The 72,089-nt window shown below is 46.1% G+C and overlaps 1 protein-coding gene and 1 long non-coding RNA gene across 3 annotated transcripts in view; both read left to right on the top strand.

The window, feature by feature from the left end:
* Positions 1 to 11,383: 11,383 nt before the first annotated feature.
* TP53INP1 (tumor protein p53 inducible nuclear protein 1) lies at positions 11,384 to 44,442 on the top strand. 2 transcript variants are annotated; one of them, XM_040432747.1, is made up of 4 exons: positions 11,384 to 11,519; positions 34,875 to 35,136; positions 38,718 to 39,063; positions 42,579 to 44,442. In XM_040432747.1, exons 2-4 carry the CDS (start codon positions 35,025 to 35,027, stop codon positions 42,829 to 42,831), a joined length of 711 nt encoding a protein of 236 aa, XP_040288681.1. In that variant the 5' UTR covers positions 11,384 to 11,519; positions 34,875 to 35,024; the 3' UTR covers positions 42,832 to 44,442. The 2 variants fall into 2 exon arrangements, with proteins under 2 accessions (XP_040288681.1, XP_040288682.1); XM_040432748.1 differs by having other exon boundaries at positions 11,384 to 11,506.
* A 7,846-nt stretch (positions 44,443 to 52,288) lies between these two features.
* Positions 52,289 to 72,089, top strand: part of LOC121001145 — a 20,038-nt gene continuing 237 nt past the window's right edge. The window contains exons 1-2 of the long non-coding RNA XR_005778990.1: positions 52,289 to 52,299; positions 57,764 to 57,776. This is a non-coding gene — a long non-coding RNA (uncharacterized LOC121001145). The remainder of the gene's footprint in view (positions 52,300 to 57,763; positions 57,777 to 72,089) is intronic.

The following is a 72,089-nucleotide window of genomic DNA, read 5'->3' on the forward strand; positions in this document are numbered from 1 at the left end:
CTTCCACAATGGGTTGATGTAATTATCACAGGCAGGAGAATACACAATGTCTTCTGTCTTGGAGACAACCGAGGAGTAATTCAATTATCTCTCAGGACAAAAGGAAATCGCCAATACACACGTGGGGACAGACATCACTATTTAAATATACAATGTCCCAACCATTACAGTAACATAGACATTTAACATGTCCCCAGATGGCTTGGATCTGAGCGCTCAAAATATCCAAGCAGCGCTCAGATGCCACAAATACAGTCAAATCGCCATGGGGTTTTAGTTTAGCATGGGCTGATGAGAGGACCCATAATCCTAGGGCAAGAGGCTGGCAACCAGGCCCCTCCAAAACCCAGTGGCGAGGTTAGTTTCGCCACACATCTCCCCTTTTCCAAACAGACTAACAGGGTATCTGACCTTCTGCCGGTCAGTGCCCTTGTTAGTCCAGCAGCCCACCCACAAAATAGAAACAGCAGTACAGCCCACCCACAATAAATGGTTACTACACTTGAGCAAGGGATAAACTTGTCCATGTCCAGGTGCCTCACCATGGCTTTGTGGGGGACTGGTAGACTGCCTTGGTGGGTTGCTGAGTGGGCAGAGACCAGCGGTACTCTGCCCTGGTGCCAACGCTACCACGGAAGTAGCCTGGTGGTTGGAGGGGGAGACCGACTGTCTCCCCTTTAGATACACCGCTCTGCTGTTGTAGGGAGAGACCGACTGTCTCACCTTTAGATAGACCACCATGCTGCTGTGGGGAAACACCGACTGTCTCCCCTTTGGCTAAACAGCCCTGTTGCTGGGGGACAGGACCGACTGTCCCTACCCCCTGTGCTGTGAGTGCAGAGACCATGGTCCCATCTGCACTGTTGTGGGGCTTACTGTCTCCCCCTGGTGCGTTAAACTGACGCTGGGGGATGGAGACTGGGCTCTCAATTCCCTGCATATTACACTGCCGCTGGGGAATGGAGATTGGGCTCCCAATTCCCTGCATATTACACTGCCGCTGGGGAATGGAGACTGGGCTCCCAATTCCCTGCATATCACACGGGCGCTGGGGAATGAAGACTGGGCTCCCAATTCCCTGCATATCACACTGCCGCTGGGGAATGGATACTGGGCTCCCAATTCCCTGTAGATTACACTGCCGCTGGGGAATGGAGACTGGTCTCCCAATTTCCTGTAGATTACACGGCCACTGGGGAATGGAGACTGGGCTCCCAATTCCCTGCATATCACACTGCCGCTGGGAGACAGGACCGACTGTCTCTGCCCCCTGTAACTCAGCTTGCCGCTGGGGAATGGAGACTGGGCTCCTAATTCCTTGCATATCACACTGCCGCTGGGGAATGGAGACTGGGCTCCCAATTCCCTGTACATCACACGGCCGCTGGGGAATGGAGACTGGGCTCCCAATTCCCTGTACATCACACGGCCGCTGGGGAATGGAGACTGGGCTCCCAATTCCCTGTAACTCAGCCTGCCGCTGGGGAATGGAGACTGGGCTCCCAATTCCCTGCAGGATCGGTGGAGAGACCTCGGTCCCATCTTCACCGGCCACCTGGGGTTCTTCCCAGTAAACCTCCACAATATCCTCCCAGCTGAAGGGCTCTGGACCTGGGTCTGTCATCTTGCTGTCCTGCTGAGCCTTCCCAATGGAGTGGAAGAGATCTCGGTAGTCTTGCTCCAGTTCCAACTCCAGGGTTGCAAGGTGAGCCAGGCCTTTCTCTACCTCATGGGGGTCATCCCAATCCTGCCTAGCCTCCCTCTCATAGAAAATGTCCTGAAGTCTGGACTGTGCAGGGCTCCCGAAGTCAGGCTCTGCAAAGGACTCCCATAACAAGCCAGGACCATCAAACTCCTCTCCCTCTGGCTTGTCATGCTCAGCTGTCCAGGATATATACTGTGCCATATACCACCAGAGCGCCTGGTAGGCATCCTCCAGCCATAGCTCCTGCCATACCCGATGCTCTAGTTCCTTCACCCATTCCTCCAGGGGCTGCTCTCCCAGGAAGGGCATCCGCAGGGCCACTTGCTTCTGCAATCGCTGCTCTTCACTGGGGAGACTCTCGCCTCGCTGGTATTGTACATTATCCAGGGCCTGGTACCAGATGCCTTCCCCTAATGCATCCCGGTCTTCCTCATCGTATCCCACTGCTGCCACCAATTGTTACGGCATACAAGGAAATGCTCCAAACTCCGAACGGAACCTCACGAATAGCTGCTAGCAGACGAATAGGAAACGCACCCAAGCGGCTTACACTCCTAGCAATCAGTCTCTAACAGCATACAGTGAATCCCCCCAAGAACGAGACGAGGCTCCGTGTTGAGGGTCAAGCAGTGGTCACCCAGAGCTGTGCATTTATTGATCTTATATAACATTGGTACACATCAGTACTAGGGATCGACCGATTATCGGTTTGGCCGATATTATCGGCCGATATTGAGGATTTTGAACGTTATCGGTATCGGCATCTATTTTGCCGATATACCGATAACGTATGGGGAACACAGAACGCGCTGCTGACAGCGCTCTCTGTATTCCCTCCGCAGCACAGGGGAGAAGGAAGCAGTGTCTCCTCCCCCTGTGCTGCTGCTGCCGCTGCCGCCAATGAGGGGATAGAACATAAGAGGAGGGGAGGGGCTGTGGCCGCTGCGCCACCAATGAAGATAAGCCTTTCATTCATTCATATACAGGAGGCGGGAGCTGCAGAATCACATAGCCGGCTCCCGGCCTCTATGAGCAATAGCTGCGGTCCGCGGTAGTTAACCGCTGATAGAGGTCGGGAGCCGGCTATGTGATTCTGCAGCCAGCTCCCGCCTCCTGTATATGAATGATCGATAGACTTATCTTCATTGGTGGCGCAGTGCGCCCCCCCCAAGCCCCCCAGTATTAATCATTGGTGGCGCAGTGCGCCCCCCACCCCCATCCCAATCCCGGCCAATAGTAAAAACATTGGTGGCGCAGTGCGCCCCCCCCCCACCCACCCAGTATTAATCATTGGTGGCAGTGGCCACAGGATCCCCTCTCCCCTGCTCCTCCGATCGGAGCCCCAGCTGTGTAAGCCTGGGGCTCCGATCGGTTGCCATGGCAGCCAGGACGCTATTGAAGCCCTGGCTGCCATGTTCAGCTCCATGCTGCTGTGTGCACTATGCACAGAGCAGCAGGGACAGTGTGAGATCCTATTCACCCTGATAGAGATCTATCAGGGGGAATAGGACAAGGGTTCTAGTCCCTAAGGGGGTTAAAAGTTAGTAAAAAAAAAAAACACAAAAATATTAAGTATAAATGAAAAAGATTTATAAAAAAAAAATACACATTAACAATAAACAAAAAAAATACACATTAACAATAAACATATTAATTTTCAGCAGATTTGTGTAGGAATTTTTTTTTTTTCTCAAAAATGAAAATTCCCAGAATATCGGTATAAATTATCGGCTATCGGCCTGAAAGTTCACAAATTATCGGTATCGGTATCGGCCCTAAAAAATCAATATCGGTCGATCCCTAATCAGTACCACCCACAGGGTTTTGCAAAAACAACCAATAAACACGTACAATACAGTAAAACACTCCCACACAAAATCCTCCCCTCCTACACAATGTCTTCTGTTCTGTTTTTATTTTTTTACGGTATTCACCTGAGGGGTTAGGTCATGTGATATTTTTATAGAGCAAGTTATTACGGACGCTGCGATACCTAATATGTATACTTTTTTTTTATTTATGTAAGTTTTACATAATGATTTCATTTTTGAAGGAAAAAAAAAATCATGTTTTATTGTTTCCATAGTCTGAGAGCCATCATTTTTTCAGTTTTGGGGCGATTACCTTGGGTAGGGTATGATTTTTGCGGGATGAGATGACGGTTTTATTGGCACTATTTTGGGGTGCGTGACTTTTTGATCGCTTGCTATTACACTTTTTGTGATGTAAGGTGACAAAAAATTGTTTATTTAGCACAGTTTTTATTTTAAATTTTTTACGGTCTTCACCTGAGGGGTTAGGTCATGTGATATTTTTATAGAGCCGGTCGATACGGACTCGGCGATACCTAATATGTACCTAATAATAAAAAAAATCATGTTTTAGTGTCTCCATATTCTGAGAGCCATAGTTTTTTCAGTTTTTGGGCGATTATCTTAGGTAGGGGCTCATTTTTTGCAGGATGAGGTGACGGTTAGATTGGTACTATTTTGGTGGGCAAACGCCTTTTTGATCGCTTGCTTTTGTACTTTTTGTGATGTAAGGTGACCAAAAAATTGTTTATTTAGCACAGTTTTTATTTTTTACGTTGTTCATCTGAGGGGTTAGGTCATGTGATATGTTTATAGAGCCGGTCGATACGGACGCGGCAAAACCTAATATGTATACTTTTTTTCCCCCCGTAGGGCGACGGCGGGTCGCGCATTTAGCCAAGGTGCCTGCTCAATGATTTGATCGCCGGTGATCGGAAATACACATGACGTACCGGTACGTCATGTGTCCTAAAGAGGTTAAGTAAGAAGAAATAACTAAACTAAAAAGAATGCTTAGCACCCTGACAGAGAAAGACACTCTAAAGAGGGCTTAGGACTCTGCATTGTGGGGTTCCTCTGTTATTCCTCATGCTAAAGTATGAATAAATGAGCATCACCATTCTCTTATCAATAGGCTTTTTCTCTTTTATAGTCCGCACTGCCAACACGGATTGGGCAGTGAATAAGGACATGCCCCATTGATGGTGGGAATTATATCACCCAGTAGTTGACTTATTTAAAAATTTCCATGATGAATAACAGAGGATTTGAGAAATGAAAGGTGTATTCTGGTAATTTCAAGCTATTCGACTGGTGGGGGTTCTACCGCTGGGACCCCCACCATTCATGAGAACCTAAATGAATGGAGCGATAGGTGACACATGCGCACTGCCGCGCCGATTCATTCTCTATGGGACTTCTGGAGATAGTGGAGGAAGTCGCTCTGCTATAGAGATGTATGGAGCAGTAGCCCGACCTGCTGCTCCATTCACTTCAGGGGTACGGGGCCCCCATTCTCGTGATCAGTGGGGGTCCTAGTGGTAATACCCCCAACCAGTCTATGGGTTATGCCCCATTCTGTGGATAGGGGATGATTTGAAAATAGCAGGATACCGCTTTCAATAAGGGCTCATGCCAACAAACGTAAGGGCTCTGTGCCCGTGCTGTGGGCCGTGGAAGCGCTTCATAGTGTTTCTGTGCCTCCGCAAAATGTCCTATCTTTGGCCGTATCTATTCAAGTCAATGGGTCGGCATCCACAGCACGGAGTGAACACAGCCAGTGCCTGTATATTGCGGACTCGCCGTTTGCGGTCCGCAATACAGGCACGGAGCCCTTACATTGGTGGGCATGAGCCCTAACACAGCCCGAGTGCTGAGTCTGATAGGTACCAACTGGACAACCCTTGCTGTAAAGAAAGCTGCTGACGGAAGCCAAGTTTAAAAAAAAATAAAAAATATCATCCACTTTGCTGGTAACGTGATACAATGCAGATTTTCCATTTGCAATTCCAAGTGTGAACATACTCTTAGGCCGCTTTCACACGGGCGTCCCGGATTTGCTCCGGATGCGTCGCGTGTGCATTGAGGGAAACCCGCGCGAGTAGGCACGCAATTGCAGTCAGTTTTTACTGCGATTGCGTTCCGATGTTCAGTTTTTATCGCGCGAGAGTGCAATGCATTTTGCACTGAAGTTCGGGTTCCGGTTAGGTGTTCTATTCATTTTATTTTCCCTTATAATCGCTCTCACCACGCGTTCCTTCTATCTTCCTTCAGCAGGACCTGCGCTGACGTCACCACGTGGTGAGCGCGATTACGTCATCAAAGGTCCTTTTGCAGCTCCTGAAAGAAGACGATGCCGGCTGCGCGAACAACAGGATGAGGGGAGGTAATTTTTATTTTATTTTTTAACCCCTCAATCGACATTTTAGTAAGCATTCTGTATTAAGATCAGATACTGATGGACCTATCCTGAGGTCATTAGGTCTCTGAAAACCCCTTTAAATATAGATATTGGTATGGAAAAGTAAAAATAGCATCATCAAAAATTCTTTAAAAATATGTTAGGCTACTTACAGTTGCGTTAATATTTGCCGGTATTGAGAGCCGTTATAGGGTCTAAATACCGGGAAAAAAACGCTCCAAAATGCTTTCCGTCCTGGGATGCAGAGCAAAACGGATCCGTCATGACCCACAATGCAAGTGAATGGGGACAGATCTGTTTTCTCTGACACAATAGAAAACGCATCCGTCTCCCATTGACTTTCAATGGAGTTCATGACGGATCCGTCTTGGATATGTTAAAGATAATACAACCGGATCTGTTTATAACGGATGCAGATGGTTGTATTATCAGTAACGGAAGCGTTTTTGCTGAACCCTGCTGGATCTTGCAAAAACGCTAGTGTGAAAGTAGCCTTAAAGGGGTTGTCTCACTTCAGCAAATAGCATTTATCATGTAGACACAGTTAATACAAGGCACTTACTAAAGTATTGTGATTGTCCATATTGCTTCCTTTGCTAACTGGATTTATTTTTCCATCACATTATACACTGCTCGTTTCCATGGTTACGACCACCCTGCAATCCAGCAGCGATGGCCGTGTTTGCACACTAAAGAAAAAAAGCACAAGCCTATGTGAGCTCCCACAGTCCTGGCACCAGAGAGGCCGGCACTTTTTTCTATAATGTGCAAGCACGGCCACCACTGATGAATTGCAGGGTGGTTGTAACCATGGAAACAAGCCGCGTAAAATGGGATGAAAAAATGAATCCAGCCAGCAAAGGAGACAATATGGACAAAAAAATCAGCTTCTTAGTTATATAGGTTAATGGGGTTGTCCGAGTCTTATTTTACTAAAGTGCTAGGAGCGTGGTAAAATAAAAAAATAAATTACCTTCCTGACCTGCGCCCGCTCCTATCCAACGCCGCTGCTCTGCCATCAGACTGCAGCGGTGATGTTCAGTATACCGCTCCAGCCAGTCATAGCACACACAGCGGTTTTAGAATTTAGACACTTTAGCACCTAAACACGTTCTAAATGAGTTAATTGCAGCTGGCTACTAGGGCTGCACTATATCGGAATTTTGTGCGATTGCGATTAGGGCCCTAAAAATTGCGATAACGATATGCGATGCAATATTTTAAGGGAATTGTGCTAGAGGTCTATTTGCTTGGATTTTCCCATATGAGCCGCTGACGCGGCTGGGTATGACATAGTTATAGGGGATCTGTGGATGGCGCTGTGTTGTGGGGGATCTGTGGATGACGCTGTGTTGTGGGGGATCTGTGGGGGATCTGTGGGATGACGCTGTGTTGTGGGGGATCTGTGGATGACGCTGTGTTGTGGGGGATCTGTGGCGGACGCTGTGTTTGTGGGGGATCTGTGGAGGACGCTGTGTTGTGGGGGATCTGTGGAGGACGCTGTGTTGTGGGGGATCTGTGGAGGACGCTGTGTTGTGGGGGATCTGTGGAGGACGCTGTGTTGTGGGGGATCTGTGGAGGACGCTGTGTTGTGGGGATCTGTGGAGGACGCTGGGTTGTGGGGGATCTGTGGAGGACGCTGTGTGTGGGGGATCTGTGGATGACGCTGTTATGGGGGGATCTGTGGAGGACGCTGTTATGGGGGGGATCTGTGGAGGACGCTGTTATGGGGGGATCTGTGGAGGACGCTGTTATAGGGTGGATCTGTGGAGGACGCTGTTATGGGGTGGATCGTGGAGGACGCTGTGTTGTGGGGGATCTGTGGAGGACGCTGTGTTGTGGGGGATCGGTGGAGGACGCTGTGTTGTGGGGGATCGGTGGAGGACGCTGTTTTGGGGGGGATCGTGTGAGGACGCTGTTATGGGGTGGATCTGTGGAGGACGCGGTTATGGGGTGGATCTGTGGAGGACGGCTGTTTATGGGGTGGATCTGTGGAGGACGCTGTTATGGGGTGGATCTGTGGAGGACGCTGTTTTGGGGTTGGATCTGTGAGGACGCTGTAAATGGGGGGGGGATCTGTGGAGGACGCTGTTATGGGGGGGATCTGTGGAGGACGCTGTTATGGGGGGGATCTGTGGAGGACGCTGTTATAGGGGTGGATCTGTGGAGGACGCTGTTATGGGGTGGATCTGTGGAGGACGCTGTTATGGGGTGGATCTGTGGAGGATTGCTGTTATGGGGGGATCTTTGGAGGACGCTGTTATGGGGGGTGGATCTGTGGAGGACGCTGTTATGGGGTGGATCTGTGGAGGATGCTGTTATGGGGTGGATCTGTGGAGGACGCTGTTATGGGGTGGATCTGTGGAGGACGCTGTTATGGGGTGGATCTGTGGAGGACGCTGTTATGGGGTGGATCTGTGGAGGACGCTGTTATGGGGGATCTGTGGAGGACGCTGTTATGGGGGATCTGTGGAGGACACTGTTATGGGGGATCTGTGGAGGACACATAGGGCCATGAGGGGGGGGGCAGCATAAGACATATAGCATCTTATGCTGGTCCCCCTCATGTGTCCTAAACTGCGCACATAACTGGCTTTGTGTGTAAAGTATTTTACTAGTGTGTGAAACAAGCTCTCTCCTATTGATAACATGGCCAGCCTCTGCACTCACTGTCACAATGAATGCACGGCAGCGAGCGGGCCGGCCGGCGCGTGACTGACGTCACTTAGTAACGCTCCTCCCACTTCAGGAAGCAGGAGCGTTACTAAGTGACGTTCGCTGCAGTGCATTCATAGTGACAGTGAGTGCAGAGGCTGGACCTGTTATCAATAGGAGAGATTGTTTCACACACTAGTAAAATACTTTACACACAAAGCCAGTTATGTGCGCGGGGCCCCTTCATATATAATCGCGGCATTTTTCGGGTCGGCCAAATCGCCATATCGCATTTGCCGATTATCGCGATTCGATGTTATCGTGCAGCCTGCTGTCTACATTAAAAAACTGCGTCACAACTGCGCAGTGTGCCAGCACCCTTACGCCCCTTTCACACGGGCGAGAATTCCGCGCGGGTGCAATGCGTGAGGTGAACGCATTGTACCCGCATTGAATCCGGACCCATTCACTTCAATGGGGCTGTGCACGAGCGGTGATTTTCACGCATCACTTGTTGCGTTGCGTGAAAATCGCAGGCATGTTCTATATTGTGCGCTTTTCACGCAACGCAGGCCTCAAGAAGTGAATGGGGCTGCGTGGAAAATCTCAAGCAATGTGCGGGATGCGGTGCGATTTTCACGCATGGTTGCTAGGAGACGATCGGGATGGGGACCCGATCTTTATTATTTTCCCTTATAACATGGTTATAAGGGGAAATAATAGCATTCTTAATACAGAATGCTAAGTCAATTAGGGATGGAGGGGTTAAAAAATATATAAAAAAATTAAACTCACCTCATCCACTTGTTCGCGCAGCCCAGCTCGTTTTGTTTCTTCTTCTTTGATGACCTGGGAGGAAAAGGACCTCTGGTGACATCACTGCGCTCATCACATGGTCCGTCACATGGTGATGGACCATGTGATGAACGCAGTGACATGACCAAAGGTCCTTTTCCAACCAGGTCATCAAAGAAGAAGAAACAAAACGAGCTGGGCTGCTAATTGACTTAGCATTCTGTATTAAGAATGCTATTTCCCCTTATAACCATGTTATAAGGGAAAATAATAAAATCTACACAACACCTAACCCAAACCCGAACTTCTGTGAAGAAGTCCAGGTTCGGGTCTGGGTACCAAACATGCCGATTTTTCTCATGTGCATGCAAAACGCATTAAAGCGCTTTGCACTCACTCGGGCTGAAAAATCGTGCATTTTCCCGCAACGCCAGTGTGAAAGAGGCCTTAGGAGTCTTCTGCCGTATGCCGCTGAGGCCAGTGATTGGCTGCAGCAGTAACTATAGTTTATGGACCCATTGACTTGAATGGGTCCGCGATCCCCAAGAGACACGTTCTATTTTTTTGTGGTGCGGAGGCACAGACCGAAATCCCATGGAAGAGCTTTGTAGTGCCGCCTCCTCTTCGTATCTCGAGTACTGCGGACCTATTCAAGTCAATGGGTCAGCAGCCCGGGCACACACTTGTGCATGAGCCCTCGTAGTGACAGCTTTATGTCAGTATGATTCTGTATCGGTAAGGTCATTCAGAGACACATAGCATTATAAATCAGTATAAGGGCTCGTTTACACTACCGTGCCGTTTTTTTGCGGTCCGCAAAAAAAACTGATGGCCGGCCCGTGTACTCAATCGCATTTTGTGGAACGGAACAGGAGGCCCATTATAGAAATGCATATTCTTGTCCGCAAAACGGACAAGAAGAGGACAGGACTCATAATTTTTGCGAGGCCACGGATGCGGACAGCACACAGAGTGCTGTCCGCATCTTTTGCTGACCCATTGAAATGAATGGTTCCGTATACGGACCGTATGCGGAACGCAGGAAACGGCCAGTATACGGAACGCAAAATACGTTTGTGTGAACGAGCCCTAATGCTGTGCGGTCCTGCGAGTCGAGCAGTGTCCAGCGCGATTGCCGCGCGGCACACGCTCCGGAGTCTGACACGTTACTAGGCCAGGGGCCATACTCCACATTATACACCTACCTTTTGGTCTCGTCGTTCATTTTCATAGTCTTACGCTAATAATCTGCATATAGCGTTGAAAAGGAATAAAGAGACCACGCGGTCGGTATGTGATGGGGTGTACGGGGCAGCGGGAAGGTGGGGGGACGGAGTCCATTACAACTTATCCCCTATCCATGTCTGATTGGGGTCCAACTACTGGGGCCCCACTGCTCACGAGAAAGGGCCCTTGTTCCCCTTTAGAATTGAGCATTCAACTCTCTGGGGCCACTGTGTTAAACCCCCACCAATCAGACATGTATCCCCTAGGGCAGGGATCAGCGGCTGTGAAACTACAACTCCCATCATGCACACTTACTCGGCTACTCTTGTAGCTCCCATAGAAATTAAAGGAGGATTCTGGGAGTTGTAGTTTCAGAACAGCTGGCGGTTGCTGATCCCTGCCCTAGGGAATACGTTGTTGTAATAAGTGTATAAGGGGCCCAAGCCACTCTCAGGTCATGAGCTTTGCCGACAACATAAGTTTCCTTCTCCTTTAAGAGCCTGCGTCTTTTACGCGGCGTTTTCGAGCCGATAACGCACGGATAACGCAGCTTCCTCTCACGCCATGATACTCTGCCCGGACTTGCCCTCTCGGCCTCGCGATGATTGACGGCTCCGCTTGTGTACGAAGCCCGGCCGGCCGAGTCACGTGCGTTAACGACAGCCCGCCCACGGCCTCTGATTGGCCGGCGGGCCCTCGCTGACGTCACGAGCCGATCAGCTGTTTGCAAACTGAGTAGTACAACAACAAAAGCTTCAGTTGGGAGGCGAGAAGCCAACGGCGAAGAACTCGAGCTCCTGCCGTGACTGGTCCCCGGCACAACCTGTAGCGCTGACAGCAGGCTCTTCTAACTACCTCAGTGACGTCACTGGACGCGGTAACGGCAAGAGAGTAAGTCGTAACGGTAGAGTCGCGACTTCTTGCTCCGTTGTGTGAGCGGAAAGTTTTTTTTTTTTTTTTCCTGTCAGCCGCCGGAGCGCTGCTCTGACAGACCGTTTGTGTTTTAGAACGTTAGCGTTTGGAGGAGGACGCTGCGGTCTGCGGTCGCGGCCGTTGTTTTCTTCGCTGCTCCTTTCCTTTGTGTGACATTCATGACGTCGTGGGACTGAGTGGTTTATCCCGGGACTCCGCCCCCTCACTATTACTCCCCGCCCACGGCCGGTGACGTCATGCGTTCTCTGCAGTGACGTCGTCGCCTGCCCCAGTTTGTCCCCCTGTTGTAGGTGACACCAAATTCACGGATCCCACCTGTTCTTCTAGCTTCCACTGCAGGGGTGTATTAGGCTGCATGTACTTGGTGAGGAGCTCCTGTAGGGGGCGATCTGCCGGGACTGAGAGTCAGAGGTTACATTGCTTCACCTATTGGCCCAGAAAAGACACTTCTGGAAGCACTTGTCGTCTTGGCACAAGGTCCATATGTTCCTTTGGCTTTGTTCCTGGAACGAGTGAACAAGAACTTACCAAAAATATCGCAACCATATAATTTTTTTTTATTTTGAGGACTTTTAATAGATCACTTGCAAAAGTCCAGCCCCACCTGGTAGAATAAGGAGATAACTTGTTTTATAGTAACCGCTTCACACGAGCTCCACGTCTGTAGGCTCTGAGGCGTTTCGAACGTCACATCTACATTAAAGGGGTTGTCTGGTTTTTGTTTTTGTTCTTTGTATATTTGTAACTGGGCAAATGTAAGGACTTTACAATGCACTTACTTTATCTCCAGTGGCTGGTTTCTCAGATTTCACTGAGGGTCACATGACCTGTGATGTCAGCCTCTCTCCCTGCTCTGATGATGTTTGGTACACAAAGCCTGAGAGATCAGAGATGTGTCTGTACACGTCACTGTGCTGGCCACGCCCCTCTCCCCCCCCCCCCCCCCCCCCCCCTCCCTCCGCCATCTGCTGCTGCTCTCTGCCCTGTGTCTCCCTCCCTTTGGATACTTCAGGAAAGATGAACAACTTCAGGAGCACAGACTCGGGGCTGAAGGCTTTACTGAGTAGCTGCAGGCAGTGAAGAGACAAATGCTGGGCACAGGAGCTGACAGACTAGAGGAGTTCTGTGCAAGAATAGGTAGGGGGAAGATCCCTTGTGTATCAGCAGTGTCATTATACAGCTGGGACTTGTAGTCCTACACATACAACATGCTGCTGAGTCTCCCAGCAGGCAGACATGTCACTCAGGGCAGCTCTTGTATTCACAGAGCAGGAAGAGGGGCAGAGATTGTTGTTATTGCATGTAAACAAAGGGCCAGAAGAGAACCAGGGAAATGAGGAAATAGAATTTTTTTTTTTTACCTAAAACTTGCTTAGCTCAGTCATATATTGCTGCCCATCAGATTTACAGTGGGTGGATATAGATATATATATTTATATATATATTATTTTTTTATTTTTTTTTATTTTTTTTGCTCGGAATTTAATATGTAATGGATAATGTCAGAGATAAAAAGTTGGTTGTGGTGTGCCGAAACCAACGTCCGAGTGGGCCTGTAAATAAAAGAGGGCAAAGAGAAGTTCAAAAACCACACTTTATTGCATTTGTTTACATGACTAAATTCCTGAAGGCTAGGCGAAGTTCTCTTTCTGGTTGTGGAATATACGTATTGTATATGGAGGACTTCCAGCGACCCAGTCTCTTTATGATGTGGACCGGGGTGTTAGTGCTAGAGGCTGAGGAAGCGGCTCCTATACGAAAGGAATGCCCGGAGAATGAAGTTGGGTTGTGACCCAATTTTCCCAGTAAGGTTCTAACGTGTGTGTGGTGAATTTCGCTGTAGTGAGTGGGTGCCCTTGTAGTTGTAAGAGAGGTGAGTCTGATAAGTGTGTGCTATAGGTTGACCGTAAGAGGTCTAGTGTCTTAACTGGGCACCAAGCATTGTCTGTTGGAAAGAGAGGAATGATAGTGGGGTGTAGGGACTGATTAGTTTTGGTAGATGGGATTGTGAGAATGTAATGGTCGTCTACTTTAGTGAGTTGTGAGGTTTTAAGGCTGTGAGTGGTATCTCCTTGACAAACAACGGTAAATTCCCTAGGTCTTAAGAACCCATAAAAAGCCAAATAGATAGCAGATTTGATCACCAGGTTAGTGTTGGTATCAAAAGGGGATTCGTCGAGGAGGTTGCTAAGTGCTCTAAAGATAGGCCCATCTATAGGTAGTCTGGTGGTGATAGGTGGAACCGATACTTTAGAGATCCCTTTTAAGATTTTCTTGATGGGGTATGATAGGGAAATTTGTGAGGCTGTGATGCTGCACCCCCGTGAGGTATAATTTAATTGTGTTGTGGGAGAGTTTTAAGTGTAAGTGGCAAAAAAAGGAAAAAGCCACCATAGTTTGGGTTGAGAAATTACCTTGTAAGCCGAATTCAGCTGTAAATTTGTTGAAAATGGTAAGTGCCGTACTGTAGGTGATAGTAGTGTTTGGTGATGGTGCTTGGTGCGTAAGAGTCCTAGCATGGTGCATGAGTGTGTTCAATCCAAGATTAATTCGTGAAAATTCGGCGTTCTGGATGGTTGATGATGGGCTGACGGGAGTGCCTGGAAAAACACCTGAAATTGAGATCGAGACAGAGCGTCAGCAGTCGTGATGTGAAGGCAAATTAAGTGAAACTGGACGGTTGCTGCCAACCAGGTCAGCTTGCGAATCAGCCGCATGATGGTAAGAGAGGAAGAGCGCCCTTTGTTAATGATGTCGCAAGCTGACGAGTTGTCGGAATAACATTTTACTGCCTTGCCGGACCAGAGGTGACCCCAAGTGTATGCGGCTGCCACAATGGGGTAAATCTCAACAGAGCTGAAGTTTCTCTAAACCCCGGCAAGGCATCCGTCTCCGCTGGCCAGTGACCCCTAAACCAGTGATTGCCAAATATAGCTGCAAAACCCGTGTTGGCTGCAGCGTCAGTGTAGATGCAGGGAGAGGAATCGGAGAGAGGGGGAATAAACATGGAGATGCCGTTCCATTGGGTCAAAAACTTCCCCCACATGAGTAGGTCAGCTTTGGCGTGCTGGTCCTACGCGATTGGGCAGGCGTCTGGAACCCCGTGAAGCAGACAGAGGAGCCTGGACACAAAGGATCTACCCTGCGGAACGATGCGCATCGCGAAATTCAGGGACCCCAATAAGGACTGAAGTTCTTTCCTGGTGCATACATCATTCCGCAGGAACATATATATCCCCTCTCAGGCGGACCAGTTTCTCAGGGGGAAGGCTGGCGCGGAAGGTACTAGAATCCAGCTCTATCCCCAAGAAAGTGAGTTTGGTGGTGGGGCCAATGGTTTTAGCGGGAGAAGGGTACCCCGAGGGTGGCGAAAAGTGCAGAGGTGCTGAGGATATCTGTGGGTGTGCGTGTGCTTGGTTCTATGATGAGGAAGTCATCCAAGTAGTGAATGACAGCGTGACACCTAATGATGTTCAGGAGCAGCCAGCATAGAGTTTCCGCGGGAACCGGGACCTGAACTTCTAAAACAGAAGTTCTCTCATCCCTACTAACGAGCATTCATGCAAACCTTCGTTAGTGATTATCGGCAGGTGTAATACAGGATCTAGGCTATGAGTGCGGATTTAACAAAAAAAAAAAAAAATTGCGTGCAGCTTTCTGAGTTTCTACAAGTCCATGTGGACAAAGGGTGAAAACCGCGCTGAAAATCCGCACAAACAATTGACGTGCTGCCAATTTTAAAAATCCACACTGAGTCGGCAGGTCAATTTTGGCACGGAAACTATATGCAGAGTGTACGAGATTTGTAAAATTTCATTCACCTTGCCGGTACTGTATCGCGCTGCAGTGTTTGAGCGCACAAATCTGCCCAGAAAAACGGGGGTAAGAGGCAACGTGTGCAGGTAGTCTTAGGTCACCTGCACACATTGCGGAACAAGTGCGGTTTTTCCATGGGGGATTCCCATGCGGAAAAACCGCAGTATAGTACAATACCAGCAAAGTGTATAAAAATTGTACAATTCTCATGTACACTTTCCAGGTTTTTTTCAGTGCGGCCATTGACCCGCCGTGTGGATTTCCAAATCTGCAGCATGTTAAGTTCACATCAGCGTTCAGCCTTTCCGTACTTCTGCTCCGTTATAGGAACGGGAAGGACGGATTCGGCACATAACTGAGCCTACGGACCCCATAGACTATAATGGGGTCCGTTAGGTTCACGCTCAGAGGAAGAGTTTTGAAGCAGAGACAAAAGTCCTTCGCGCACAACTAATTAAGTTTGCGGTTTTAGCTGCGGATTTAACCCTTTTCAATGGAAAGATGAGATCTGTGGCAAAACCGCATCTAATCTGCACCAAAAACTGCTGTTGGAAACTGCAGATTTAGGTGCGGATATGGTATGGAAATTCATGAGGATCTTATATAAGGTCACATTAGGGGGTTTCCACAAGGAATTTTTTGTGTACTTTAACCTCTTCAGGACACAGGGCGTACAGGTACGCCCTTATGTCCTGGTACTTAAGGACACGGGGCGTAACTACTCATTGGTCCCACAGAACCATAACCCCAATGAACTCTCTCACATATTCCATGTTGGATAACTGGTGGCGATTCATTTGGCTATTATACTTACGGGTTTTGCTTTCTGTTGTTATTTGTAGGTTCAGCCACATACTGTCCAGGTTATTCCCGAGTTGCTGGGCCATGTGCCAGCAGGGGTAATCATCATTCACGCCCCGTGTCCCCTGAAGAATCTTGGGGCCTGTATCGAGGAAACTCGTCGGGAGACTTGAGTATTCCTCATCTAATTCTCCTGATTTTGGTTGGGGTATATTTCTAACAATCTGTACCAGAAGTGTTATATCTATTGGACGCATGGTCGTTTTGGTCACTGGTCAGGGCCTCATTAGGGCTTCCAGTATAGGACCAGAGTTCCAGTCTGGGCCACCCCTTGTGGGGCTTTTTGGACCCCGTCCATTGGATACACTAATAGGGTGGACTAGGCCAAGTAGGGAGTCACTAGGGCTAGTGGGTACTCGGTACCAACAATACCCCCCTCTGACCCTCTACATTCAGCCTTTGTCTAGCCCCCCATGATCATTAACGTTGTTGTTTTGCCTTTGTCACCTCTGCCTCACATAGGCTGAGGGCTTGTATGTCTTATCTGTTTGTTGGTCTGTAGGGGCTTTTTTATTTTATCTTAGTATACTGCCCCTTTTATAGTTCTCGGTTTTGCATCTTTTGAGCAGTACTCAGGTGGACCTCATTGCCTTTCCTGCTTGACCCTCTTTTTGTGTTTCTGGGACCTGCACCTACCCCCAGAACAGAGCTCCCCAAGTGAAGAGCATGTGTTGGAAGGGCCGGGAATAACTAGTATGGAAAGCGCATCGCACAAACGGCTGCTCGATTATACTAGCCAATTATCAGGAACGGGCGTCCATATGAAGGCTTGTCCCTGATAGTTGGCCAAAAAATTGGGCAATATAATTGGGCCTTTGGTCTTTGAGCCGGCAAGACTTGTATCTATCAGGACAGGGCGCGGAGGAGAACATTCATCGTCAATGTATTCTCATGGATCCTGCCAATGGATATTGGGAACAGAAGTGAGATTTTACCTTATTTTTCTGTTGAGGTTATACATTACACATGTGTGTGTTTTCTTTATTATTATTATTATTATTATTATTATTATTATTATTATTATTATTATTATTATTATTATAATATATATTTTTTATTTTTTTATTTTTTTTTGTAGCTTGATTGCTTTTCCTCGCATGTACCGTCTTTCCCCGAAAATAAGACCTACCTCTAGTTTTGCCTATCGCTGTAATATAAGGCATCTCCCCGAAAATAAGGCCTCCCCGATTATAAAGCATCCCCCGAAAAGAAGGCCTCCCCACTTATAAGGCATCGGCCGAACATACCGTAATGCCTCCCCGATTATAAAACATCCGCCGAACATAATGCCTCCCCGATTATAAAGCAAGCCACCCCAGAATGTAAGGAGCTCACTGATTGGCCGCAGCCGCCGCCAGGACAAGCTGCCGCCTTCTTCTGCTCGCTCTGCCCTGATGGAGTCTCACAACTTGGCTGGCACGGACACACAGGGTACGGGGTGACAGGTAGGGGGGGGAATATCTGATGGAAGGTGGGGGATGTCTGGTAAAGATGGGGGGGGGGGAGACTAAAAACGGTAATTAAAATGACACAGGGTGATCAGGGTGGGGAGGGGGATCATTTAAAATGACACAGCGGGATCAGAGGGGGGAATCAAAATGACACAGGGTGGGGAGGGGGATCATTTAAAATGACACAGGGGGATCAGAGGGGGGAATCAAAATGACACAGGAGGATCAGAGGGGGGAATCAAAATGACACAGGAGGATCAGAAGGGGGTACTAAAATGCTATAGTAATCCCCCCCTCTGATTCTCCTGTACCATTTTGATTCCCCCTTCTGATCCCCCTGTGTCATTTTAAGTGATCCCCCTCCCCACCCTGATCACCCTGTGTCATTTTAAGTGATCCCCCTCCCCACCCTGATTTCCTTTTTTTTTGTTCAACAATAAATGTGTACCGTATTTTTCTTCATGGAAAAATAAGAAATCCCCTGAAAATAAGACCTAGCGCATCTTTTAGAGCAAAAATTAATATAAGACACTGTCTTATTTTCGGGGAAACAGGGTACTTGAGCAGTATGTGAACAGCTTGGCGACACTGGAGGCTTGTTATTGTCCTGGGCAGACGGTTGCTTTTCTCATGACGTGGACCCCAGTTTGCCGGGCGCCACATTTTTGGGTATTAAAGGACTGAATGTGATGGCAGGACTGTTAAACAGCTTTGCTGCCATTTCCCTTCTTAAATTTAATTACGGCGTGCGGTCTATGCCAGTGCAATACATGGAGTCCTGGGGGCAGTGCAGAAGGTGTGCACAGAGTCAATGAAGTCCTATCTGTAAGCACACCTACTCCTCGCTGATTGATATCCCCCTTAGGGCTCAATGCACACGGCCGAAGTCTTGGTACGCATCCGATCCGCGTGGACCCATTCATCTCAAGGATTGCAGACAAGGATAGGACTTCATTTCAGAAAAAAATGGTGTCTTGCGCTCGGCCAGGATCCGTGTTTGCAGTCCACAGAACACTTACGGCAGTGTGCACGAGCCCTTATGAGGTTTTCAGAGATGCTAGTGCAAGGGGCATGGTTGCAATGCTGTTAACCAGTCCTTTAATATCCTTTAACGAGTCTGTCAGCAGTTTTGATTACGCTAAACTGCTGCCAGCACTAGGTAGGGGCTGAGGAGAGCAGGACAAACCTAACCTTTGTGTAGCTTTTATTATATAAATATGAAGTTTTATTCTGCAAGTGTCCAGGAGGCGGAGCTTCACTGTGCCACGCCCTCTGCATAGATCTGAGCGAGGTGACAGCTGTAGCGTCCATACTAGGAGAGCGCCACAGCTGTCCTTCAGAGAAGATGGCGGGGCTCAGCTCAATGTCGCCCCGCCCCCAGTGCACTTGCAGGAGCAGAACGAGGCAGTATAAAAGTTCATATGGCCCCATTCCCACGACCATATTTTTGGTCCGCACTCAAACCGCATTTTTTGCAGATTGGATGCTGACCCATTCATTTCAATGGGTCGGCAAAAAATGCAGACAACACTCCGCATTTGTGTGCTGTCCACATCCGTAGTCCCGGAAAAAAAGATTGTCCTATTCTTGTCCGTTTTGTGGACAACAATGGGCATTATTACAATGGATGTGCCAAAAAATAATTAATGCGACACGGACATTGTATTTTATTTTTTTTGCAGATCCACATTTTGCGGACTGCAAAATGCATACGGTTCTGTGAATGCACCCTACTCCTGATAATGTTTATACTGCTCTCCCTGTGTAGTGCTGGCAGCAGTTTAGCATAGTCAAAACTGCCGACAGATTCCCCTTTTAATACCACAATACCAGCTACTCTTTAGGACACCTGCACGCAGGTGTGTATTTACCAACAGAATTTCGTCTTGGATTTCTCTGCGTTCTCACCAAATGCATGTGTTACTTTGCCCCGGATCTTGGTCGTCAAGAGTTCTGTTTTTTGGGGGGGTTTTAGAGCCTAGAAAGGAGTCTAAATAAGAACACAGATACCGGTCTAGTATATTCAAATGTGTGCGGATATTATATATATACACTGCTCAAAAAAATAAAGGGAACACTTAAACAGCACAATGTAACTCCAAGTCAATCACACTTCTGTGAAATCAAACTGTCCACTTAGGAAGCAACACTGAGTGACAATCAATTTCACATGCTGTTGTGAAAATGGGATAGACAACAGGTGGAAATTATAGGCAATTAGCAAGACACCCCCAATAAAGGAGTGGTTCTGCAGGTGGTGACCCCAGACCACTTCTCAGTTCCTATGCTTCCTGGCTGATGTTTTGGTCACTTTTGAATGCTGGCGGTGCTTTCACTCTAGTGGTAGCATGAGACGGAGTCTACAACCCACACAAGTGGCTCAGGTAGTGCAGCTTAACCAGGATGGCACATCAATGCGAGCTGTGGCAAGAAGGTTTGCTGTGTCTGTCAGCGTAGTGTCCAGAGCATGGAGGCGCTACCAGGAGACAGGCCAGTACATCAGGAGACGTGGAGGAGGCCGTAGGAGGGCAACAACCCAGCAGCAGGACCGCTACCTCCGCCTTTGTGCAAGGAGGAACAGGAGGAGCACTGCCAGAGCCCTGCAAATGACCTCCAGCAGGCCACAAATGTGCATGTGTCTGCTCAAACGGTCAGAAACAGACTCCATGAGGGTGATATGAGGGCCCGACGTCCACAGGTGGGGGTTGTGCTTACAGCCCAACACCGTGCAGGACGTTTGGCATTTGCCAGAGAACACCAAGATTGGCAAATTCGCAACTGGCGCCCTGTGCTCTTCACAGATGAAAGCAGGTTCACACTGAGCACATGTGACAGACGTGACAGAGTCTGGAGACGCCGTGGAGAACGTTCTGCTGCCTGCAACATCCTCCAGCATGACCGGTTTGGCATTGGGTCAGTAATGGTGTGGGGTGGCATTTCTTTGGAGGGCCGCACAGCCCTCCATGTGCTCGCCAGAGTTAGCCTGACTGCCATTAGGTACCGAGATGAGATCCTCAGACCCCTTGTGAGACCATATGCTGGTGCGGTTGGCCCTGGGTTCCTCCTAATGCAAGACAATGCTAGACCTCATGTGGCTGGAGTATGTCAGCAGTTCCTGTAAGACGAAGGCATTGATGCTATGGACTGGCCCGCCCGTTCCCCAGACCTGAATCCAATTGAGCACATCTGGGACATCATGTCTCGCTCTATCCACCAACGTCACGTTGCACCACAGACTGTCCAGGAGTTGGCAGATGCTTTAGTCCAGGTCTGGGAGGAGATCCCTCAGGAGACCGTCCGCCACCTCATCAGGAGCATGCACAGGCGTTGTAGGGAGGTCATACAGGCACGTGGAGGCCACACACACTACTGAGCCTCATTTTGACTTGTTTTAAGGACATTACACCAAAGTTGGATCAGCCTGTAGTGTGTTTTTCCACTTTAATTTTGAGTGTGACTCCAAATCCAGACCTCCATGGGTTGAAAAATTTGATTTCCATTTTTTAATTTTTGTGTGATTTTGTTGTCAGCACATTCAACTATGTAAAGAACAAAGTATTTCAGAAGAATATTTAATTAATTCAGATCTAGGATGTGTTATTTTTGTGTTCCCTTTATTTTTTTGAGCAGTGTATATTATACCGAGCAGCTGATGAGCAAATGCTTGTTTGGCGGTTGATGGGCATCTTCAGGATGATGCCTGATTATCGGCAGCACACCTCTCTGTAATCGGATATGTGCTGCCGATAATGAATTGAAAAGCTGAGGAAGTAATCTTCAATCGGCGCCCAAACTACCCGAAGTAGTAGAGATACCACTGGAGACAGATGTTATCACTGCACTCTGTTGTCTCTCTGGTAGACGGTGGTTTTCAAGAAAAAAATAAACTCTAAGGTCCCTTTCACATGAGCGAGTTTTCCGCGCGGATGCGTTGCGGGAGGTGAACGCATTGCATCCGCACGGAATCCGGACCCATTCATTTCTATGGGGCTGTTCACATGAGCGGTGATTTTCACGCATCACTTGTGCGTTGCGTGAAAATCGCAGCATGCTTCTCTTTGTGCATTTTTCACGTAACGCAAGCCCCATAGAAATGAATGGGGTTGCGTGAAAATCGCAAGCATCCGCAAGCAAGTGCGGATGCGGTGCGATTTTCACGCACGGTTGCTAGGAGACGATCGGGATGGAGACCCGATCATTCTTATTTTCCCTTATAACATGGTTATAAGGGAAAATAATAGCATTCTAAATACAGAATGCATAGTAAAACAGCGCTGGAGGGGTTAAAAAAAATAAAAAATCATTTAACTCACCTTAATCCACTTGATCGCGTAGCCCGGCATCTGCTTCTGTCCCCTTTACTGAATAGGACCTGTGGTGAGCATTCATTATAGGTCAAGGACCTGTGATGACGTCACTCCGGTCATCACATGGTACGTCACATGATCTTTTACCATGTTATAAGGGAAAATAATACCATCTACAGAACACCGATCCCAAGCAGTTCGGGTTTGGGTACCAAACATGTGCGATTTTCACGCGAGTGCAAAACGCATTACAATGTTTTGCACTCGCGCGGAAAAATCACGGGTGTTCCCGCAACGCCCGTGTGAAAGGGGCCTAAGGGTACTTTTACACTAGCGGCAAGGAACATGTCGTAGTTTTATTCCGGCCACCTCTCTGCATGTTTGCCATGCTGCCGCCAGTCAATGGGGCCGGAGCGGTAGTCCGGGGGCACGCATGCACTAGCGGCAGCACGGATCCGACAGGCTGTTCACTCGCCGGAACAGCCTGCTGGAGTTCCTTGCCGCTAGTGTGAAACTAGCCTAAGGGCTTTATTACACTTACAGATGAGCCTTAAGGCAGTTTTACACAACCTGATATCTGGGCTGATTATCGGGAACGCTCATTCCCAATAATCTGCCCATCTAAGGGTCCATTCACACATCTGTATGTGTTTAGCGGATCCGCAAAATACAGACACCGGCGATGTGCATTCCACATTTTGCGGACCGCACATCGCCGGCACTCTCATAGAAAATGCCTTTTCTTGTCTGCAATTGCGGACAAGAATAGGACCGCACATTCTGGCCCTATTGAAAATGAATGGGTACGGAACGGATGCGGACCCATTTAGCAGACATGTAAATGGACCCTAAACGTGCTGCAGATCACCCGATAAACGAATGAAACGTGAAACACCTCAATCTTCGTTCCCAGGAAGCAGATCATCCTGTCTAAACACTCTGCTGCCCAGGAGTAATGATTTTTTATGGGGACGAGCGATGGCAGCTGCAATCCCTCGTCCTCCCACTGTGGAGGTGATCACTGCATGTAAAGGCAGCAGTCTCCTTCACAGAACGAGCAGCCGACTGTCGGGAAGGAAAGCTTCCGTCCTGACAATCGGCTTCTCCTCGATGTGTAAATGCACCATTACGATTGTCTGGAAGGAAGCGTTCCTTTCTGACAGTCGGCTACTAGTTAGTGAAGGAGACTGCTGCATTTACATGCAGAGATCACCTCCACAGTATGAGGACGAGGGATTGCTGCTGCCATTGCTCATCCCCTTACAAAATCACTATTTGGCTTTGATTAGACAGCACGATCTGCCGCCTGCATAAAAGATGTGATTGGCTTGGCTCGTTCGTTGGATAATTGGTGGCACTTTTAGGCCCCTTGCAGACGAGCGTGATGCGTTCAGTGAAAAATGTTTGATTTCGCAAGCAAGTTCATTCAGTTTTGTATGGGATTGTGTTCAGTTTTTATCTCTCGCACGGGTGCAATGCAGTTTAATGCGTTTTGCACGCACGTGATATAAAACTGAAGGTATACAAACAACATCTCTTAGCAACCATCCGTGAAAAACGCATCACATCCGCACTTGCTTGTGATTTTTTACACAGCCCCATTCACTTCTATGGGGCCTGCGTTGCGTGAAAAACGCACAATATAGAACATGCTGCGATTTTTTTCCACTCGGCGCACAAGTGATGCGTGAAAACCAACGCTTATGTACACAGACCCATTGAAATTAATGGGTCCGGATTCAGTGCGGGCGCAATCTATTCACATCACGCATTGCACCCACGCGGAATACTCGCTCGTGTGAAGGGGCCTTACACAGACAGGTGATTATCTTGGCGACCCTCGACCGGATGAAGGCTACTTTCACATCAGCCTTTTGGCTTTCCAGTTTTGAGATCTGGCAGAGAATCTGAAAACCGGGCCAAAAACTGTTCAGTTTTGTCCCCGTTCATTCTCAATGGGGAGAGAACCGATCAGGGTGCATCGGTTCCGTTTTGTGTCCGGGCTGCGAAACGGAATGAAAATCAATGTAAGACAACGGTGCCGGATCCCGTTTTTTCATTACCAAACAGATCTGTCCCCCATTGACTTGGGCCTCAGGCACACAAACGTATTTTGTGTCCGTTCCGTGTTTATTTTTTTTTGCGGCTAGGATGTGGACCCATTCATTTTCAATGGGTCCGCAAAAAATGCACACAGAACACCATGTGCTGTTCGCATCCGTATGTCCGTTCTGTAGTCCCGTAAAAAGAATAGAACGTGTCCTATTCTTGTCCGTTTTAGGCAATGTTGCAATGGATCCGCAAAAAAACGGATGGCATACGGATGTCATCCGTTTTTTTGTTTGTTTTTGCAGATTGCAAAACACATATGGTCGTGTGCATGAGGCCTTACAGTGATTTTAATGCCCAATCTGTTTCTTTTCTTTTCAATACCTTTTGATTAAATGTAATGTTCTTTAGTTTTCTTCCTACATTTTTGTCTCTTTATTTGTTCAGTGGTTGAGACTTATTTTGAACCTGTTTATAACCCGTTATTTCCACCTGGCTGCAGCCACAATCCTAATATAACTCAAGGCTTGCTAGAAGTTCTCTGAAAATAAATGTCCTTGTTTGCCTCTGTAGTGTTTAGAGGGAATGTTTCATGTCAATCTCTTACTAGTTAGGGGGGAACTAAACTCTCCTTGGGGAGAGAGCACCTTAATCAGTGTGAGGAGGCTTATAGGCCATACATGCTCCTCTGCCCCTCATCCCTTCCCTCCCAGAATGCCAATCACCCCGAAACTGCTGTCTGCAGATGAGGTGCTGGCTAAGGGCTCTTTCACACTTGCGTTGTCCGGATCCGTCGTGCACTCTATTTGCCGGAGGTGCCCGCCGGATCCGGAAAAACGCAAGTGAACTGAAAGCATTTGAAGACGGATCCGTCTTCAAAATGCGTTCAGTGTTACTATGGCAGCCAGGACGCTATTAAAGTCCTGGCTGCCATAGTAGTAGTGGGGAGCGGGGGAGCGGTATACTTACCGTCCGTGCGGCTCCCGGGGCGCTCCAGAATGACGTCAGAGCGCCCCATGCGCATGGATGACGTGATCCATGCGATCACATGATCCATGCGCTTGGGGCGCCCTGACGTCACTCTGAAGCGCCCCGGGAGCCGCACGGACGGTAAGTATACTGCTCCCCCGCTCCCCACTACACTTTACCATGGCTGCCAGGACTTTAGCGTCCCGGCAGCCATGGTAACCATTCGGAAAAAGCTAAAGGTCGGATCCGGCAATGCGCCGAAACGACGTTTAGCTTAAGGCCGGATCCGGATTAATGCCTTTCAATGGGCATTAATTACGGATCCGGCCTTGCGGCAAGTATTCAGGATTTTTGGCCGGAGCAAAAAGCGCAGCATGCTGCGGTATTTTCTCCAGCCAAAAAACGTTCCTTTCCGGAACTGAAGACATCCTGATGCATCCTGAACGGATTTCTCTCCATTCAGAATGCATTAGGATAATCCTGATCAGGATTCTTCCGGCATAGAGCCCCGACGACGGAACTCTATGCCGGAAGACAAGAACGCAGGTGTGAAAGGGCCCTTACTTAATCATGTCTCAAGGCTTATTTTAAGAGCTGAACACTGACTTATAGGATAGATACATCTGGTGGCATTGGAGGCAGAGCTTGTTAAGAGCTCATTTGCTTCCCTTCCCTCCCAATCTCTTACTATACATGGTGTATACACAGCGGCAAATCTGTCAGCAACTACAACCCCCCCCCCCCCCCAAAAAAAAGGTGGAGAATACATCACCACATACCTTACATCCAGGGACATCTCCTGTCATGTAGATCTTCTCTTTCCTCTTCTCCTCCGTTAGACCGCCATGACAAATTCTTTCAGCCGCATCTCGTCTCTATAGAGTTTGTAACACAGACACGTTAGATTTCTCAGTTCTAACATCAACCTTCCCATCCTGGTGTCCCCACAGTGTCATCCTGCTGCCACCCCCAATACTGTGCCAATTGTGCCACCCAATGTCCCAAGTACTATACTGCTGAAAAAAATAGTGACCCTAATAGACATAATTGGGGTCATTTATCAAACTGGATTTCCAAAAGAGCTGTCAAAAATGAAAGGTGGAATCTGATTGGCTGCTATGGGCAACTAAGCCAGTTCTACTTGACACCAGTTTGATACATTTCCCCAAATCTCCCTATAGTGTCCACAGCAGCTATAATGTCCTCGAGAGTGCCCCCAGTAATAATAATAACACCCTATATTGTGCTCCACGTAATAATCCCTGTAAAATGTCCCCAAAAATAATAGAATTTCCCTAACACTAATCCCCCCCCCCCCATAGTAATTTTCCCCACACAGTACTTTCCACTACAATGCCCCATATAGTAGTTTTCCCCCACACTGCCCCACCACAGCCCCATATAGTAATTTGTCCCCACATAGTAATCCCTCCCTTTAATAATGGGCGTTTGGGTCGGTGTTGGGCCCGGGGCTGCCGACGTGAACGTCCCTATTATAATCCAATCCGCCACTGATGACATATAAAACATTTTTTTTTTATTCTGTGACAATGGAAGCTTTCACATTCTGGATTAAAAAAAATCTGACCCATTTAAATTTTTTTTTTTTTTTTTTCAGGGACAGAGTGGCAGTCACAAATCAGTCCTGTTTTTATGGACTTTTCAGAAATTTCTGAACGGTTAGCAAACCCTGTGCGGTACGGCACGTCATCGCTGCAGCAGTGTAAACAGAGACCAATGTGGGCTTAAAAAAAAAAAAGTAGAAGTTCTCTCCCCGTGACATGCATTTTACCAGAAGTGACCAGTCATTTCGTTTTGCAGTGTTATTTGCAGCATGTATGCGGTTTTTAGCCCTCTCTGCACTGTGGGTGGGTCTGCGCCTGACGACATTACCGCACATGTAAGTGCAGTCGCGGGTGGAGTCAACTGCCTGCTCTGCACCTGTCTCATCCTCCTCCATAGTGGACCCTGCCCGTCGCATGCGCAGTTTCTGACAGTAGCGTCGGAGTACTAGACGCCCCTCCTCCAGCTGCGTCTGATTGGTTGTTTAGTCTGTCATTCAAGCACTTGTCAGGCGGGAGAGCTGAGCTGTTACCTGATTGACTGGTCTTTACTGGGAGCAGCAGGCCTGGCATTAGTGGGAGGCTGTGTGTACATAAAATGCACATTGTAGTTACAGTATACCTAACCCTGAGCCGCCCTGGACTCGGGTGCCCGCACGCAGACAGGCACGGCAGCACCTGCCTGTATAGCTGACAGTCTGACACCTTGGCATGCCACTGGGGGGGGGGGGTCATATTACAGGGGGCCTTATAATACAGGAGTGCTTATTACTGCAGGAGGGCATTAGAACTACAGTGGGCACTGCAAGGGACGCTTATAAATACTGGGGCTACTACAGGGGGCATAACTGCTGGGGACACTATAGGGGTCTTTATTGCTACCCTATGGAGAAATCCTGCAAAAAATGATTTTCTCTGTGGGTTTTTAATCCATCGCAATGTCAATTTATGCTGCGCCTTTCTAACTATTCACTGCAAGAGTTGAAGGCAGAATAGTATCTGCTGCAGTGCTGGCAGCAATGCCACCGCAAGAACCAGCTCAGCTTAGGCGTTATTTGCGTCAGCGGTTTTGTTCCCGAATCGGTGCAGATTTTCTAACCCTATATTCTGCCGCACCAACATTTCAATCCTAAATTGTGGGGCGTTTTAAGCCAAACACTGTTGCCAAAGCTATGGGTCCATACTGCTCTTTATATGCTTTCAAATATACATGGAGATATTTATTCACACAGTCGCCTGTGCCCAGGCTCTGAGGAATCGCAGGGTCCTCTCCTGGCTTTGCTGTGTGCCCAGGCTCTGAGGAATCACAGGGTCCTCTCCTGGCTTTGCTGTGTGCCCAGGCTCTGAGGAATCGCAGGGTCCTCTCCTGGCTTTGCTGTGTGCCCAGGCTCTGAGGAATCGCAGGGTCCTCTCCTGGCTTTGCTGTGTGCCCAGGCTCTGAGGAATCACAGGGTCCTCTCCTGGCTTTGCTGTGTGCCCAGGCTCTGAGGAATCGCAGGGTCCTCTCCTGGCTTTGCTGTGTGCCCAGGCTCTGAGGAATCGCAGGGTCCTCTCCTGGCTTTGCTGTGTGCCCAGGCTCTGAGGAATCGCAGGGTCCTCTCCTGGCTTTGCTGTGTGCCCAGGCTCTGAGGAATCGCAGGGTCCTCTCCTGGCTTTGCTGTGTGCCTGGGCTCTTTAACCCTTTGTTGTGTGAATAGCCTGTGTCAAGTTGTTATCCACCATCCTGGCATCAGCTTCACATATGAGGTAAGTGTTGGCATGGTTGACGGAGCAGGAAGGAGATTTTTCCACGGCCAATTTAATCTTTCTGCTGAGTAATAATCAATTGATTAATTTTTATTTATTTTTTTTTGCACTGAAGGGAACAAGGTGTTCTGGAAAGTGTGGACATTGTGATGACTGGGGCTGTGCAAACTGTTGGTTTTTTTTCCCTGCGCATGTCCTTGTTAGGTTCTAAAGTGAACCTACTGGTTTGAAAATTTCTAAAACAAAAAAAAAAACACAAAGCACACCAAAAACCATGATTATAATGCATGCAAATCTTTATTGGGAACTAAAAACAATTCAAACCAGAACAGGAGATCCTCAACCTGGTATAGAGGGGAATCTCCACACGTGGCAAAGTCATAGGTCAAACAATTGCCGAGAATAGGCAGTTATGTCAATGGCTGTCCGTGCCGTTCCGCGGACTGCAAAACACAACGGTTGTGTGCATGAGGCCTTAGGGAGAGTAACAGACACAGATAGGTACGGATCCCACCTCTGGGTCCCGCACCTATTTCCAGAATGGGTAACTATATATATATATATATATATATATATATATATATATATATATATATATATATATATTGCTCAAAAAAATAAAGGGAACACAAAAATAACACATCCTAGATCTGAGTTAATTAAATATTCTTCTGAAATACTTTGGATTTGGAGTCACCCTCAAAATTAAAGTGGAAAAACACACTACAGGCTGATCCAACTTTGATGTAATGTCCTTAAAACAAGTCAAAATGAGGCTCAGTAGTGTGTGTGGCCTCCACTTGCCTGTATGGCCTCCCTACAACGCCTGTGCATGCTCCTGATGAGGTGGCGGACGATCTCCTGAGGGATCTCCTCCCAGACCTGGACTAAAGCATCTGCCAACTCCTGGACAGTCTGTGGTACAACGTGACGTTGGTGGATAGAGCGAGACATGATGTCCCAGATGTGCTCAATTGGATTCAGGTCTGGGGAACGGGCGGGCCAGTCCATAGCATCAATGCCTTCGTCTTGCAGGAACTGCTGACACACTTCAGCCACATGAGGTCTAGCATTGTCTTGCATTAGGAGGAACCCAGGGCCAACCGCACCAGCATATGGTCTCACAAGGGGTCTGAGGATCTCATCTCGGTACCTAATGGCAGTCAGGCTACCTCTGGCGAGCACATGGAGGGCTGTGCGGCCCTCCAAAGAAATGCCACCCCACACCATTACTGACCCAATGCCAAACCGGTCATGCTGGAGGATGTTGCAGGCAGCAGAATGTTCTTCACGGCGTCTCCAGACTCTGTCACGTCTGTCACATGTGCTCAGTGTGAACCTGCTTTCATCTGTGAAGAGCACAGGGCGCCAGTGGCGAATTTGTCAATCTTGGTGTTCTCTGGCAAATGCCAAACGTCCTGCACGGTGTTGGGCTGTAAGCACAACCCCCACCTGTGAACGTCGGGCCCTCATATCACCCTCATGGAGTCTGTTTCTGACCGTTTGAGCAGACACATGCACATTTGTGGCCTGCTGGAGGTCATTTTGCAGGGCTCTGGCAGTGCTCCTCCTGTTCCTCCTTGCACAAAGGCAGAGGTAGCGGTCCTGCTGCTGGGTTGTTGCCCTCCTACGGCCTCCTCCACGTCTCCTGATGTACTGGCCTGTCAACTGGTAGCGCCTCCATGCTCTGGACACTACGCTGACAGACACAGCAAACCTTCTTGCCACAGCTCGCATTGATGTGCCATCCTGGATAAGCTGCACTACCTGAGCCACTTGTGTGGGTTGTAGACTCCGTCTCATGCTACCACTAGAGTGAAAGCACCGCCAGCATTCAAAAGTGACCAAAACATCAGCCAGGAAGCATAGGAACTGAGAAGTGGTCTGTGATCACCACCTGCAGAACCACTTCTTTATTGGGGGTGTCTTGCTAATTGCCTATAATTTCCACCTGTTGTCTATCCCATTTTCACAACAGCATGTGAAATTGATTGTCACTCAGTGTTGCTTCCTAAGTGGACAGTTTGATTTCACAGAAGTGTGATTGACTTGGAGTTACATTGTGTTGTTTAAGTGTTCCCTTTATTTTTTTGAGCAGTGTATATCTGTTTAAAAGGGTTCCCCTAATGATACAACCCCCAGGACTCCCACCGATCAGCTCTTCGAGAAGGCATCAGGGCTCCTATGAGATCTGCTTCGGCCTTCTCGCAGCTCACCAAGCACAGCGCCGCACATTGTATAGTGGCAGTGCTTGGTATCACAACCCGGCCCCATTCACTTCTATGGGACTGAGTTGTGGCTGGGCCAGGTGACCGATGAACGTGATGTCATGTGGTTTAGGAAAAGCAGAGAGAAGGCTGCAGCATTACTGTGAGCACCAGTGCATTCGCAAACAGCTGATTGGCGGGGGTCCTGGGTGTCGGACCACCGATCTGATACTGATGACCTTTCCAGAGGATAGTTCCTCAGTATTTAAGTCTCAGAAAACCAGATAGTAATACATCCTTTTTTTCTGATTACAGATATCTTTATTCTATTACCTGAACATGATTATGGGGGCGGCCATCTTGTCTGAGCTGTCCTTAACAGCATTTAGAAATCCTTAAAGGGAGTCTGTCACCACATTTGGGCATATTAGACTGATCAAATAGTGTTATATGTGCCACCCAGAACTTAAAAACGGTACCTTTGTTGTGGAAAACGGACTTTTCTTTTAGCCAAAAATGAACTTTGAACATTATGTTAATGAGCCCTCTCAAGTGCCCAGGGCGGCGTCTCAATCCTCCGAGCCCCAGGCAGCACCTCCTCAACGGCTCATAACCCCGCCCTCCGTGTGCCTCTGCCCGCCCGTTTACTCCCCTCCTCTGTCCTTTTCCACTGCAGCTGCGCGGTCAAATTCGTAGCGGGCGCATGCGCAGTAGGTATTGCGATGCCCTGCCAGGAGCGGGCAGGGCATTGCGCATGCGCCCGTTACGAATTTGACCGCGCAGCTGCAGTGGAAAAGGACAGAGGAGGGGAGTAAACGGGCGGGCAGAGGCACACGGAGGGCGGGGTTATGAGCCGTTGAGGAGGTGCTGCCTGGGGCTCGGAGGATTGAGACGCCGCCCTGGGCACTTGAGAGGGCTCATTAACATAATGTTCAAAGTTCATTTTTGGCTAAAAGAAAAGTCCGTTTTCCACAACAAAGGTACCGTTTTTAAGTTCTGGGTGGCACATATAACACTATTTGATCAGTCTAATATGCCCAAATGTGGTGACAGACTCCCTTTAAGAAAATTGCTTTAGTGCAGCCCCATGGGCCATAGACACAATGGTCAGGAGGGGACCTCATTGACTTCTATGGGAGAGTTTTCTGGGCATGCTCTGTGACCTGTGCAGAGGTCATTGTACAAGGAAAGAATAGATAAGCTCTGATAATCGCCTATTGAGAATGGTGGATCTTGTCTTATCTATACACAGAGGTGATAACATTACAGGCAGGATTAAAATGACAGATAAGCAGATAACTGCAGTAAAGTGACCTGTACAGACCAAGAAGTGGCAAAAACTGCAGGATTTTATAGTTTTTGTTTAACTATTGTTACTGTACGCCCTGTGTATTTCTGATCACCGGCGGGCGGTGATCGGAAGCCGGTGCCTGCTCAAATCATTGAGCAGGCACCTCGGCTAAATGCGCGGTGGGATCGCCGCAAACCGCAGGTCAATTCAGACCTGCGGTTTGCGGCTTTTACCTATTGCGGGGGCGGCGGTGCCATCGGGTCCCCATGGGGCTGTAGGGGGGGACCCGATGGCATGGAAGGCAGCGCGATGCCTAAGGAAGGCATCGCGCTGCCTTCCGGTGACAAGCCTGTGAGATCCAGCCCCCTGGATCTCACAGGCCGGAAGCTGTATGAGTAATACACACAGTATTACTCATACAGCCAATGCATTCCAATACAGAAGTATTGGAATGCATTGTAAAGGATTAGACCCCCAAAAGTTCAAGTCCCAAAGTGGGACAAAAAAAAAAGTGAAAAAAATTAAGTTGAAAAAATTAAGTTTTCCCCCCCAAAAAATTAAGTTTCAAATAAAAATAAACAAAAACATCATTTTCCCCAAATAAAGTAAAAAAGAAAATTGTAAAAAATAAGGGGGGGGGGGGGAGTATACATATTGGGTATCGACTGGCTCTATAAACATATCACATGACCTAACCCCCTCAGATGAATACCGTAAAAAATAAAAACTGTTCTAAATAAACCATTTTTTTGTCACCTTACATCACAAAAAGTGTAATAGCAAGCAATCAAAAAGTCACACGCACCCCAAAATAGTGCCAATAAAACCGTCATCTCATCCCGCAAAAAATCATACCCTACCCAAGGTAATCGCCCAAAAACTGAAAAAATTATGGCTCTCAGACTATGGAAACACTAAAACATGATTATTATTTTTTTGCTTCAAAAATTAAATCATTGTGTAAAACTTACATAAATTTAAAAAGAAAAGTATACATATTAGGTATCGCCGCGTCCGTGACAACCTGGTCTATAAAAATACCACATGATCTAACCTGTCAGATGAATTAGTAATAGTAACACAATTTGGTAATCCGCATTTATCGGATTGCCATCTATGTTACCATCTATGTTACCATTGGGGGGTAGGTGTGCTGTGTGTGACCACATTGACTTTTTTGTATTATTGTATGTAGCATACACATGATTATAGGTTACTTTGGGTGAACTTACAGCTCTCCCATTATTATGCAGCTTTATACCCAATGTCTGTGACCCCCTTTTCCCTGTTAGTCCGGTATATGTGAGGGAGGTTGATTTTGGGCGCACCACCACCCCCTTTACTTTGTGCCTTTTTATGTTATATTTATTGTCATTTAATGTGTCTTTTTAATAAACTACATATATTTTATGTGTGCTCTCTTATTCTATATGGGGTTATTGTTTTGTTTTTTTTTTGGTTGGCTAACTACAGAATCGGGGCCATAAATATTGAGTTTTGTTTGGCTGTTAACCCTTGCTTTGTAAAAGTAAAAAAAAAAAATTTAAATGGAAAATCTGCCAAAAAAGGGAAATTTTGAAATTGTATCTCTATTTTCCATTATTTCTTGTGGAACACCTAAAGGGTTAACAACGTTTGTAAAATCAGTTTTGAATACCTTGAGGGTGTAGTTTCTAGAATGGGGTAATTTTTGGGTGGTTTCTATTATGTAAGCCTCGCAAAGTGACTTCAGACCTGAACTAGTCCCTAAAAATTGGGTTTTGAAAAATTTGAAGATTTGCTTCTAAACTTCTAAGCCGTGTAGTTGTAACATCCCCAAAAAATAAAATATTATTCCCAAAATGATCCAAACATGAAGTAGACATATGGGGAATGTAAAGTAATAACTATTTTTGGAGGTATTACTATGTATTATAGAAGTAGAGAAATTGAAACTTGGAAATTTGCTATTTTTTACAAATTTTTGGTAAATTTGGTAATTTTTTTTAATAAATAAAAATGATTATTTTTTATCTTCATTTTATCAGTGTCATGAAGTACAATATGTGACGAAAAAACAATCTCAGAATGGCCTGGATAAGTCAAAGCGTTTTAAAGTTATCACCACTTAAAGTGACACTGGTCAGATTTGCAAAAAATGGCCAAGTCCTTAAGGAGGACCTTTCACCGATCCTGACATTGGGAACTAAGTATCATGACATATACAGCGGCGCCCAGGGATCTCGCTGCACTTACTATGATCCCTGGGCGCCGCCGCTGTATATGTCATGATACTTAGTTCCCAATGTCAGGATCGGTGAAAGGTCCTCTTTAAGGTGAAAAAATGACCTGTGTCCTAAAGGGGTTAAGCATCTCCCCCCTGATCTCTGGAGGAGGGTGTTGTACTGGAGACTGGAATGATCTGTGACTCTTCTCTGTGAATGGACTCCCATTCATTAGAGCTGCCATAAAGCGCACACACAATCTGTACTGACTACACACGATATAAAGGAAGGAGATGTGTGGTTTCATATGGCCATTCCCATGGAAGGTTTTATAGATCAGTAAATTGCTCAAAAATTTGTATCTAATAAAAGTACAAGACATTCCCTTTAAGGGAAATCTGTTATAACGACCATGGACTATTTCTGGTGTCTGAAGTAATACAGCTAAGGAGTCCAGATTGCTGTTTTATTTTCCTAGACTGTCTGCAGTTAAGCCTGCACTTAGTACATAGACGGGAGCACTGTGCATGCGCACAGGAGGCCTCTCCATTCTGTTAGTGCAGCAGAATGGACTGAGTACCTCCGCAGCTTTGAGCACTGACAATGCGGAACAGGGGCAGTAGAAATAAAATAGAAAAAGGTGTGCACTACTACACATAAATTACTGCCAATAATATTCTACAATTGTGGTGACAGATTCCCTTTAAATGTATGTAATGGCACCTCTGAGTCATGGATGGGATCATGAATGGATGGGAGTGATGGTGTGACATTTGTAGTGAATCCAAGTACATTCTTTAGAACCTTTTAGGGAATATAATTTTTAAAGAATCGTCTCTAAATTTTCTCTCTTTCTATTCCAGATTTTGCACGACCCTAAGACGTTTCCTGTTTACCTCTGAGCTGAGACCTTTTATATGCACTTTATCACTGCCTGTGCCACCTTGCTAACCCTGAGCCATCACTGTGCCCACTGAAGGACTGGCAGCAGGAGACCCTGCGTATTTCTTGGAATGTTTCAGAAGCTCAACAGCATGTTTATGAGAGATGTCAGCAATGTCTTAATTCAGGATCCAGAACTCGGTGAAAAAGAGGATGATGAATGGATTGTGGTAGACTTTATAGGTAAGACTGTGATAGGAGACCCTCAGCTTGTCTGACCTGTTGTGTAGGGTAAGTATAGTGAACCAGATTGGATGCAGTTGTACTAACACACTAGTAAGTGATCACCTTCTGACCTCTGTAATGACCCTTTCTCACACCATGCTTCTGGCAGGTGATAATTCCTGCAGACTGCTGTAAATGTACTGTGACTGGATGTCAGCTGCAATGGTTGGAATCGGAGCTAACTGATCCTGACCATTGAACCCCTTAGGCTGAGTTCACACGGGCGAGTATTCCGCGCGGGTGCAATGCGGGAGGTGAACGCATTGCACCCGCACTGAATCTGGACCCATTCATTTCTATGGGGCTGTGCACATGAGCTGTGATTTTCACCCATCACTTATGCATTGCGTGAAAATCGCGGCATGCTCTATATTGTGCGTTTTCCACGCAACGCAGGCCCCATAGAAGTTAATGTGGCTGCGTGAAAATTGCAAGCAAGTGCGGATGCGGTGCGATTTTCACGCACGGTTGCTAGGAGACGATCGGGATGGAGACCCGATCATTATTATTTTCCCTTATAACATGGTTATAAGGGAAAATAATAGCATTCTGAATACAGAATGCATTGTACGATCGCGCTGGAGGGGTTAAAAAAATAAATAAAATAAATAAATAATTTAACTCCCCTTAATCCACTTGATCGCGCAGCCCGGCTTCTCTTCTGTCTTCATCTTAGCTGTGTGCAGGAAAAGGACCTGTGGTGACGTCACTCCGGTCATCACATGATCCATCACCATGGTAAAAGATCATGTGATGACCGGAGTGATGTCACCACAGGTCCTTTTCCTGCACACAGCTAAGATGAAGACAGAAGAGATGCCAGGCTGCGCGATCAAGTGGATTAAGGCGAGTTAAATAATGTGAAAAAATGTGAAGAAGTTCGGGTTTGGGTACCAAACATGCCGATTTTTCTCACACGCGTGCAAAACGCATTACAATGTTTTGCACTCGCGCGGAAAAATCGCGCATGTTCCCGCAACGCACCCACACCTTTTCCCGCAACGCCCGTGGGAACTCAGCCTTAGGGTGCTTTCACACTTGCGGCAGAGGATTCAGGCATGCGGTTCCATCGCCTGAACTGCCTGCCGGATCCGGCAATCATGACAAACGGATGGCATTCGTCTGACAAATGCATAGAAATACCGGCTCCGTCTCTCCGGTGTCAACCGAATAAACGAATCCGGTATTTTTTATTTATTCCGTTTTGCCGGAACACTTAATTCCGGATCCGGCACTAATACATTTCAATGGAAATGAATGCCGTATCAGGTGTTCAGGATTTTGGCTGGAGAGAAAACTTCAGCATGCTGCAGTATTTTCTCTGGGCCAAAAAACGTAAGCGGGACTGAACTGATGCATCCTGAACGGATTGCTCTCCATTCAGAATGCATTAGGATAAAACTGACCCATTCATTCTCTATGGGGACTGAATGGATCTTCTGGTCTGCAGCTCCGGAAAAAAATAGAGCATGTCCTATTCTTGTCCGCAATTGCAGACAAGAATAGGGATCTCTATGGGGGTGCCGGCCGGGTGTATTGCGGATCCACAATGCACCACGGAACGGACGTGTGAATGGACCGTATACGGAACCATTCATTTCAATGGATCCGCAAAAAAAAAACTTAAGGTACTCCGTATGCCTTCTGTTTCTGCATTTCCGTTTTTCCGTTCGAAGATAGAACATGTCCTATTATTGTCTGCATAACTGACAAGGCTAGTACTGTTCTATCAGGGGCCAGCTGTTCCGTTCCGCAAAAAACTGAATGCACACGGACGTCATCCGTATTTTTTGCAGATCCCTTTTTTGCAGACCGCAAAATACTGAAACAGCCATACGGTCGTGTGCAAGAGGCCTAACAGTTATACATTGTGGGGCACATTTATGAGCCCCAATGAGCCACTTTGTTATCCAAAATGGTGCCTTTTAGAAATACGTGTCGTCCTACACAAAAATAAACCCTGCTACGTTGATGAAAGAACTGAACCGTTATCATGAATTTTGGAGATGATAAAAAGAAAAAATGATCCACATGCGTAAGTCCTATTGGGGTATATGGATGACGTGGAGGTGTGTACCCTGCTCAGGCCTCGTCTTCATCCTCCAAAGCAAAGGGCCACTCCGGTGGATTCAGATCAATCATGTATGTAAACAAGCCATGCGTCTAGCTCTAGAATAGGATTCCATGCAAACATCTGCCAGCTAAAAAGTTTATTAAAAAGTGTAGTCCAAATGTGGCAAGACTTGAAAGTACTCTAATGCTTCTTTTAGGGTACTTTCACCCTAGGTGCGGCACCTGAGGGGTTAATTGTGCGGATCACAGCCCCTTGTAAGAGATCGGGTGCTGCCAGGCAGCAGGGGGCAGTCATGTACACAGTTCTTAGTATATTCCAACTTGAAGCGTCCCCATCACTATGGGAACACCTCTGTTAGAACATACTGTCGGATCTGAGTTTTCACGAAGTGAAAACTCAGATCTGAAAAAGCTTTTATGCAGACGGATCTGCGGATCCGTCTGTGTGAAAGTAGCCTACGGACACGGATCACGGACGACAATCTTGTGTGCATCCGTGTTTTTTCACTGACCCATTGACTTGAATGGGTCCGTGAACCGTTGTCTGTCAAAAAAATAGGACAGGTCTTATTTTTTTGACGGACAGGACAGCGGATCACGGACGCGGATGAACAACGGTGCATTTTCCGATGGTATATTCTAACATAGAGGCGTTCCCATGGTGATGGGGACGCTTCAAGTTAAAATATACCATCGGATTGGAGAAAACTCCGATCCGATGGTATAATAGGGACTCCTGACTTTACATTGAAAGTCAATGGGGGACGGATCCGTTTGCAATTGCACCATATTGTGTCAACGTCAAACAGATCCGTCCCCATTGACTTGCATTGTAAAGTCAGGACGGATCCGTTTGGCTCCGCACGGCCAGGCGGACACCAAAACGACTTTTTTTTTTTACTTTCCTTCATGTCTGGTGATCCTCCAAAAATCACGGAACAACGGAACCCCGTTTTGCGGACCGTGAAAAAATACTGTCGTGTGCATGAGGCCTAAGTCTTAACGGATCCGCTTCCGGAAAAAAAAAGATATCCGTTTGCAGACGGATTTCCGGATCCGGCAGGCAGTTCCGGCAACGCAACTGTCTGCCGGATTCTAACAACGCTAGTGTGGAAGTACCCTGATCCGTTGCAAATACTTCCAGTGCAACAGGAGTTACGGAAACTTAAAGGGGCTTCCCATGAATAAATACTATACAACTTTTATAGTCTTTTTGGAATCATTTTTAAAAAATGCCTCTGCGTGTAGAAATTCCTGTGGCAAACTTGTTATGGTGTGATTTATGAAAAAATAAAAAAAATAACAAAGTCACCGCTTTATCTACACGCAGGATGTTCCATGTGATCTAATCAACCCCTTTAATCAAGCATCCTCAGAATATTATTTTTACGTTCACGCCCTAACGTAAGGTTTCTTTCTCTTTTTTTTTTTGTTTTTTGTTCCCTCTTGTTCCGTTTCCATTGCAGTTAATAACTGCACTACAGAACCAGAAGAAGCCTCTACCTTTGAAGAAATCGACTACGCAAATGAAGAACCCTTCATGAATTATGCACCAGGTGCCTTTGAACAGTTTGAAGATACGATTGACTCTTGTTACGTCCATTTCGAACCGTGTCCTTTGGAGGAGAGTTGGTTTGTCACTCCCCCGCCATGTTTTACCGCCGGAGAGTTGGCCACTATGGAGGTGGGGATGAGCCCATTGGAGAACCTTCTCATTGAACACCCGAGCATGTCTGTCTATGGTGTGCACAATCTTTGCAGTAAGCCGACCAGCACAATGGATTCAGAAAGCCACAACTCAAGTTCTTTAAGGCAAGATATATATCGACAAAAGGTTCTCCTTTGGAGATGGGTGCTTTCCTGCTGGTTTTATTACCCTTTGGTATCGACTGAGGGTAAAAATACAAAGAATTTGATCTGTTTTCACTGTAGCCGCAGGCCTGATCAGTCTTCATAGGGCTTACCTGGAGGAATATAATTAATTTTGAGGGAATCGAGCTTCGGGTCATAGATCCGAAGTCTATTTCATTCTAACACTTCGTTTTAATGCTATACAGGGAACCGTCTCTTTGTAAAGCATTAAACTGTATTGTCTCCACTGAGGCAAAACTTGTTTCATCCAAAGTCGCCCGAGACTTCGATGAATGAATTCGGCATTCATTTCTATATCTTTAAAAGCATTTTCAAATTCAGAATCAGAAGTCTAGTTTGGGACCGGCTGGTTCCTCGGTACCAAACCTGACTTCGGATTGCTAATTTGAGATGTTTTTAACCCCTTCCCGACACCTACTGTGGATGCCCCAGTGACACTGAAAACCATGGAAGAAGAAAAAAAAAATTGGTGTCCTCCAAAAGGCCTTTCAATAATCTCCTGGGGGACATATTATGTGCCAAAAATGAATTAAAATAGAAGTAAAAAAATAATAATAAAATATACAAATAAAAATTATTATTATTTTTAAATGCAGTCACTAACAGAAACCGTCACCATAGTCGCCCCTTTTGCACAAATCTATATATGTTACATATGAAAATGATCGTCCTAAAATAGTCAGTTTTAATATTTAAGAAATCTATAATTAAAGAAAATATATACTTTTTAATAATAATTAGCGGTTTTCCTCCAAATTAAGCTTAAAAAAGGGGAAAAAAATCTCTAAGAAAACATTCAGTGTCAAGTTAAAAAAAATAAATCGCTAAAATTATTTTGGTAGTCGGACAAATAAAAAGGCTACGGTCACTGAACCACCACGTGCACAAAATCACAAGTTGCCTGGACATTCAGGCCTTTTTGGGCCCGGTCATGAAAGGGTTAAAGATGCAGAAATGAAAACTGAATTCATTCACCGAAGTCTCGCACAACTTCAGATGAAGTGAACTTTGCCTCAACTGAGACAATACATTTTATTGCTGTACGGAGACAGGTCTCAGACAGCATCAAAAACAAAGTGTTAGAGCGAATCGAAGCACTAAATATAATTCACTTTCTTTGAGAAAAAGGAAATCCAGAAGTCTAAGTATCAGCCGAAGCCTGGTCGCTGTGCAGAGCATACTGTAATCTTCCAGGTTGACTTTTAGCAGTTGTGGCCTCTTGTCCTAAAGAGGTTTTCTAGGATTTTACCATCGATAGCCATTCCTTCACTTTAATGGGAGCTGTGCTGCAGTAACTACCTCTGTCCTGTACACCGTGGATGGAGCGGTGTAGTTATGGCTTCTGGCTCTGGAGCTACTGCAGATAAGTTGATTGGGGGTGCAGGTCAGATATTGATGGCCTACCCTGAGGATAAGGCCGCATGCACACGGCCGTTGAGCGGCCGTGGCCGTATTGCTGGTAGGCAATCCACGACTGCCGGCAGTGTGCACCCCGCATCACAAATGCGGACCCATTCACTTGGAACGGAGTCACGGAACACCGGAAGCACTACGGAGTGCTTCCGTGGGGTTTCTTTCCATTGTTCCACACCGCAAAAAAATATGACATGTCATATGTTTTTGCGGTGCGGACAGACCACGGACCCATTCAAGTCCAATGGGTCCGGCCCGCTGCACGGATGTTGCCCGTGAATTGTGGTCTCCAATGCACGGAACAGCTGCACAACGCCTGTGTGCATGCGGCCTAAGCCATCAATAGTAAAATCCTGGTTGACCCTTTTTAAAGAAGTATTCCCGTTGTAACAACTGATCCTCTTTCTATATCCTTTTTGATCCACTATGCATGTCCTCCACTCTTAGACTGCTGGAGATAGCAAAACAATTGTAATCGGCTATCTCTGATAACTCCATAGACCTGAACAGACCAGTAGTGTGCATGCGTGTCCACAACCCCATTCAAATGTGGAAACGTGGACTTGTTCTCGTGATAGGTGGGTCCCAGCAGTCTAACCCCTGCCGATCACTCACTTATCAGACAGAAAATAAGTTGTTGCGATGGGAGAACCCCATTTAGTGTTTGGCCAAAACCACTGACGGGTGAAGTGAATAACTTTCTCTCGTGACAATGACAACCTCTAAGGGGTGGGATATATTAGACAGCAAGTGAGCGGTCACTTCTTGATGTTGATTTGTTGGAAACCGTGTAAGGATCTGAGCGACTTTAACAAAAATTGAATTGTGATGGATAGACAACTGGATCAGAGTCATCTCCAAAATGGCAAATCTTGTGGGGTGGAGAATGCAGTGGTTGGAACCTACCAAAAGTAGTTCAAGGAGGGACAACCAGTGACCAGGTCATGGGCTTCCTGTTCTCATGAAGGCTAGCCCGTCTAGCCTATAACATAGAATAGTTACTGTAGTGCTGAACAGTCCCTGCAGACTGTGATAGAAAGATGTCCGAACACCTAGCATCACAGCTCGCTGCAGACCGGTCAGGTGCCTCTGCTGACCCTGTCCACTGCCAAATACACCTACAAAGGGGATGTGAGCACCAGAACTGAACCGTAGAGTAAAAGGTGACCTAGTCACACTTTGGTTTGTGGAACGTGACAGAGTTCAAGGTCACATCTCTTGACATACAGCACTTAACCCCTTAAGGACACAGCCTTATTTCACCTTAAGGACCAGGCCATTTTTGCAAATCTGACCACTGTCAGATGCCGTACCGGTACGTCATGTGTCCTGAAGAGGTTAAAGGGGTTGGCCCATCTCGCACGTTGGTGACATATTGCTAGGATATGCCACCAATGTCTGATAGCTGTGAGTCCCAAGTACTGACTCTGCTATTTCTGTCAGCTCCTTAGAAGTGAATGGAACAGTTGGTGCTCTTGCGTGGTGCGCTTCCCATTTATCCCTATTGGACTTCCGAAAATAGCCGCCTGCGCCACTCGTCTATTTTAGGCAATCCCATAGAAATTAATGGAGGGTGGCTGTGCGTGCACAGTCTGCACTCGTTCACTTTGTGAGCTCCGTTCTAGAAATAGGTGTGGGTCCCACCTCTCACACCAATCGGACATTGGTGGCGTATCCTAGCGAGAAACCCTTTAAATGAGCTCCTGTTAACATATTGGTGCTAGATACCACAGAACACGATGAGGTATTGTGGCGTTCATTCCTCTATGGGTCAAAGAGGCTTTGGTAGCATGAGGGGTTTACATAATGTTAATGTAATACTATGGCTGATCAAATTTTGGGGGGTGGGGTGGGGGTGTCCCGGGCAGCATTTGACCCACATAGAACCTGTACATGAAAACAGTTCTCGGCAAAGCACTTGACGTAGCAGTTCAATTTAAAAAAAAAAAAAAAAAGTATTCATTTGTTCCAGGCTTTGGGTGGTTATTGCCATAACTTTTACATTAAATTTTTTTATTTATTTTTTCTTAAATATTTTCCAGGTTGGATCCAGGTCATAAAAGCGTCGCTCAGCATGTACGTTGTTACGTTGCAACCCTTTCTGCTCGCGCAGCTTGTCTGGACCTGACAAAGACAATTCAACTCTCCAAATTGTCAAAGCACCAAATGGAGAGATCTCTTCTTAACCGAAAGAGCCTTAGACGCCAAAACCACATTCGAGGATGCCACTCGCGCCAGGTCAAGCACAGCGGGAGGATTGTTCACCAGCCTTGCCAGCGTCGGTACAATTATTAAGAGAATGCCTGATGGTTTCCTTCCTTTCCTCCAGCCCACAAATGATTTCCCCTCCTCTGGAGTCCATGTTATGTAGTGTGGGAGCACGGGTCTCCAGTGAGTGCACGCAGATCTCGGTGCAGCGTCTTTTGTAGCTTTTTTTTTTTTTTTCCCCTCGTTTCTTTTTTCCTTTTTCTTTCTCGTCTTACATTTCAAATTAAATTAACACCATGTCAGTAAAGATGGATAGTTACAATCTACTCAAAAAAAATCTAATCGGGTTGAGAATCATTTTTATTTTTTATTTTTGCCGTTGGCACCATCACGTTGGCATGGTTAGGCCCAAGCTATACTTGGGGTTGACTGTCACACTGCCACTCCTGCAACTTGAGCACGAATACTAACTGTGGTCTCCCAAAAATGTCATTATGCAACTAGAAGACTATATAACCTGGTCTGAGCCACGGCCATCCTCTTGGCAGGAAACCAAAAATATGCATTTTAATATGTAGAGGAAAAAAAATGAAAACTTGTACTGTCTTCTCTCTGGTAAATGAAGAGGGCTGCATTACACCTCCCATTATGGAGATGTAACCAATACCAGCGAAGAATGGTTTTCAGGCTTCCACCGATGACCAAACTGTTAATTCTGAAACCACCATGGCATTTTTTTTAATCATTTTTATTTCTAAACTTTTGGCTTTTTACTTGTTGGGCATTGCATAGGAATCCATATGTAGCAATGAGATGTAAGGTATTCTAAAACGAAGACATTACTTTGGCTTTTTTTTTTTTTTTTTTACTACTTGTGACTGTTTACTAACTTTGTTATTTTATGACTGCTTATTTTATGTCTGCCCTCAACTGGTAAGGGCATTTAGCAGGTGCGGATGATATCCCATGTGCTGGACTTTGATGGGTGAACAGAGCAATTTATCAAAGACCTGCGTTTTATGCCAGTCTTTAATATCCCCCTTGCACCTCCGGAGGATGCGCTTAATTTCTGATGAGGCACTGGGCTTATCCTAAATTAGGTGCATCCTCTGTCAGTCCATGCACCTAAACTGAAACCTACGCCTGCTCATAGCTGACATAGATTTCAGTCATGTATGCCAGAAAACTGGTGTAAAACTATGATAAATGTGCTGGGGCCCTGCACCACATGCCACTCCCGCCATGCCCCGTGCAGTGACATTTCAAAAGTTGCAAATGTTTTTTTTTTTTTTTTTGTTGTTTTTAAACCAGAAAACTGGCATAAGGGGTGTGTGACAAATTCCCCCCCCCCCCCATATTGATGCAGATTGTCCAGGAACGGCTGGCAGACAAAGCTTCTCTCCGTTGTGCCCCACTATTCTTATTAACTCTTCATGAGCATATTGTACATGCACTTGTTTAAAGGGACACTTCCATAAGATAGGGTTTTTTTGTTTGTTTGTTTTTATTAATCTGAATAGCCATAAAAAAATGTGGCTACTTTTTTTTTATTTTTGCCACTACTGTGCCATTTGAAAATTAAATACAAAATACTGTCCTCCTGCAGCAGTCAGCACAGAGCTAAAAGTCCTGCAGGGAACAACAGAATAATGTTAGTTTTTGACTCTGCGGCAGAGATGGGTATATCTGCACGGTAATCCTCGTAGTTAGGCCTCATGCACACGACCGTTGTTTTTTGCGTCCGCAAATTGTGCGTCCGCTAAAAAAAACGGATGCGGCATCAGTTTTTTTTTTGGAGGATCCGATTTTTTTTCCACAGATCCCTTGTAATAAATGCCTAACCTTGTCCGCAAATGTGAAAAAAGTAGGACATGCACTATTTTTTTGCTGAAGGGAAACGCGGACAACGGAGGCGGAACACAAACTGATGAACTATCAGGATTTTTTTGCTGACCCATTAAAATGAATGGGTCCCCATCCTATCCGCAGAAAAAACGGAACGGAGGCCGAGAAAAACAACTGTCGTGTGCATGAGGCCTTAGTAGGTGGAGGAGTGGAATGGCTGACAGAATGACGGCTTCTATTGCTAGGACTTAATGAACATGGAAACAGGAGTAATGCATCGATCAGTATAATCCATGACTGGGATAACATGGGGGGAGGTGTGGTGCTCTCACTCCTCCCTGGTCTGATGGAGAAAGGCAAGTGAGACTCTCTGCTATGCTAAGGGTTAAATACAGCCCCACTCCTGTCCAGGGGTTGTGCCTGTTAGTGTAGCTCCGCTCCATTGTGAATGGGGGTGAGCTGTAATACCACACACAACCTGTTGATGGGTGTGGTGCTGTTTTTGGAACAAGGTATCTATCTTTAGTCCTGGACACCCCCTTTAAAAAAAACAAACAAACACCCACCCATTTAAAAAACAAACAAAAAAGAAAATACGTTGAATAGTCGATGGAAGCGTCCCTTTAAAGTGAACCAGTCTCATGATGGGTGCACATAAGGCCATGCCATTTAAGTGTTAACAGGACCTATGTGAATAATTTAAAGGGACTATGACCTGATTTATAGTACTTAGTACATGCTCGCAGTTTTATAGTATCCTTTAAAGCAGGGATGCCCAACCTGCAGCCCTCCAGTTGTTTCAAAACTACAACTCCCACCATGCCTATGCTGTATGCAGTCGAGGCGTGCTGGGAGTTGTAGTTTTGCAAAAGCGGGAGGGCTGCAGGTTTGGGCATCCCTGCTTTAAAGCCATTCTATGAGAGACCTTCATTCTGCATGGTAACTTGTGGAGTATAATGACCAGTGCAAGAGGGCATCACACCCCAGTAGAAACCAGTATGAGTGTTTCATCAGATTCACGCTGACTTCTTCTATCGGAGTGCAGTTACTGGCAGCCGTGGCCTTGCCGTCACTATGGGTCACACTTCTTGTAACGGTTTGCCAGACCGTATCTCTTGTCAACCCTGGTCCGACTCATGCCGAGTTTTAGCTTCTTTAAGTACCAATTGCCTTTTAGTAGCCTTATGCAGTTAGTGGTCTCTGGGGGCACAGGCGCCTCCCTGGAGTTCACTGAAACGTACTAAACCAATATTATAACTGTTTTAGGTCATTTGGGAAAATATATACGGTATATTTTCTCTGTCAATGATCTACTTGATCCATTTTGTAATTGTTCCTCTGTGTCTACATTGATAATGGATTAAATATGTATATGTCATACAATATTGCAAAAGGAAAACAAAAGTGGCATTTCCTTCACTCATTGCCTTACTACTTGTGTAGCCATTGGCATCATGTGCACATAAGAATGGAGGCAAAGTATTTTGTCGTTGAGGGAGAATTCCCACAAAGGACAGTATGTATGGGCTTAGGCCATTACAGGGGTGTTCTGGATCCCCTAGAAATAATAGATCAGTGGGCGTCCCCGGGGTAAGACCTCCGCTGAGAAAGATTGCCACCCAATATGAACAGAGTGACGGATCAAGCATGTGCACGACTACTCAATTCATCTCTATGGGACCTGCCAGAAATAGAGTACAGCACTCGGCTACCTCCAGCAGTCCCATAGAGATGAATGGAGCGGCAGTGCACGCGCTCGACCTGCTGCTCCGTCAGGACATGGGAATGGGCTCCCTGTTCCTGGGATCAGCGGGGGTTCCATAGGTTAGACCCCCAATGATCATCTCATTATCACTTATCCCATTTAATTTGGGGTCTTTTGCATGCAGCCGTCCTGACCTCAGTAATTGCCCCCACAATGACCAGTGCCGTGGGTGTCGTGAATCTAATACTAAACTCTACTGTTGTACCTGACGGTGACTGTGCTGTATAGGCACTGTGGTGTATAAGGTGGCCATACACGTCGAGTGAACTTTAAGATTTTGGAGTCCCCAGCTGAACATCTAAAGTACATGGGGGAGTCCTGACGCCTTCCCCTTCCCCCAAAATGAGAACACCTGCTGAGCTTGTGGGGGTTCGGGAGGGATAGCGGTCAGAGGAATGGTACTGTCCTGTGGCTACCTGCGGTGTATGGCCGCCTTTAGGTACGCTGGACAGTAGGGTAATTTAAACAGCAGAAAATGGTCACCTGAAACTTAGCGCTTCAGGTTCTCGTTCAGGTGTGCCAAAACACTGACGCTACAGTCATGCAGCTGTGGTGTGTGTGTGATCCCACGCTTGGGTCTCATGCCCGTCTATTCCCAAATACCCCACAATATGGTGGCAACGCTTGCAGAGTCTGCATTAGAAATAGATTGCAGCATGCTGTGTATCGGACACAGTTTTCTCGTAAAAGCAGCGATTTTCCAAGCGCTGTGTTCAATGGGACCTCACGCAGAACGCGGCATACAATACGGTTGTGTTATGAAAGCGCTTGTGTGCATGAGGCCTTAGTCTTACGGCTTGTTGAGCGCATAACTCCCAGCGAGCCGCAGACCTTTCACCAAGGCAAGTCGTTCCAGAGATGAAGGGTTTATAAAGTGTCCCAGTATTAGAAGAATAGGAAGGTGTTGTATTTATGGTTCTTTCTTTATATGTCCTATATACTTTATGATATTCCTAGCGGCGTCCTGTAATATGCAGTTGTGTGCACTCCAGCTGTTGGGAAACTACGACTCTCAGCATGCCCCGACAGTGGCAGACAATCAAAGCATGCTGGGAGTTGCAGCTTCAAAACAGTTGGAAGGCACCGATGTAGATGAATCTCTGTCCGTGTGCATTGGTATCTGGTCGTGGGAATAAAGGGTCTGCAGGAAATGCATGTGCGGTCAGGTATGTAGGCAACATCATTGTTGTTGGTCTTCAGAAATATATATAATATAATTTTTTTTTATTAAAGGGGTTGTGCACGTTTGGGGGGAGGGGGGGTGTTTCTGGGCAGACCAATGCAGGGAAGCATACCTACCTGCTTCCTGACGCTGGCACACGGCTCTGCACTGCTGGATGTAAACCAATTGCCACATGTCGCAAGGGGAGCAGGTCTGCGCTGCAGTCAGTGATTGGCTGCGGCGGCATCAATTCAGAAGTTTACATTCAGGGACCCAAGCAGGGCAGCAGAGGCCGGAGATCTATAGGCCTACATACCATGGTCCTCTAACATAAATGTTAATGGTAGGATTGCGGAATTGGCCATACACGTATGATGGCCGTGGGCTTATAGAGCACCTGTCCGCCCGATGAAGGCCTCAGTGGGAGGAGAGGGAAGCAAGGCACTGCCAGAGGCTTCTGACAGAGGCTTATTTCCTAGGAGAATCTAACATCCTCACTCCTTCCCTACATCGGCCTCTGGACGGTCAGGAGGCTCCCGCTCTGATATGGATCAACGGGATGGTTATAATCTATGGAGGAAGAAGGTAATGGCGCCAATAGAAGGATCTGCCGCTTGATTCGGGGAGGAAATCTTAGTGAAAGATAGAGAATTATGCAAACTAGTGCAAGGGGAAATGAAGCAGCGACTGATGGCAGCCAGACTCCCGATATATACTGCTGCGGGGCGAGGAGTCTGATATGAAGGGGATATCTGTTACTAGTCCCTTCTCCATGATGTTGCTGCCATAAATATGGCTGACTTTCCGGGATGAGCCTTGTTCTTGGCTTGTCATTGTTGCCAGTACCAACCAATCACAGCACAGCTTTAATTATTTTTTTGTAGTGCTGTTGAATCCTAAAAGCTGCGCTGTGATTGGTTGATATGATTTTACAGTTTGACGTTTCTTTATATACCCCAATTCCAGATCCTTGTCGTCAGTTACTATGTCTATAATATTGTTTTATTTTCGGAACTGTTCTCAGGGTTAAAGGAGTTTTCCAGACTAAATTACTGATGACTTATCCATAGGGTAAGTCATCGATATCAGATCAGTGAGGGTCCGACACCCCACCGATCTGATCTGCTGCCACCTGTAGCCGTGGTGGTAGTTCTTGGGGACTGCAGCTCTGCTCCTGTTCAAATGAATGGGAGCTGCACCGCAGTACCTAGAAGTGGCCACTACACAGTGTATGGCGCTGTGGTGTGACAGCTGGTCCTATGGATAGGTGATCAATACCTCGGTCCAGAAAAACCTTTTTTTAAAGTAATTCAGCCGAACATATGAATAAGTTAGTACTTAATGTAAGATGAGAACCTATAACGTGTGTGTTTTTTTTGTTCTTTAATAGTTTTATAACTTTTTTTTAATTTTGTTTAATCCCTTTAATTTTTATTTTTTTTACTATTATTAATGATGTTTGTGTTCCCCCTTACCTTTCATAAACCATGCCACAGTCGGGTCCTTCCTTTTTGGATAGAAAGTTGGCAGCAGTACAGTTGGCCATGCATATGGGGACTATTTTCTGTGCATTGGGTCCTTCTGCCCGTCTCCCGATAGCAGAGGTTGGGGCAATGTAAGGAATTGTGCATGTTGGGTTTTGATATGCCTGATCCTTGTTCTCTCGGGAGAGAAGCCTCTGCGGGAGGTGCATTTTTATTATTATTTTTTATTTATTTTTTTGCTTTTCCTGTTGAAATAATGAGGCTTTTCTCAGCCAAGTATGCATGTATGGTGGCGTCAAATGAAACCTAACGATTAAATGAGCGTTGGACTGCCAACTGCGGGTCCTTTTACACAGGCAGATATTGTGCCCGGTAACTAGCATTGATAGCTTTGTCTGCAGTGGTTACCTGCATTTACAGCCATTGCAATGTATAGGGACAAACGATCGCCTCCATACAGTGTGCTTGTTATCAGCTGTGTACATGGAGCAATGTGCTGCCTGCATAAATGACCCCATTGAGCAGCTGATGACCGGTTTATGGTGTGATGTCTACATAGATAGCAGCTTGGGTAGGGAGGCATCCCGTACTGTGGGCACTCCAAGATGGTCAGTCCTGCCCAAAGTCAGTGCTATAGATGGACTATTAATCGCTCTTCTGTGAGTGTTTATTACACGGTTTGTGCTGTACTAAGGCCTATTGCATAACAAGTGTCTTGTACTTGAAATGAATTTGTGATGACCACTGGCACCACGTACGGAGTCACTATATCCCTATTATGTCTATAAATGCAATACGTTTATGTTGTATTTTTAGGTTATGTATTTGTTTCTATGCTTAGAATATATTGAAATTACCTTGTAGCTGTATTTTGCGGAGTTCAAATGTGGTGTAAGGTCAGTGAGCATGTGCTTTATACCCCAGGTTATCACTATACAGAGCAGATCTGCTCACCAGACAGTGCTGTATAGTGGCTTCCATGAATACACTGAAATATATATATATATATATATATATATATATATATATATATATATTCATAGCACCTTTATGAGATGCTGTGTGAATTTGGAAAGGGACTGGTCCCTTAAAGGGACTGGTCACCTGGCTTTGGGACCACTTGCCCTGCTGGGGTTTAGGATGCCAAACCTGCTCGTAGTAAGCCATCCGTCACAAAGGATTTGTAAATTAAATTCAAACTTACCAGGAGAAGAGTCCTGGACTCTTCAGCAGTATTCAAATTGTGCTGACGAAGCCAAGGACCTTTTGCTTTACTGTGACTGTGCTCCATGCCGCTGGTGTAGAGTCCTGGACTCTTCACCTGGCAAGTTTGAATTTCATTTACTATTCTTTACAGGAGGTGGATGGGTTTGCTATGGGCAGGTTTGGGACTGTAAACACTGGCTCAATAATGAGATGCTGGTGGTTTACTGGTCACAAACCAGATGATGGTTCTCTGGAATTTGTATATTAATGACCTATACTCGTTATAGGTCATGAATATGAGACCGGTGGGGGCCGACTCCTGGGACCACTGTCGATCAGCTGTTTGAGGAGGCATCAGTGGTCCTGTGAGTGCCGTGGCCTTCTCGCAGCTTTTCCTAGGCCTGTGACATCACTGTCATTGGTGGTCACATGGCCTAAGCACTGCTCAGTCCCATTCAAATGAGGCTGAGCTGCAGTACCAAGCACAGCCACTATACAATGTACAGCCCTGTGCTGCAGGAAGGCCGCGGCACTCCCGAGAGCGCTGCTGCTTCCTTAAACAGCTGATCGATGGGGGTCCCGGGAGTTGTACCCCTCCGATCTCATAGGTCATCAATATGTAAATCACAGAGAACCGCTTTAAGGTGCATCATCTTTGGTTTTATCTAACTTGAACTATATCTTAAAAGTATATTCACTTTTTATAATATGATATATCTATATCACAGTAGGCACCTAAATATAAGCATACCAAATCATAAAACTACCGTCTGACTTGTATGGGAGAGTGCCCGGTCGGAGGAGCTGTGCTGTCCCTATTACCTACTGTGTTCACTGCCTCTAGCTGTAGGGTGGGTTCACACGTGGCGGATATGTGCCATCATGGCAGATCTACAGCGTTATACACCACCAACAAAGTGGATGAGCGTTTACGAAATCTCATCCACACGTGGAGTACAAAATCCACTGTGTAAATTGACCTGCGGTGAGGACTTGAAATCTGCAGCATGTCAATTTTATTCTACTGATCTCCCCTGTGGATTTCGTCCTTTTCAATTGAGACTGTGAAATCCACAGCCATCTTTGTGGCAGGAACCACATGTACGATTTGTTGCGTTTTATTTTAAACATGGATTTGCAGCAGACCTTTCTACATCCCATATGGACCCTTACAATACAAGCATTGCCTGTCACTGTAATCCGGCCCTCCGGTGAGGAGATGACTGCTGCCTTTCAGTGTCCACTGCGCAACCTGAAAAATGACATGAAGTGTTAGCTTTCTGTAAAGGATTAAGCTACTTTGACACTTACGTCGTTAATTCCGGTATCGAGATCTGGCAGAGGATCTAAATACCGGAATTAAATGGATCCATTTTGATTTTGCACATCAGGATGCATCCGTTCCGTTAGGATGCGGTTGTGTGAAATCAAAACAGAAAAAAGCGGATCTGTCAGTAAATACATTGAAAGTCAATGGGGGACAGATCCGGCTTTTTAGGCTCTTTAAAAAAACTGATCTGTCATCATTGACTTGCATTGTTTTCAGTGACAGCTCAGTTTTTTCTGTTTATGACCGGACACAAAACGGCAGCTTGAATGCTGGTGGAACAGAAGACATTCTGATGCATCCTGAACAGATCTTTCCATTCAGAATGCATGGGGACTAAATGGAAACGTTTATTTTCCGGTATTGAGATCCTCTGCCGGATCTAAATACCAGAAAATAACAACGCAAGTCTGAAATAGGCCTTAGTCTATGTCGGCGTATAGATTACAAAATATTATATTATATATGTTTTCACAACCACTATTGGATTAGGGGAGAAAACACCAAAAATGTAAAGAACAGACTTAACATACACTTGATTTAAGACAATAATTTATTTTCTTTGCCTATGAATGCAGGCGTATCAATAGGGGCGAGGATAGATGGTTACTAGAGATGAGCGAATTTCATATTTTGAAGTTGGTTCACACTTCGTTTGGTGGTAAAATGTGAATTGTGTTATGGATTCCGTTACCACGGACCATAACGCAATTCTATAACGGAATGCATAATGGAATGCCTTTAGAGGCATTCAGTTATTCATTCCGTCATAATAGAAGTCTGTGGCCTTCATAACTGATAGGTTCGTCCGATCCGTCCATCCGGGAGAGGACTCCCCTGCATAATGGAAACGGGACGGATCCGTTTTGTAGCCCATAGACTTTTATTATGACGGAATGCCTCTAAAGCATTCCGTCATAGAAGTGCGTTATGGTCCACGGTAACAGAATCCATAACGCAATTCTGCTTTTACCACCAACGAAGCTTGAACGAATTTCATAAGCGGAAATTCGCTCATCTCTAATAGTTACCATAAAATGATCTATTTTCCAGCGCAGGTTGCTGATGCGATCTAGAAGTGCATCGTCTTGCTGATCTTAATGAGAATCTGTAGCGATCGTCAGTAATTGAGTCACAGTAGGGTGTCGAGACAGTTCAGCCGGCTCCTCTCTGAATGGAGAGCGATTCTATAGAGCAGACTGCCCGGCATACATTTCCAAGCAGATGGCAGCGAGGGGAGGAACAAAAAACATCTGCACCGAAAATGAGGCTTTCAAATGAGACATGGGTGCTAAAATCAGACCCCATTTACTGACTTCTGCAGCCAGAAATTTGTGTGCCGTTTGCTGATACAATTTTTACATTTATTTTATTGCCTATTAAAGGGATATTCCAGTTGTGGAAAGTTATTCCCATTATTGTTCCAGTGGTAGGGCCCCCACCAATCTAATAGTTCTAAAACTTCTCACAGCCGGAAGACCCCTTTAAAGGGTGGCTGTGGGAATGTGAGAATCGCTTGTGAACTCGGACTCTGCAAATTTATCAGAATGGCTCCCAAAGAACTCGCTAGATGTGTCCTTGTGTCACGCTCACAGCTGATCTACTGAATACCAATATTTAGTGCTAACACGGTAAAACAAGGCACATTTTACATCTCCAGTTTACTATGCCTCATTTTTCTATAAAGAAGGGTCTAATACGCATAATAAATTTTGGCAAATGCCCCTTTTTTTAAAAATTTTTAAATGTGCTAAACTTCAACCTTTTTTTTGCTTTTTGCTCCGTGTGTTCTCCCACAATTTGTGTCAAATATGTCTGATTTTGGAAAAAATTTCTCCAGCTCCCCATCCTCCACCTCCTCCTCCATATCTTTAATTTTGGTTCTCCGCGGTCGCCTCCATCATGGGACATCAGACTTGTGTATGACACCTGCCATCTGTCAGTGACATTGTAATGAATCCTGCATTGCTAATGAGCTGAACATCCTAGGTGGCTGGGCGGGAAGACCTGACAGCTGTCCGAGCCGCACAGACCCTCTATACATGCTATTACCGTGCAGGCGTCCATTGTGCTTTCTATATTAACCCCTTCCTTGCTAGTTGTGGCTACACCCTTTAGAAAAAATTGTGGCCTGTAAATGCGTTACGCGGTAAATTGTTTTTGCTGCAGATTTTGAGCCGTTGCATTATTTTATAATACAATATATTCCTTGTAAGCTGAGGTTTCAGGATGGAGAGGCTGATTACTGTCAGGAAGCCTCAGGACTCGTCCAGTGTGGGCGAACGCACATAAAATCTGCGCCAATATGTGCAAAGTCTAACAGGTGCAGTTTTGCCGCAGATCTCACTCTTCCATTGATCAGGGCGAAATCCGTAGCTAAAATAGCAAACCTAATTGACATGCTGCAGATTTGGAAATCTGCACGGCAGGTCAACTGCCACACAGAAATAATCCGCAAAGTGTAACCTGAGGTTTGTGTCATACACTTGGCTGGAACTGTACTACGCTGCGTTTTTTTTTCTGCACAGGAATCCACACCGAAAAGCCACACTTATTCCGCAGGGTGTGCAGGTGGCCTTCAAGTAGTTTCAGCATAGACACTGGTGACGTGTCTCTAGGATATACCGCCAAGGTACAGTTAGTGCCATTCTCCTGCAAGTTGTGGTATAAAAACTGCTCTGCTTGGCTTTCTTCAGTGGCCACAGTCGGCCCATTAAAGTCATTGACAAAATGGAAATTTTCATAGTGTCACTGTTATTTCCTTTAAGCAATCAGTGGGGGCTACAGCAGTAGGACCCCTGCCAGTTGGACATTGCTGGCATATCTTAACAATATGCCATCAGGGTCTGTTCTGAGACTCCCCCTTTAAAGGGCATCTGTCAGCAGATTTGTACCTATGACACTGTCTGACCTGTTACATGTGCACTTGGCAGCTGAAGGCGTCTGTGTTGGTCCCTTGTTCATATGTGCCCGCATTGCTGAGAAATATGATGTTTTATTATATGCAAATGAGCCTCTAGGAGCAACAGGGGCGTTGCCGTTACACCTAGAGGCTCTCCTCTCTCTGCAACTGCCGCATCCTCTGCACTTTGACAGGACCAGGTGTGATCACGTTTACACAGTCTGGTCCTGTCAAAGTGCAGAGGGAGGAGCAGTTGCAGAGAGAGCAGAGCCTCTAGGTGTAACGGCAACGCCCCTGTTGCTCCTAGAGGCTCATTTGCATATATAAAAAACATTATTTTTCTCAGCAGTGCGGAGACATATGAACATGGGACCAACACAGATGCCTTCAGCTGCCAAGTGCACATGTAACAGGTCAGACAGTGTCATAGGGACAAATCTGCTGACAGATGCCCTTTAAAGGGTTTGCAGAAACCTGTGAAAAATAGAGGAATTTTAAAAAGTTCTATTACACTATACAGTTCCTGTGTAGACGCGAGGCCTCGGTGACGTAACCTGCTGCGTCCACAGTGAATAATTCGTGCAGGACATTCCCCAGCCCGACAGCAAGCGGCAGAGAGAACTGAATTTTCATGGTAACTAATATGTGTTTTTATTTTTTGCAATAAATTTAGCAGTCCGTAACTTTGAGCTTTGATTTGTTTTACGTTCTGTGTTTTTATGTAGAGATTTATAAGTGCTTTGTCTAACATTGTTAGTTTTGCATGTTGAAGTGTTTTTTATTATGGGTATTTTATGGGATCGCATACGGGGCAGTCCTAATTCAGAAAGCATAGCATTCGCACAAAGCATTGACTGCTCCTCTTAGAAGCGTTATTGGGGTAGCAATTTAATAGTCTACCCACTTAGGCCGCGATCACATCTGCGGCAAGCTGATCCGGCACAAATGCTGCGGCCGGACCAAGAACCGTTGCATGCAATGTTTTTTTGCCAGCAGGCATTCATGCCGGAAAGCAGCCGGACCCCATTATAGTCAATGGCGATCCGGCGGTGAACTATAGAATCTGGCAATGCCAGATCTGGCGAAATCCAGCAGGCTGCTCTCCGTCAGAACAGCCTGCTGGATGTGCTGCCGGAGAGGTGAATGAAGGCTTACTGCTGCGCCATACTTTCTGTGATAACTTGCCTTCGCTTTAAACAAGGCGCTGTAGGTCCAGCTTCACATGACCTTGTTAGGGTATTATTTGTGTTCGCAACATGTAACACCAGCGTGCTAGTTTATTTTATAGGTGAGAGGGGAATAAGCTAGTGTCCGTGCCCTCTAGCAGAAGAAAGGATCAGGCTTGTTGATATCAAACAGGCCTGATCCTTCTTTTTATTTTTTGTGTGGCCTTTGCCATAGGGGACAGGAGGGTCCTATACACAAGAGGTGGTTGCTCCATCTTGCCAAAATCGTCAGGTTCAGATAACCTTGATCTCAAGTATATGGCCAGCTTTAACCCTTGTGTTGGTTTCATGGAACCGCTGGTGTCTGACAATTGCGCCCGTAAATGCGGCCCATACGAAAATCCATTCAGGGGTTACTAAACGTATGTAATTGCTCAGGTCTCTGGTTAGGTATGCAACAAGTAACATGTTATCTGAACTTGTACGGAATAGCAGAAAATGAACGCGTCGCTGGCTTTTCTTGTTACAATTATTTATTCTTTATTTACACCTTTTGTACTTCTTTTTTTTTGGTAGCATTTTGATAATTCAGAATAGTATGGAAGGTAAGATATATTAATATTTCATATTCTCCATTTTAAGGCGTTTTTATTCGGTCTGCTACTTTTTTTATTAATGTACTATGTCTTAGATTTCTTACTATCTTGTTAAGAGAGTATATAAGAAACTCACAAAGAACCAGGAGTTTAGCGATTTGAAAGGGACACACGACGGACCCATTCATTTCTAGGAGTCCTAAAAAATAAAATAAAAAAACTGAACAGACACTGATGTCATCCTTGTGTCTGTTCTGCAACAAGATAGAACATGTCCTATTGGCTGCAAAATGTGGACCACAGACCCATTGAAGTCAATGGGTCTGCAAAAAAATAAATAAAGACGCAACACGGATGTCATCTGTGTGAACCACAAAACGGATAGGTCATGTGCATCAGGCCTTAGGCTACATTCACACATTTAAAAATGGTTGAACTGTCAATTTCACGTGTTTCTTACAGTTGTCACAATAGATCTGCAAAAAAACAGATCTAACACTGAGGTCATCCGTATTTTTTGCGGACTGCAAAATGCATACGGTGGTGTGAATGTAGCCTTAAACTGCCATCATACAGTTATTTTCATGTGAATGTAGCATTATCCTGACCCAATTTGGATTTTCAGGCCTGTAAATGGTTTTATTGGAAATAAACTACTGTCTAAGGCTGCTTTCACACAGCCATGTGTGAATAAGGGCTCCGTGCCTGTGCTGCGGACCCCAAATTGCAGTCCGCAATGCAGGGGCAGCCGCATGCGGATCACAGACCCATTCACTTGAATTGGGTCCACAGTCTGCACCGCAAAAAGTAGTGCATGCACTACTATTTTGCGGTGCGGAGGCACGGCCAGAAACACCACGGAAGCACTCTGTAGTGCTTCCGCACCGCATCTCCTGGTTTGCAGACCCATTCAAGGGAACGGGTCCGCACACGTGATGCGGGCTGCACACGGCCAGTTCCCCGTGTATTGAGGACCGGCCGTATGCGGGTCGCAATACAGCCACGGCGGGGCAACGGCGTATGCATGAGCCCTAAGGGTGCAGTCACACTCTGCGGGTTTTGTTGCAGAAATCCATGTTTGCCGCTTCATTCAAATGAATGGAACTGATTTTCAGTCGTGGAAATTTCTGCAATGAAATCAGCAACATGTGAAGGCGCCCTAATGCACATAATATCTACATGCATTTCTGTGCAGACTTGTGTGCGTTTCTGCAGCATATCCGCATCAAAATCCGCAATTTCTAACAGTGGTTTTTGGTGTGGATTTGATGAGATTTTGCTGCAGATCTCATCCTTCCATTGAAAAAAGTGAAATCCACATAATTGGCATGCTGCAGGTAAATTTCAGCACAGAAAAAAAAATCTGCAAAGTGTACATGAGGTTTGTTATCTCGTACACCTTGCTGGTACTGTAATACGTGTGCAGGCGCCCTGACCGTTCCCGCCTGACTGTGGGTCGACTGTCCCATACTCAAAATGATGCTGTGAGTACAGGACCCAAGGGTCCAGCTGGCGCTCACAGAACCATTTGATATAGTAAGCTTGGGTCAGACCAGCCATGGTCAGCCTGGGAAATTTGGTAGTCACATGGACCATGTTTCATGGACCACACACTGCCCTATGAAAGCAGCCTGTGTGCCGTTCTCTTCCTGCTGCACTAAGGCTCTGTTCACACTTGTGTTTCCCTTTTTGTTGGGGTTTCTGGTACTTTTGATGCCAAGAACAGCACAGTCTTTAGAGATATTGTTGCTGTTCAAGAAACCTGCTGAACCTCATTTATTAGCCATGGAGGTCCATCAGGATTCATCAGTAGCTGTCCGAATAGGTATCTGACCTAGTTGCCATTGCCCCCATTAAAAATAAAATGCCATGACACTAGTGTGAACAGGGCCTGACGGGGAACATCTATGTGATCTGATCACTTTAACCAAGAGTAGGCCCTGTGGGCACCTGCATGTGGTCAGCTCTTGGTGGATGGTGGTGGGATCTTGGGTGTGGCCAGTTCTACTTACCGGAGGATATTTGTTGTTACAGATGGTTATGTGCTGTTTTTGCATTTCCATATGTTGGTTTCACTAACCTGACTGTTTGTTATTAGTAAGATATTTTTGGATTTTTATAATCTCATTACCTGCAATAACTTGAAGATACAAAAGGGACATTTCCAAGAATGTGTGTAAGTGTGTTTTGTATACATGCAACTATGCATAGACGGCAGCTTTGTTTTTGAGCCACATCCTCTTGAACGGTTTGGTTGTGTTTTTATTTTTTATTTTTTGGGGTGGAGTGATTGTATGGTTCTGTGAGTATATAAAAAAAAAAAAGTTAAATAAAAATACAGCACTTTGCCAAATAAAGTGTGTAGCATAATATAAACTAACACAAAAAATGTACAGTGCGTTTGTCTGTGTTCAACTTGATGAGTGTTATTTTTATGTAAACCTTATGTAAAATAAAATATTGTATGACTGATTGGCTTAGTCCTCTTTATTTGCACTACTGAAATACTCCCGTCAGGAGGAAACCTATAGTATAGGGTACCTCCGGTTTGCATGCGGATACACAGTGGCAGCTGTCGCCTCCAGGATTGGGATTGCAGGGGCATTGTAGTGTAGCAGTGTTCCCTTAGAAATTAATGGGGGTCGCATGTGTGCACCCCCTGAATCTCAAAAAAAACCACTGCTAGACTTTTCGCAATTCAGGGGTCGCAGTTGTGGCACACAAGCAACTCGTGCTGCAACCCCATTCATTTCTAAGGAAACACCTCTACAGTGACGCCCTGCGATCCTGGCCACAACCACCAAAAGTGATGGTCCAGGAGCAAGCAGTCAGTTGCTAGTACAGCTGCACAATGCTGCATAAGCCTCTCCTGCATAGGATTTCAGCTTTGTACAGTTTCCTAGGAAATAGGAGACCGTCGACAACCTCATTGGAGGTACCCTTTAGGCCGGTCCCTTTTTTTTTTTTTTTCTTTTTTTTTTTTTTTATGTGGCCAGATGTTAATGTCTATACTGAATTCTACTGACAACACATTTTATTTGGGGAGGTTGACTAAACACAGCATGCGCTAGGTATGGTGCATTTCTCTCATACGCTCCCATCTCTATAGGAGTTGGAGAAAAAAAAAGTTTAAAAAACAGCTGTTTAAAATATAAAGAATTTAAAAAAGCTGAAACTGCATTAAAAAAGTAAAAGGCGCCTTTTCATAAATGAAGTGCATCCTCCTGCGGTGTGAGGGATGTCAAAGACCGGCATACAACTTTTGTCCTTTAATCAAAGACTACCTGTTGTGAAGATAGGCCATCAATATGAAAATCCTGGACAACCCCTTTAAAAGTAGTTTTCCAACTAGTCACATGTATTATCACCTATCATGTAGACTGGTAAATGTTGGATTTGTGGAGGGGCCAGTTGCTGATCCCCCTAATCGTTACTAGAATAGGGGACCTCAACATTACTTTTTGGACGGCTGTAGTGAGGAATCATGTGGAGTGGTGGCCGAGCATGGAGATATGAAAACATCCGAGCAGCCCATAGACATGGACTGAATGACTGGTCGTGCTACATACAACTCTTCACTGCAGCCACGGGAGGAGGAAAGAAGGTCCCCTCTTCAAAGGGGCCCCAGTATGTATTCATGTCTCCTATACACTCACCTAAAGAATTATTAGCACCAACAACCATGCCACGCTCAAAATTGCTTAAATCACCTTTCTTTCCCATTCTGACATTCAGTTTGGAGTTCAGGAGATTGACCAGGACCACCCCCCTAAATGCATTGAAGCAACTGCCATGTGATTGGTTGACTAGATAATTGCATTAATGAGAAATAGAACAGGTGTTCCTAATAATTCTTTAGGTGAGTGTATAGTGCCAATGTATTCCACAGTGCTGTACAGAGTTAGCACACACTCAGTCCCTGTCCGCAGTCTAAGGGTCCATTCACACATGCAACTATTTTGCGGATTCACAAAACACAGACACCGGCCATGTGCGTTCCGCATTTTGCCATCACCATAATACAAATGCCTTTACTTGTCCATGGCTGCGGACAAGAATAGGACATGTTCTATATTATTTTATTTTTTTTGTGCTGTCCGCATCTTTTGCGGCCCGTTGAAAATGAATGGGTCCACAACCGTTCTGCAGAACGGATGCGAACCCATTTTGCGGACGTGTAAATGAACCCTAAAAGTCCCTTTACACGGGATGCTATTACAGCAAATAGCCAGGATGGTTCGGTGGCACCTGCTCATCGCTAAGGAGCGTTACTATGAATGCTTGTTAGCAATAATCTGTGTAATTCTCGGCCCGTGTAAAGGGCCCTTAAGTTTTCTATCTAGATATAGGATAATTTGATAAGCTGATTGACTTCCTATCAGTAGATTTTTGTAGTAATAGGAAGAAATAAGAACCCGGCAGAGTTGGATTTCTTGCAATTCAGGGGTCACAGTTGCTGCACTTATGCGACTCGCACTGTGAGCCATTGGATTTCTATGGGATCACCACTACACTGATACCCGTGGGATCCTGGCCAGCTGTACTCCAACAGTACTAGCCACTAGCCATATGCTAAAGTGGCAAGACAGATAATAAAACCTAAAAGTATCTTGGTTATCAAAAATGCTAGCCTAAAGAAAGCAGAACCATTGCTGACAAATTCCTCACCCTTTGGCTGAATGCACACGACCGTTGTGTGTTTTGCGGTCCGCAAATCGCAGATGGCGTCCGTGCGCGTTCCGCAATTTGCGGAACGGCACGGACAGCCTTTAATATAATTGCCTATTCTTGTCCGCAAGAATAGGACATGTTATTTTGCGGAGCCACGGAACAGAGCAACGGATGCGGACAGCACACTTGAGTGCTGTCCGCATCTTTTGCGGCCCCATTGAAGTGAATGGGTCCACTTGCTATCAATGTATAAAAACCCTCATACACCTTTTAGTGTATTGTCAGCTGAACCCAGTTTTCAGCCGGACTGGACAACAATCTATTGTGTATGGCGAGCTCCCGACAGACTTTATTTTTTATTTTATTTTCACCTAATCCCTTTGTCCCCCCCCCCCCCCCGGAGATGAGGCTTTCTCCTCTCTCCCCTTTGAAAATGAATACACAACCTTTTGAGCCCAGCATGTATGTGTATGGGGGGAGCCAGGAGAGATTTAAATGGGAATACCCCTTTAAATTGTTGCTGGTTTACCTGTAAACTTGCAGGCCTTGACATCCTGCACCAGTGAAGCTGTGTGCATGAAGGCCCAAGGAGTTGGGCTAGGGTTATACAGTGACTTGTGGTCCTGCAACATTAAACAGGTTGTAAAGTGTCAGGATATTGATTGCCTGTGTAACACCCCAGAGTTGTGTTACGAAACTTTTACCCTGCTACAACCTGTTAAGAGCATCTACATTGTCATCTGATGTAATTTCACATAATATCCTTACAAATGTGCATTCTAAGCTATGTAAATGTGTATTGCTGTAATTTTCGTGTTCACCAGCAGGTGGCAGCAATGTGTTAACAGAGACTTAAGCCAGTTTAGTGTTTCTGAGCTGGAATAGTATATTCCAGTTCATCTCCCCCATCTGTGAGAAGAGTGGATTATTCCATATCCTGCCTCATGGGTGGGGAAGGAAGTTAGTTAGTGTGCCAGCCACCCCAGCTAGGGGAAGTCTGTGCGAGTAGGAGCTCCCAGATATAGGGATCCAAATCCAGGATCTTGTTTCGGCTGAGACAATTGATCATCATCCCCAGCCTGAGCCTTGCAGCCTCAGCTGGAAGAAAGCAAGCAGCCACCTCCAGTTACAGGAAGAAGCATACCCTGAGACAATAACTGTGAGTCAAAGTCCAGAGACCAGGAGAAGCCATATTCCTCCTCAGCAAGTCAGTCCCCAAGACAGCAGAAGATAGTCAGCGCAGAAGCCAAATTTCTGCCACACATTGCCAATACCTGCTGGGACCAAAGACTATTGCTGTACCTTGCTTGGATGAAAGCTACAACTAGTAAAGACAAGTTTGAACTTTACCTAAGGTCTGGATCTCAGTTACTGCTGCAAATTCCTCAATTACTCCTACTAGCACAGCACTCATTTTATTGCAAGTGAGCCAGGATCCAGGAGTCCAACCGTACCCAGGTAGGAGACACCGTTGACACCATTACCACTACAATACAGAGGACATTACACCACTCTGGCATTCCTAACCTGGTACGTGAGTTACAACACCTTAAAGGGCCCTGTGTTAGTACCCTGTGCACTCTGCAATTGGCGTCACAAACAAAACTATAGACTATTGAACCCATATCCTGACCCACTGCATAATTTGGTGTCTGTGTAACTGCACCCACGGTCCGGCTCATTTCACTTGTCCTCAGAATAGGTCATCAATATCAACTACAGATTGGCGTGGTATTAAAGAGCAGGAAGTGCTCAACCCCATATGCAGTGGGGCAGATCCTGCACTTGTGGTCCGCTGCTAATGGCAATCCCCAACAAAAAATGCACACAATGGAGGATGCCCGAAGCAGACCACAAGTACCACAATAGACATCCTACACAGGATAGCAAATGTGTGGATGTGATAAACAATAAAACAAAATAACAAGAACTTTTACAAAGACAGGTGCACTCTGCGGTCTTACTAAACCCTCATACTGATGTTAAATTTGAGAGATTAGCCAATTAGGTCATCAATATCAGATCAGTGGGGGTCCGACTCCTGGCACTCCCGCCGATCAGCTGTTTGAAGAGGATGAAGCGCTTGTTCGTCTTCTTCAGTGCTTGCCTGCATGCTGTGTCGACTGTAGCAGCGGTGCAGTGTACCGTATTTTTCGACCTATAAGAGGCACTTGTCAATACGACACAAGATATTAAAGGAGGAAAATAAGAAAAAAAAAAAGTCATTAGACCTCTCCATCAATGTTAGGGCTCATTCATACGACCGTCGTTTAGTTCCACATCCGAGCCGCATTCACTTCAATGGAGCCACAAAAGATGCGGACAGCACTCAGTGTGCTGTCTGCATCCTTTGCTCCGTTCCGTAGCCCCGCAAAAATTTCCGTTTTGCGGACAAAGCATTTCTATAAAGGGCCGTCCAGTCCATTCCGCAAACTGCGGAAGGCACACGGACGGCATCCATGTTTTGTGGATCTGCAATTTGAGGACCGCTAAATACGGCATGTTCATGTGAACAAGCCCTTACTCAGACCTCAGCTCAGAATCTCAATGTTAATGAGGCCCCAGCTCAGACTCCCATACAAACCTCAGATAAGACAAAAAAAAAAAAAAAATCACATTTAGGGCTCATGCATACGACCATATGGCTTTTTCAGTGTTTTGCAGGCCGTTTTTAACGGAGCCGTTTTTTGTTTCAGTAGTGTTTCCGCCATTCTGTTTTTCCGTATGGCATATACAGTCGTGGCCAAAAGTTTTGAGAATGACAAAAATATTGGAAATTGGAAAAGTTGCTGCTTAAGTTTTTATAATAGCAATTTGCATATACTCCAGAATGTTATGAAGAGTAATCAGATGAATTGCATAGTCCTTCTTTGCCATGAAAATTAACTTAATCCCCAAAAAAAACTTTCCACTGCATTTCATTGCTGTCATTAAAGGACCTGCTGAGATCATTTCAGTAATCGTCTTGTTAACTCAGGTGAGAATGTTGACGAGCACAAGGCTGGAGATCATTATGTCAGGCTGATTGGGTTAAAATGGCAGACTTGACATGTTAAAAGGAGGGCGATGCTTGAAATCATTGTTCTTCCATTGTTAACCATGGTGACCTGCAAAGAAACGCGTGCAGCCATCATTGCGTTGCATAAAAATGGCTTCACAGGCAAGGATATTGTGGCTACTAAGATTGCACCTCAATCAACAATTTATAGGATCATCAAGAACTTCAAGGAAAGAGGTTCAATTCTTGTTAAGAAGGCTTCAGGGCTTCCAAGAAAGTCCAGCAAGCACCAGGATCGTCTCCTAAAGAGGATTCAGCTGCAGGATCGGAGTGCCACCAGTGCAGAGCTTGCTCAGGAATGCCAGCAGGCAGGTGTGAGCGCATCTGCACGCACAGTGAGGCGAAGACTTTTGGAAGATGGCCTGGTGTCAAGAAGCGCAGCAAAGAAGCCACTTCTCTCCAAAAAAAACATCAGGGACAGTTTGATCTTCTGCAAAAAGTATGGTGAATGGACTGCTGAGGACTGGGGCAAAGTCATATTCTCCGATGAAGCCTCTTTCCGATTGTTTGGGGCATCTGTAAAAAGGCTTGTCCGGAGAAGAAAAGGTGAGCGCTACCATCAGTCCTGTGTCATGCCAACAGTAAAGCATCCTGAGACCATTCATGTGTGGGGTTGCTTCTCATCCAAGGGCGTGGGCTCACTCACAATTTTGCCCAAAAACACAGCCATGAATAAAGAATGGTACCAAAACACCCTCCAACAGCAACTTCTTCCAACAACAGTTTGGTGAAGAACAATGCATTTTCCAGCAGGATGGAGCACTGTGCCATAAGGCAAAAGTGATAACTAAGTGGCTCGGGGACCAAAACGTTGACATTTTGGGTCCATGGCCTGGAAACTCCCCAGATCCTAATCCCATTGAGAACTTGTGGTCAATCCTCAAGAGGCGGGTGGACAAACAAAAACCCACTAATTCTGACAAACTCCAAGAAGTGATTATGAAAGAATGGGTTGCTATCAGTCAGGAATTGGCCCAGGAGTTGATTGAGAGCATGCCCAGTCGAATTGCAGAGGTCCTGAAAAAGAAGGGCCAACACTGCAAATACTGACTCTTTGCATAAGGCCTCATGCACACGACCGTATTTTTTTGCGGTCCGCAAAACGGGGTTCCGTTTTTCCGTGATCCGTGACCGTTTTTTCGTCCGTGGGTCTTCCTTGATTTTTGGAGGATCCACGGACATGAAAAAAAAGTCGTTTTGGTGTCCGCCTGGCCGTGCGGAGCCAAACGGATCCGTCCTATATTACAATGCAAGTCAATGGGGACGGATCCGTTTGACGTTGACACAATATGGTGCAATTTCAAACGGATCCGTCCCCCATTGACTTTCAATGTAAAGTCAGGAGTTAATATACCATCGGATCGGAGTTTTCTCCAATCCGATGGTATATTTTAACTTGAAGCGTCCCCATCACCATAGAAACGCCTCTATGTTAGAATATACCGTCGGATTTGAGTTACATCGTGAAACTCAAATCCGACAGTATATTCTAACACAGAGGCGTTCCCATGGTGATGGGGACGCATCAGGTTAGAATATACTAAAAGAACTGTGTACATGACTGCCCCCTGCTGCCTGGCAGGTGCTGCCAGGCAGCAGGGGGCAGCCCCCCCCCTGTAGTTAACATATTGGTGGCCAGTGTGGCCGGCCCCCCCCCTCCCTCCCCTGTAGTTAACTCATTGGTGGCCAGTGCGGCCGGCCCCCCCTCCCTCCCCTGTAGTTAACTCATTGGTGGCCAGTGGCCCCCCCCTCCCTCCCCTGTAGTTAACTCGTTGGTGGCCAGTGGCCCCCCCCTCCCTCCCCTGTAGTTAACTCGTTGGTGGCCAGTGGGCCTTCTCCCCTCCCTCCCCCTCCTAATTAAAATATCCCCCCTATCATTGGTAGCAGCGGAGTGTACCGATCAGAGTCCCAGTTTAATCGCTGGGGCTCCGATCGGTAACCATGGCAACCAGGACGCTACTGCAGTCCCGGTTGCCATGGTTACTTAGCAATTTGTAGAACCGTTATACTTACCTGCGAGCTGCGATGTCTGCGTCCGGCCGGGAGCTCCTCCTACTGGCAAGTGACAGGTCATGTCACTTACCAGTAGGAGGAGCTCCCGGCCGGATGCAGACATCGCAGCTGCAGTAGCGTCCTGGTTGCCATGGTTACCGATCGGAGCCCCAGCGATTAAACTGGGACTCTGATCGGTACACTCCGCTGCCACCAATGATAGGGGGGAGATTTTAATTAGGAGGGGGAGGGAGGGGAGAAGGCCCACTGGCCACCAACGATTTAACTACAGGGGAGGGAGGGGGGGGCCCACTGGCCACCAACGAGTTAACTACAGGGGAGGGAGGGGGGCCCACTGGCCACCAATGAGTTAACTACAGGAAAGGGAGGGGGGGCGGCCGCACTGGCCACCAATGTGTTAACTACAAGGGGGGGGCTGCCCCCTGCTGCCTGGCAGCACCTGCCAGGCAGCAGGGGACAGTCATGTACACAGTTCTTTTAGTATATTCTAACCTGAAGCGTCCCCATCACCATGGGAACGCCTCTGTGTTAGAATATACTGTCGGTTCTGAAAACTCCGCTATGAAAAAGCTTTTATGCAGACGGATCTTCGGATCCGTCTGTATAAAAACTAACCTACGGCCACGGATCACGGACACGGATGCCAATCTTGTGTGCATCCGTGTTCTTTCACGGACCCATTGACTTGAATGGGTCCGTGAACCGTTGGCCGTGAAAAAAATAGGACAGGTCATATTTTTTTCACGGCCAGGAAACATGGATCATGGATGCGGATGCAAAACGGTGCATTTTCCGATTTTTCCACGGACCCATTGAAAGTCAATGGGTCCGCGAAAAAAAAACGGAAAACGGCACAACGGCCACGGATGCACACAACGGTCGTGTGCATGAGGCCTAAATGTTATGTAATTGTCGATAAAAGCCTTTGAAACGTATGAAGTGCGTGTAATTATATTTCACTACATCACAGAAACAACTGAAACAAAGATCTAAAAGCAGTTTAGCAGCAAACTTTGTGGAAACTAATATTTGTGTCATTCTCAACTTTTGGCCACGACTGTACATTATACAGTAATTGCATAGATAAAATTGGGATGGGCATAAAATTTCGTTCCGCGGCTCTGCAGAAAAGATAGAGCATTTTCTATTATGGTTGCGGCCATGTGTGGTCCTCAAATTACAGAACGCACACGGCCGGTATCCGTGTTTTACAGATCCGCAAAGCACTACGGCCGTCTGAATGGGCCTTAAAGGTCATCAATACCATGACACAGCAAAACCCCTCTAGGCCACCTGCACACGTTGCGGAATATGTGCGTTTTTTCCAGCAAACCGTATAAGATTACACAAATCTCATGTACACTTTGCAGATTTTTTTTCTGTGTGGAAATTGACCTGCGGTGTGGATTTCAAAATCTGCAGCATGTCCATTACATTTATTGGTTTTAACTGTGCATTTCACCCTTTCCAATGGTAGGGTGAGATCTGTGGCAAAACAGCATCAAATCTGCGAAAAAAACCTCTGTAAGACATTGTGGATTTTGGTGCGGATATGCTGGAGAAACGCACAGAAATCCGAACGGAAGTCTTGTGTGCGTTCACCCACACTTGTGTGCAGGTGGCCTTTAAAACTTCAAACATTACTCATACCTAAAGCTTATGAATGTTGGCAGAAATCGAAGGGCTCATTCACATGACCTTATAGTCACCCTGCCCGTGTTGTGGACCGCAAATGGTGGTCCGCAATACACGGGCACCGCCTGTGTGAATCCCGTTTTGTGTTGCAGACCCATTAACTTGAATGGGTCTGCGATCTGCAAAAGACAGGACATGTCCTATCTTTTGCGGTGCAGAGACACAGACCCAAAAGCTCACTGAAGCACATCTGAGCGTTTCAATGGGCTTCCGATCCGTGCCTCCGCTCCGCAAAAGATACGACATGTCCTATCTTTTGTTGTATTTTGCGGATCGCAATACGGGCACCACAGCCGTACGGTTGTTTGAATGAGCCCTAACAGCAATGTGACCACACTCACTATCATTAAGGGCTTTTGCATTCAACTCTTTGCAGTTTTGCGTATCCGCCAAACACTGATACTGGCCGTGTGCATTCTGTATTTTGCGGAACAGAACAGCCGGCCCCTAATAGATCAGTCTATGGCCTCTTTCACACGGGCGTCACGTGTGAGGGCCGGATAGGATAGGATGCGGGTGCGTCGCGGGAAAATGTGTGATTTTTCTGCGCGAGTGTAAAGCGGTTTAATGCGTTTTGCACGTGCGTGAGAAAGATCGGCATGTTTGGTACCCGGACCCGGACTTCTTCACAGAAGTTCGGGTTTGGTGTTCTGCAGATTTTATTATTTTCCCTTATAACATGGTTATAAGGGAAAATAATAGCATTCTTAATACAGAATGCTTAGTAAAATAGGGATGGAGGGGTTAAAAAAAAAAAAAAAGTTAAAATATTAAACTCGCATCATCCACTTGTTCGCGCAGCCCGGTTTCTCTTCTTTCTTCTTCTTTGATGACCTGGGAGGAAAAGGACCTTTGGTGACATCACTTGCGCTCATTACATGGTCCATCACCATGGTGATGGACCATGTGATGACCGCAGTGACTTCACCAAAGGTCCTTTTCCTCCCAGGTCATCAAAGAAGAAGAAAGAAGAGAAACCGGGCTGCGCGAACAAGTGGATGAGGTGAGTTTAATTTTATTAAAATTTTTCCCCTATTTTACTAAGCATTGTGTATTAAGAATTCCTTATAACCATGTTATAAGGGAAAATAATAAAGATCGGGTTCCCCATCCCGATCGTCACCTAGCAACCGTGCGTGAAAATCGCACCGCATCCGCACTTGCTTGCGGATGCTTGCGATTTTCACGCAGCCCCATTCACTTCTATGGGGCCTGCATTGCGTGAAAAACGCACAATATAGAGCATGCTGCGATTTTCACGCAACGCACGTGTTGCGTGAAAATCACCGCTCATGTGCACAGCCCCATAGAAATGAAAGGGTCAGGATTCAGTGCGGGTGCAATGCGTTCGCCTCACGCATTGCACCCGCGCGGAAAACTCGCCCGTGTGAAAGAGGCCTAATACTTGTTCATAAAACGGACAATATTAAAACCTGTTCTATTTTTTTGAAGAACGGCCATGTGGACATACGGAAATGGAATGCACACAGAGTAAATTCTTTTTTTTCTGCAGACCCATTGAAGTGAATGTGCTGCAAATAAATAAAAAATGTGCATGAGCCCTGATTGTGGAGTAGTAGTATGGCAGTGCAATCGCATGCGCCATCTAGTTCTAAGGCCTAGCTCTGTGCGCCCCTGTACAGTAATAAGTGATATTCTTCCATAGCTATGCCACGACCTGCGTGTGTACCCATATGAAATCTGAGCATATAGCGGTACAGTAGGCCCTCTTGCATGTCCATGGGTGCGGTGTTACAGCCCCGTACAACTCTGAGGACTTAACATTTCTATAGTATATCATCTGCACATGGCAGCGCTGTGTTCTTTTATATTTTTCAGGTGAATACCGCTTTGCGTGTGTAACCAAACAAACCTTTCACCCGTCCTACAGCTTGGAGCCATGATTGCATAAGGTAAGACGTGAGAGCTGAGCTACACCGTGCGGCTGATGCATTTGTATTGTCTCCTGATGGAGCCATGTGTTTTGCTTTCCTTTATGGGAGCTCGTGGGGGTGAATGGTAAGTGGGTCAACAAGGTGTCCTAATGACAATAGTTTGCCCAATTAGCCGTTGCAAAGAAAACTTGACCATTTGTGTTCTAATGATAACTACTAATTTTACATTCTGCTTGTCGCAAATGCAATGCAGGAACCGTGTTTGTAAGTCTAAAGATGGCTGAAAAGCTTAGTAAGTGGCCATTAACATAAAGGGCAGGTAAGTACCCCCCCCCCCCTGCTGATAGACTCTCACCTTTCAGATGATGATAGCATTTCTGTGTACACAACTTCCCAGCAGGTGCCCTTGACCTGGTGCTGTAATAGTCGGCCTCTTCCTAAAGGGACACTAACAGGAATCCGGTCAGCAGCCAGATATTTGTTGTGGGTGAATCATATTTCCATAATGCATTCTTTTTGTATTTGGTATTTTTTTTTTTTTTTTGTGGATGCAGGATTTTTTTATTTCTTTTATGCAGGATTTTTTATTTATTTTATGCACTTATATAGCGCTACTATATTCCACAGCTCTTTACAGACTACAGGGTTATCCCACAAAAAGTATTACTATACAATGAATAGAGCATTTCAAATGATGTATTATAGGAATATACATGCCATAAAAATATTGTACTTTTTTTATGTACATGTTCCTTTCTGGTAGCGCCCCCTGCTGTTTATCATTCTGGTTCTCCATTCTTCTGCATTCAGAGGTGGACCAACATGCTCAGTAACTTCCCTGCTCCCTTCCCGTCCCCTAACAACCTTACTTCTAAATTCATAGTATATAGCTCTATCCAGTGCTGGACTGGCCATAGACCTTACAGGGACATTTCTCAGTGGGCTGATGCCCAGGGGGCCGCATGATCCCTCCTCAGTAGAGATGGCCTTGCGGTTCAGCCGGCGGTCGTTTCGCGGCAAACTTTGCGTGTTCGCGATTCACCGAACATGCGAACATATGGAGAAATTCGCGCCCGCCATATTCATTTACATTGTGAAGAACTTTGACCCATGACACATCCATCAGGTGGTACAGGACAGCCAATTGAGACATTTCAGCACATGGACGTACCCCCTACCTTATAAATAGACCCGATCTGGCCGCCATTTTACATTCAGTGTTTTGCCAGTGTAGGGAGAGGTTGCTGTGTGGAGCAGGGACAGACTGTTAGGGACACCAAACACTAGCTAATAGGGCCACAAAAGTCCTTTTAAGCACTAGTATGGGTGTGCTATCGATAGGTGTGATACACAGAGGGGTGCAATATACTTATACTTTTATAATGAGTCAAAAACACATAGATCTATATAGTGATCACCTGGAAGTCAGGGGCCTATGGGCTAGGGGCTTACTAGGGCCATTTTTATATAGGGTAAGGTTCCGGACGGGGTCGCTCTTATCAGGGTGGGTGGTCTGTGGTTAGGCTATCAGGGCCAGAATAGCACCCCCCTGTAGGGCAATATCAGGGACAGTTCTTTGCTGACCCTGTCCTTCAATACCACATCATCATCTAGCCCAGGGATAGATGTTTTTTGCTTTCCCTCCAGGATTCATGGATGTGCACTGGAACCCCCCGGATTCTGGTAGGACATATGGTTTCTGATTTGGTGCCGCCGAGCACTTGTTATTGCCTACCACATCTATGCTTTTTGCTTAACTTTAATAATTTTATTTATTTTCATTTTGAGGGATATCTTTTCCATTCACACGTCCGCAAAATGGGTCCACATCCGTTCCGCAATTTTGCGGAACGGGTGCAGACCCATTAATTTTCAATGGGGTCGGAATGTGCTGTCCCCATCCGCATTTGCGGATCCGCACTTCCGCATCTGTGCTTCCGTTTCCGCAAAAAAATAGAACATGTCCTATTCTTGTCCGCAATTGCAGACAAGATTAGGCATTTTCCATTATAGTGCCGGCGATGTGCGGTCCACAAATTGCGGAATGCACATTGCCAGTGTCCGTGTTTTGCGGATCCGCAAAACACTTACGGACGTGTGAATGGACCCTCATAGTAACATTATTAAAGGTTACGTTTTATCTTTATGTATATTCTAATGGATTGCCTTCCTTGTACAATGTTATAATATACTTTCTATGTTAGAAGGTATATTATAGTGCATTTGTATTGTGCGGCAGTTGTGTGCGGTTCTGCTGCGATACTGCAGGTATAAAGAGGGACAAGCGTTATTGGAACAAATAATTTCTATTGGTGTGATATACCAGTCGTCCCCCAAAAAAACTGATTAAAGCGGGGTGTTATATACCAATATATTTCTTTTATAGTGCATTTGGGTACTGTATAGTGTATTTGCGCATGCGCGTACGCGAAAATTATATTGCCAATATTTTGCATTAAAAAAATATATATTATGGAGATCGCAAATTCTAATAATACATCTGGTATGTCACTGTGATTTCGTAGTAAAGAGATCACAGAAAGGCACGGAGCATTATCAG

Source organism: Bufo bufo, chromosome 5 (assembly GCF_905171765.1).
Source record: "Bufo bufo chromosome 5, aBufBuf1.1, whole genome shotgun sequence".
In the NCBI taxonomy this organism is placed as follows: Eukaryota; Metazoa; Chordata; class Amphibia; order Anura; family Bufonidae; genus Bufo; species Bufo bufo.

Excerpts from the sequence above, each read along its gene's own strand:
- TP53INP1 (XM_040432747.1), top strand. The coding sequence starts at position 35,025 with ATGTTTCAGAAGCTCAACAGCATGTTTATGAGAGATGTCAGCAATGTC. Across the intron at positions 35,137-38,717 it reads GATTGTGGTAGACTTTATAG|TTAATAACTGCACTACAGAA; the intron begins GTAAGACTGTGA and ends TTTCCATTGCAG. Across the intron at positions 39,064-42,578 it reads CACAACTCAAGTTCTTTAAG|GTTGGATCCAGGTCATAAAA; the intron begins GCAAGATATATA and ends AATATTTTCCAG.